The 72089-nt window shown below is 40.8% G+C and overlaps 5 protein-coding genes and 1 long non-coding RNA gene across 7 annotated transcripts; all 6 read right to left on the bottom strand.

The window, feature by feature from the left end:
• Nucleotides 1-16447: 16447 nt before the first annotated feature.
• LOC138852401 (uncharacterized) lies at nt 16448-17859 on the bottom strand. The gene is made up of 2 exons (XR_011391726.1): nt 17412-17859; nt 16448-17291 (listed from the first exon to the last, which is right to left on the bottom strand). It is a non-coding gene; the product is annotated as an uncharacterized lncRNA (long non-coding RNA).
• A 247-nt stretch (nt 17860-18106) lies between these two features.
• On the bottom strand, nt 18107-28524 carry LOC128685406 (uncharacterized). Its single transcript, XM_053771932.2, has 2 exons — nt 28460-28524; nt 18107-18938 (listed from the first exon to the last, which is right to left on the bottom strand). The coding sequence occupies exons 1-2, from the start codon at nt 28469-28471 to the stop codon at nt 18306-18308; spliced, it is 645 nt and encodes a 214-aa protein (XP_053627907.2). The 5' UTR covers nt 28472-28524; the 3' UTR covers nt 18107-18305.
• Nucleotides 28525-32793: 4269 nt separating this feature from the next.
• LOC128685407 (uncharacterized) lies at nt 32794-34644 on the bottom strand. Its single transcript, XM_053771933.2, has 2 exons — nt 34533-34644; nt 32794-33629 (listed from the first exon to the last, which is right to left on the bottom strand). The coding sequence occupies exons 1-2, from the start codon at nt 34542-34544 to the stop codon at nt 32925-32927; spliced, it is 717 nt and encodes a 238-aa protein (XP_053627908.2). The 5' UTR covers nt 34545-34644; the 3' UTR covers nt 32794-32924.
• Nucleotides 34645-54316: 19672 nt separating this feature from the next.
• LOC128685408 (uncharacterized) lies at nt 54317-58332 on the bottom strand. The gene is made up of 2 exons (XM_053771934.2): nt 58306-58332; nt 54317-55516 (listed from the first exon to the last, which is right to left on the bottom strand). The coding sequence occupies exons 1-2, from the start codon at nt 58315-58317 to the stop codon at nt 54533-54535; spliced, it is 996 nt and encodes a 331-aa protein (XP_053627909.2). The 5' UTR covers nt 58318-58332; the 3' UTR covers nt 54317-54532.
• A 2277-nt stretch (nt 58333-60609) lies between these two features.
• LOC128685215 (uncharacterized) lies at nt 60610-66445 on the bottom strand. 2 transcript variants are annotated; one of them, XM_053771715.2, is made up of 2 exons: nt 64240-64357; nt 60610-61804 (listed from the first exon to the last, which is right to left on the bottom strand). In XM_053771715.2, exons 1-2 carry the CDS (start codon nt 64249-64251, stop codon nt 60818-60820), a joined length of 999 nt encoding a protein of 332 aa, XP_053627690.1. In that variant the 5' UTR covers nt 64252-64357; the 3' UTR covers nt 60610-60817. The 2 variants fall into 2 exon arrangements, 1 of the variants encoding a protein (XP_053627690.1); XR_011391725.1 differs by lacking the exon at nt 64240-64357 and adding an exon at nt 65697-66445 and having other exon boundaries at nt 61665-61804.
• A 1067-nt stretch (nt 66446-67512) lies between these two features.
• On the bottom strand, nt 67513-71512 carry LOC128685319 (uncharacterized). Its single transcript, XM_053771808.2, has 2 exons — nt 71494-71512; nt 67513-68481 (listed from the first exon to the last, which is right to left on the bottom strand). Exons 1-2 carry the CDS (start codon nt 71503-71505, stop codon nt 67513-67515), a joined length of 981 nt encoding a protein of 326 aa, XP_053627783.2. The 5' UTR covers nt 71506-71512.
• Nucleotides 71513-72089: the final 577 nt, after the last annotated feature.

Below are 72089 nucleotides of genomic sequence, written 5' to 3'. Positions count from 1 at the left end.
TACCCCAGTGGTGTTAGAACTGTACCCCAGTGGTGTTAGAACTGTACCCCAGTGGTGTCAGAACTGTACCTCAGTGGTGTTAGAACTGTAACCCAGTGGTGTTAGAACTGTACCCCAGTGGTGTCAGAACTGTACCCCAGTGGTGTTAGAACTGTACCCCAGTGGTGTTAGAACTGTACCCCAGTGGTGTCAGAACTGTAACCCAGTGGTGTTAGAACTGTAACCCAGTGGTGTCAGAACTGTACCCCAGTGGTGTTAGAACTGTAACCCAGTGGTGTCAGAACTGTAGCCCAGTGGTGTCAGAACTGTACCCCAGTGGTGTTTGAACTGTAACCCAGAGGTGTCAGACCTGTAACCCATTGGTGTCAGAACTGTACCCCAGTGGTGTCAGAACTGTAACCCAGTGGTGTCAGAACTGTACCCCAGAGGTGTTAGAACTGTAACCCAGTGGTGTCAGAACTGTAACCCAGTGGTGTCAGAATTGTACCCCAGTGGTGTTAGAACTGTAACCCAGTGGTGTCAGAACTGTACCCCAGTGGTGTTAGAACTGTAACCCAGTGGTGTCAGAACTGTACCCCAGTGGTGTTAGAACTGTAACCCAGTGGTGTCAGAACTGTAACCCAGTGGTGTCAGAAATGTACCCCAGTGGTGTTAGAACTGTAACCCAGTGGTGTCAGAACTGTAACCCAGTGGTGTCAGAACTGTACCCCAGTGGTGTTAGAACTGTAACCCAGTGGTGTCAGAACTGTAACCCAGTGGTGTCAGAACTGTACCCCAGTGGTGTTAGAACTGTAACCCAAAGGTGTCAGAACTGTAACCCAGTGGTGTCAGAACTGCACCCCAGTGGTGTCAGAACTGTAACCCAGTGGTGTCAGAACTGTACCCCAGTGGTGTTAGAACTGTAACCCTGTGGTGTCAAAACTGTAACCCAGTGGTGTCAGAACTGTACCCCATTGGTGTTAGAACTGTAACGCAGTGGTGTCAGAACTGTAACCCAGTGGTGTCAGAACTGTACCCCAGTGGTGTTAGAACTGTACCCCAGTGGTGTCAGCACTGTACCCCAGTGGTGTTAGAACTGTAACCCAGTGGTGTCAGAACTGTACCCCAGTGGTGTTAGAACTGCAACCCAGTGGTGTCAGAACTGTAACCCAGTGGGGTCAGAACTGTAACCCAGTGGTGTCAGAACTATACCCCAGTGGTGTCAGAACTGTACCCCAGTGGTGTCAGAACTGTAACCCAGTGGTGTCAGAACTGTACCCCAGTGGTGTCAGAACTGTACCCCAGTGGTGTCAGAACTGTACCCCAGTGGTGTCAGAACTGTAACCCAGTGGTGTCAGAACTGTACCCCAGTGGTGTTAGAACTGTATCCCAGTGGTGTCCGAACTGTACGCCAGTGATGTCAGAACTGTACCCCAGTGGTGTCAGAACTGTAACCCAGTGGTGTCAGAACTGTACTCCAGTGGTGTTAGAACTGTACCCCAGTAGTGTTAAAACTGTACCCCAGTGGTGTCAGAACTGTACTCCAGTGGTGTTTGAACTGTAACCCAGTGGTGTTAGAACTGTACCCCAGTGGTGTCAGAACTGTACCCCAGTGGTGTCAGAACTGTACCCCAGTGGTGTTAGAACTGTACCCCAGTGGTGTCAGAACTGTAACCCAGTGTTGTTAGAACTGTAACCCAGTGGTGTCAGAACTGTACCCCAGTGGTGTTAGAACTGTAACCCAGTGGTGTCAGAACTGTAACCCAGTGGTGTCAGAACTGTACCCCAGTGGTGTTAGAACTGTAACCCAGTGGTGTCAGAACTGTAACCCAGTGGTGTCAGAACTGTACCCCAGTGGTGTCAGAACTGTAACCCAGTGGTGTCAGAACTGTACCCGAGTGGTGTTAGAACTGTAACCCAGTGGTGTCAGAACTGTAACCCAGTGGTGTCAGAACTGTACCCCAGTGGTGTTAGAACTGTAACCCAGTGGTGTCAGAACTGTACCCCAGTGGTGTTAGAACTGTAACCCAGTGGTGTCAGAACTGTACCCCAGTGGTGTTAGAACTGTAACCCAGTGGTGTCAGAACTGTACCCCAGTGGTGTTAGAACTGTAACCCAGTGGTGTCAGAACTGTAACCCAGTGGTGTCAGAACTGTACCCCAGTGGTGTTAGAACTGTAACCCAGTGGTGTCAGAACTGTAACCCAGTGGTGTCAGAACTGTACCCCAGTGGTGTCAGAACTGTAACCCAGTGGTGTCAGAACTGTACCCCAGTGGTGTTAGAACTGTAACCCAGTGGTGTCAGAACTGTAACCCAGTGGTGTCAGAACTGTACCCCAGTGGTGTTAGAACTGTAACCCAGTGGTGTCAGAACTGTACCCCAGTGGTGTTAGAACTGTAACCCAGTGGTGTCAGAACTGTACCCCAGTGGTGTTAGAACTGTAACCCAGTGGTGTCAGAACTGTAACCCAGTGGTGTCAGAACTGTACCCCAGTGGTGTTAGAACTGTAACTAAGTGGTGTCAGAACTGTAACCCAGTGGTGTCAGAACTGTACCCCAGTGGTGTTAGAACTGTAACCCAGTGGTGTCAGAACTGTACCCCAGTGGTGTCAGAACTGTAACCCAGTGGTGTCAGAACTGTAACCCAGTGGTGTCAGAACTGTACCCCAGTGGTGTCAGAACTGTAACCCAGTGGTGTCAGAACTGTAACCCAGTGGTGTCAGAACTGTAACCCAGTTGTGTCAGAACTGTACCCCAGTGGTGTTAGAACTGTAACCCAGTGGTGTCAGAACTGTAACCCAGTGATGTCAGAACTGTACCCCAGTGGTGTTAGAACTGTAACCCAGTTGTGTCAGAACTGTAACCCAGTGGTGTCAGAACTGTAACCCAGTGGTGTCAGAACTGTAACCCAGTGCTGTCAGAACTGTACCCCAGTGGTGTCAGAACTGTACCCCAGTGGTGTCAGAACTGTACCCCAGTGGTGTCAGAACTGTACCCCAGTGGTGTCAGAACTGTACCCCAGTGGTGTTAGAACTGTAACCCAGTGGTGTCAGAACTGTACCCCAGTGGTGTCAGAACTGTAACCCAGTGGTGTCAGAACTGTACCCCAGTGGTGTTAGAACTGTAACCCAGTGGTGTCAGAACTGTACCCCAGTGGTGTCAGAACTGTAACCAAGTGGTGTCAGAACTGTACCCCAGTGGTGTCAGAACTGTAACCCAGTGGTGTCAGAACTGTACCCCAGTGGTGTCAGAACTGTACCCCAGTGGTGTCAGAACTGTACCCCCAGTGGTGTCAGAACTGTAACCCAGTGGTGTCAGAACTGTAACCCAGTAGTGTTAGACCTGTAACCCAGTGGTGTCAGAACTGTAACCCAGTGGTGTCAGAACTGTAGCCCAGTGGTGTCAGAACTGTAAGCCAGTGGTGTCAGAACTGTAACCCAGTGGTGTCAGAACTGTAACCCAGTGGTGTGAGAAATGTAACCCAGTGGTGTCAGAACTGTAACCCAGTGGTGTCAGAACTGTAACCCAGTGGTGTTAGAACTGTAACCCAGTGGTGTCAGAACTGTAGCCCAATGGTGTGAGAACTGTAACCCAGTGGTGTCAGAATTGTAACCCAGTGGTGTGAGAACTGTAACCAAGTGGTGTTAGAACTGTAACCCAGTGGTGTGAGAACTGTAACCCAGTGGTGTCAGAATTGTAACCCAGTGGTGTGAGAACTGTAACCCAGTGGTGTCAGAACTGTAACCCAGTGGTGTCAGAATTTGTAACCCAGTGGTGTCAGAACTGTAACCCAGTGGTGTCAGAACTGTTACCCAGTAGTGTGAGAACTGTAACCCAGTGGTGTCAGAAATGTAACCCAGTGGTGTCAGAGATGTAACCCAGTGGTGTCAGAACTGTAACCCAGTGGTGTCAGAACTGTAACTCAGTTGTGTCAGAATTGTAACCCAGTGGTGTCAGAACTGTAACCCAGTGGTGTCAGAACTGTAACCCAGTAGTGTGAGAACTGTAACCCAGTGGTGTCAGAACTGTAACACAGTGGTGTCAGAGATGTAACCCAGTTGTGTCAGAACTGTAACCCAGTGGTGTCAGAACTGTAACCCAGTGGTGTCAGAACTGTACCCCAATGGTGTTAGAACTGTACCCCAGTGGTGTCAGAACTGTACCCCAGTGGTGTCAGAACAGCACCCCAGTGGTGTCAGAACTGTACCCCAGTGGTGTTAGAACTGTACCCCAGTGGTGTCAGAACTGTACCCCAGTGGTGTCAGAACTGTACCCCAGTGGTGTTAGAACTGTACCCCAGTGGTGTTAGAACTGTACCCCAGTGGTGTCAGAACTGTAACCCAGTTGTGTCAGAACTGTACCCCAGTGGTGTCAGAACTGTACCCCAGTGGTGTCAAAGCTGTACCCCAGTGGTGTCAGAACTGTACCCCAGTGGTGTCAGAACTGTACCCCAGTGGTGTCAGAACTGTACCCCAGTGGTGTTAGAACTGTACCCCAGTGGTTTCAGAACTGTACCCCAGTGGTGTCAGAACTGTACCCCAGTGGTGTTAGAACTGTACCCCAGTGGTGTCAGAACTGTACCCCAGTGGTGTTAGAACTGTACCCCAGTGGTGTCAGAACTGTACCCCAGTGGTGTTAGAACTGTACCCCAGTGGTGTCAGAACTGTACCCCAGTGGTGTAAGAACTGTACCCCAGTGGTGTCAGAACTGTACCCCAGTGGTGTTAGAACTGTACCCCAGTGGTGTCAGAACTGTACCCCAGTGGTGTCAGAACTGTACCCAAGTGGTGTCAGAACTGTACCCCAGTGGTGTTAGAACTGTACCCCAGTGGTGTTAGAACTGTACCCCAGTGGTGTCAGAACTGTAACCCAGTGGGGTCAGAACTGTACCCCAGTGGTGTCAAAACTGTACCCCAGGGGTGTCAGAACTGTACCCCAGTGGTGTCAGAACTGTATCCCAGTGGTGTCAGAACTGTACCCCAGTGGTGTCAGAACTGTACCCCAGTGGTGTCAGAACTGTACCCAGTGGTGTCAAAACTGTACCCCAGTGGTGTCAGAACTGTACCCCAGTGGTGTCAGAACTGTACCCCAGTGGTGTCAGAGCTGTACCCCAGTGGTGTCAGAACTGTAACCCAGTGGTGTCAGAACTGTACCCCATTGATGTAAGAACTGTAACCCAGTGGTGTCAGAACTGTACCCCAGTGGTGTCAGAACTGTAACCCAGTGGTGTCAGAACTGTACCCCAGTGGTGTCAGAACTGTACCCCAGTGGTGTCAGAACTGTACCCCAGTGGTGTCAGAACTGTACCCCAGTGGTGTCAGAACTGTAACCCAGTGGTGTTAGAACTGTAACCCAGTGGTGTCAGAACTGTAACCCAGTGGTGTCAGAACTGTAACCCAGTGGTGTCAGAACTGTACCCCAGTGATGTCAGAACTGTAACCCAGTGGTGTCAGAACTGTACCCCAGTGGTGTCAGAACTGTACCCCAGTGGTGTCAGAACTGTACCCCAGTTGTGTCAGAACTGTAACCCAGTGGTGTCAGAACTGTACCCCAGTGGTGTTAGAACTGTACCCCAGTGGTGTCAGAACTGTTCCCCAGTGGTGTCAGAACTGTACCCCCAGTGGTGTCAGAACTGTAACCCAGTGGTGTCAGAACTGTACCCCAGTGGTGTTAGAACTGTACCCCAGTGGTGTTAGAACTGTACCCCAGTGGTGTCAGAACTGTACCTCAGTGGTGTTAGAACTGTAACCCAGTGGTGTTAGAACTGTACCCCAGTGGTGTTAGAACTGTACCCCAGTGGTGTTAGAACTGTACCCCAGTGGTGGTAGAACTGTACCCCAGTGGTGTCAGAACTGTAACCCAGTGGTGTTAGAACTGTAACCCAGTGGTGTCAGAACTGTACCCCAGTGGTGTTAGAACTGTAACCCAGTGGTGTCAGAACTGTAGCCCAGTGGTGTCAGAACTGTACCCCAGTGGTGTTTGAACTGTAACCCAGTGGTGTTAGACCTGTAACCCAGTGGTGTCAGAACTGTACCCCAGTGGTGTCAGAACTGTAACCCAGTGGTGTCAGAACTGTACCCCAGTGGTGTTAGAACTGTAACCCAGTGGTGTCAGAACTGTAACCCAGTGGTGTCAGAATTGTACCCCAGTGGTGTTAGAACTGTAACCCAGTGGTGTCAGAACTGTACCCCAGTGGTGTTAGAACTGTAACCCAGTGGTGTCAGAACTGTACCCCAGTGGTGTTAGAACTGTAACCCAGTGGTGTCAGAACTGTAACCCAGTGGTGTCAGAAATGTACCCCAGTGGTGTTAGAACTGTAACCCAGTGGTGTCAGAACTGTAACCCAGTGGTGTCAGAACTGTACCCCAGTGGTGTTAGAACTGTAACCCAGTGGTGTCAGAACTGTAACCCAGTGGTGTCAGAACTGTACCCCAGTGGTGTCAGAACTGTAACCCAGTGGTGTCAGAACTGTAAGCCAGTGGTGTCAGAACTGTACCCCAGTGGTGTTAGAACTGTAACCCAGTGGTGTCAGAACTGTAACCCAGTGGTGTCAGAACTGCACCGCAGTGGTGTCAGAACTGTAACCCAGTGGTGTCAGAACTGTACCCCAGTGGTGTTAGAACTGTAACCCTGTGGTGTCAAAACTGTAACCCAGTGGTGTCAGAACTGTACCCCATTGGTGTTAGAACTGTAACGCAGTGGTGTCAGAACTGTAACCCAGTGGTGTCAGAACTGTACCCCAGTGGTGTTAGAACTGTACCCCAGTGGTGTCAGCACTGTACCCCAGTGGTGTTAGAACTGTAACCCAGTGGTGTCAGAACTGTACCCCAGTGGTGTTAGAACTGTAACCCAGTGGTGTCAGAACTGTAACCCAGTGGTGTCAGAACTGTAACCCAGTGGTGTCAGAACTATACCCCAGTGGTGTCAGAACTGTACCCCAGTGGTGTCAGAACTGTAACCCAGTGGTGTCAGAACTGTACCCCAGTGGTGTCAGAACTGTACCCCAGTGGTGTCAGAACTGTACCCCAGTGGTGTCAGAACTGTAACCCAGTGGTGTCAGAACTGTACCCCAGTGGTGTTAGAACTGTACCCCAGTGGTGTCCGAACTGTGCGCCAGTGATGTCAGAACTGTACCCCAGTGGTGTCAGAACTGTAACCCAGTGGTGTCAGAACTGTACTCCAGTGGTGTTAGAACTGTACCCCAGTAGTGTTAAAACTGTACCCCAGTGGTGTCAGAACTGTACTCCAGTGGTGTTTGAACCGTAACCCAGTGGTGTTAGAACTGTACCCCAGTGGTGTCATAACTGTACCCCAGTGGTGTTAGAACTGTACCCCAGTGGTGTTAGAACTGTAACCCAGTGGTGTCAGATCTGTAACCCAGTGGTGTCAGAACTGTACCCCAGTGGTGTTAGAACTGTAACCCAGTGGTGTCAGAACTGTACCCCAGTGGTGTTAGAACTGTAACCCAGTGGTGTCAGAACTGTAACCCAGTGGTGTCAGAACTGTACCCCAGTGGTGTTAGAACTGTAACCCAGTGGTGTCAGAACTGTAACCCAGTGGTGTCAGAACTGTACCCCAGTGGTGTTAGAACTGTAACCCAGTGGTGTCAGAACTGTAACCCAGTGGTGTCAGAACTGTACCCCAGTGTTGTCAGAACTGTAACCCAGTGGTGTCAGAACTGTACCCCAGTGGTGTTAGAACTGTAACCCAGTGGTGTCAGAACTGTAACCCAGTGGTGTCAGAACTGTACCCCAGTTGTGTTAGAACTGTAACTCAGTGGTGTCAGAACTGTACCCCAGTGGTGTTAGAACTGTAACCCAGTGGTGTCAGAACTGTACCCCAGTGGTGTTAGAACTGTAACCCAGTGGTGTCAGAACTGTAACCCAGTGGTGTCAGAACTGTACCCCAGTGGTGTTAGAACTGTAACCCAGTGGTGTCAGAACTGTAACCCAGTGGTGTCAGAACTATACCCCAGTGGTGTCAGAACTGTACCCCAGTGGTGTCAGAACTGTAACCCAGTGGTGTCAGAACTGTACCCCAGTGGTGTCAGAACTGTACCCCAGTGGTGTCAGAACTGTACCCCAGTGGTGTCAGAACTGTAACCCAGTGGTGTCAGAACTGTACCCCAGTGGTGTTAGAACTGTACCCCTGTGGTGTCCGAACTGTACGCCAGTGATGTCAGAACTGTACCCCAGTGGTGTCAGAACTGTAACCCAGTGGTGTCAGAACTGTACTCCAGTGGTGTTAGAACTGTACCCCAGTAGTGTTAAAACTGTACCCCAGTGGTGTCAGAACTGTACTCCAGTGGTGTTTGAACTGTAACCCAGTGGTGTTAGAACTGTACCCCAGTGGTGTCAGAACTGTACCCCAGTGGTGTTAGAACTGTACCGCAGTGGTGTTAGAACTGTACCCCAGTGGTGTCAGAACTGTAACCCAGTGGTGTTAGAACTGTAACCCAGTGGTGTCAGAACTGTACCCCAGTGGTGTTAGAACTGTAACCCAGTGGTGTCAGAACTGTAACCCAGTGGTGTCAGAACTGTACCCCAGTGGTGTTAGAACTGTAACCCAGTGGTGTCAGAACTGTAACCCAGTGGTGTCAGAACTGTACCCCAGTGGTGTCAGAACTGTAACCCAGTGGTGTCAGAACTGTACCCCAGTGGTGTTAGAACTGTAACCCAGTGGTGTCAGAACTGTAACCCAGTGGTGTTAGAACTGTACCCCAGTGGTGTTAGAACTGTAACCCAGTGGTGTCAGAACTGTACCCCAGTGGTGTTAGAACTGTAACCCAGTGGTGTCAGAACTGTACCCCAGTGGTGTTAGAACTGTAACCCAGTGGTGTCAGAACTGTAACCCAGTGGTGTCAGAACTGTACCCCAGTGGTGTTAGAACTGTAACCCAGTGGTGTCAGAACTGTAACCCAGTGGTGTCAGAACTGTAACCCAGTGGTGTCAGAACTGTAACCCAGTGGTGTCAGAACTGTACCCCAGTGGTGTCAGAACTGTAACCCAGTGGTGTCAGAACTGTACCCCAGTGGTGTTAGAACTGTAACCCAGTGGTGTCAGAACTGTAACCCAGTGGTGTCAGAACTGTACCCCAGTGGTGTTAGAACTGTAACACAGTGGTGTCAGAACTGTACCCCAGTGGTGTTAGAACTGTAACCCAGTGGTGTCAGAACTGTACCCCAGTGGTGTTAGAACTGTAACCCAGTGGTGTCAGAACTGTAACCCAGTGGTGTCAGAACTGTACCCCAGTGGTGTTAGAACTGTAACCCAGTGGTGTCAGAACTGTAACCCAGTGGTGTCAGAACTGTACCCCAGTGGTGTTAGAACTGTAACCCAGTGGTGTCAGAACTGTACCCCAGTGGTGTCAGAACTGTAACCCAGTGGTGTCAGAACTGTAACCCAGTGGTGTCAGAACTGTACCCCAGTGGTGTCAGAACTGTAACCCAGTGGTGTCAGAACTGTAACCCAGTGGTGTCAGAACTGTACCCCAGTGGTGTTAGAACTGTAACGAAGTGGTGTCAGAACTGTAACCCAGTGGTGTCAGAACTGTACCCCAGTGGTGTTAGAACTGTAACCCAGTTGTGTCAGAACTGTAACCCAGTGGTGTCAGAACTGTACCCCAGTGGTGTCAGAACTGTAACCCAGTGGTGTCAGAACTGTACCCCAGTGGTGTTAGAACTGTAACCCAGTGGTGTCAGAACTGTAACCCAGTGGTGTCAGAACTGTACCCCAGTGGTGTTAGAACTGTAACCCAGTGGTGTCAGAACTGTAACCCAGTGGTGTCAAAACTGTACCCCAGTGGTGTTAGAACTGTACCCCAGTGGTGTCAGAACTGTACCCCAGTGGTGTTAGAATTGTAACCCAGTGGTGTCAGAACTGTACCCCAGTGGTGTTAGAACTGCAATCCAGTTGTGTCAGAACTGTACCCCAGTGGTGTCAGAACTGTAACCCAGTGGTGTCAGAACTGTACCCCAGTGGTGTCAGAACTGTACCCCAGTGGTGTCAGAACTGTAACCCAGTGGTGTCAGAACTGTAACCCAGTGGTGTCAGAACTGTACCCCAGTGGTGTCAGAACTGTACCCCAGTGGTGTCAGAACTGTACCCCAGTGGTGTCAGAACTGTACCCCAGTGGTGTCAGAACTGTAACCCAGTGGTGTCAGAACTGTACCCCAGTGGTGTCAGAACTGTAACCCAGTGGTGTCAGAACTGTACCCCAGTGGTGTCAGAACTGTAACCCAGTGGTGTCAGAACTGTACCCCAGTGGTGTCAGAACTGTAACCCAGTGGTGTCAGAACTGTAACCCAGTGGTGTCAGAACTGTACCCCAGTGGTGTTAGAACTGTAACCCAGTGGTGTCAGAACTGTAACCCAGTGGTGTCAGAACTGTAACCCAGTGGTGTCAGAACTGTACCCCAGTGGTGTCAGAACTGTACCCCAGTGGTGTCAGAACTGTAACCCAGTGATGTCAGAACTATACCCCAGTGGTGTCAGAACTGTAATCCAGGGGTGTCAGAACTGTAACCCAGTGGTGTCAGAACTGTAACCCAGTGGTGTCAGAACTGTACCCCACTGGTATCAGAACTGTAACCCAGTGGTGTTAGAACTGTAACCCAGTGGTGTCAGAACTGTAACCCAGTGGTGTCAGAACTGTAACCCAGTGGTGTCAGAACTGTACCCCAGTGGTGTCAGAACTGTACCCCAGTGGTGTCAGAACTGTAACCCAGTGGTGTCAGAACTGTACCCCAGTGGTGTCAGAACTGTAATCCAGTTGTGTCAGAACTGTAACCCAGTGGTGTCAGAACTGTAACCCAGTGGTGTCAGAACTGTACCCCAGTGGTGTCAGAACTGTACCCCAGTATTGTCAGAGCTGTAACCCAGTGGTGTCAGAACTGTACCCCAGTGGTGTCAGAACTGTAATCCAGTGGTGTCAGAACTGTAACCCAGTGGTGTCAGAACTGTAACCCAGTGGTGTCAGAACTGTACCCCAGTGGTGTCAGAACTGTAACCCAGTGGTGTGAGAACTGTAACCCAGTGGTGTTAGAACTGTACCCCAGTGGTGTCAGAACTGGAACCCAGTGGTGTCAGAACTGTAACCCAGTGGTGTCAGAACTGTAACCATCACCATTGAAAATTTTGTGTTTGTTACTACGAAATAAAGAGTTTACGATTTGGATTTTGATCTTGATTTACCCAGCACGAAGGATAGGCGAGATGGTGTTAGTGTTCAGTCTACGGATCGTGGATGTCACTTTTCAGGCAGTTGGCGAGTGTGTACTTGGTAGTGGGGCAGACTAGTCTAAAATAATATATACACTCGCTTAATAAAGTGTGTACTTGGTAGTGGGGCAGACTAGTCTAAAATAATATATACACTCGCTTAATAAAGTGTGTACTTGGTAGTGGGGCAGACTAGTCTAAAATAATATATACACTCGCTTAATAAAGTGTGTACTTGGTAGTGGGGCAGACTAGTATAAAATAATATATGCACTCGCTTAATAAAGTGTGTACTTGGTAGTGGGGCAGGCTAGTCTAAAATAATATATACACTCGCTTAATAAAGTGTGTACTTGGTAGCGGGGCAGACTAGTCTAAAATAATATATACACTCGCTTAATAAAGCAAGCTTAATTATACGAATAAATATTTTTTTAACGTAACGGCCGTCTCGCACTGAGGTTGTGTGGTCCAAAAATGAAGAAAAAGAATATATGTATATGTCTTGCCGACTAGGTAAAACTTGCGATATTGGCTTAAAAAGCAATGCGCTTCTTGCCGAATAAGACAAGCTAAAATTTGTGTATGCAATAATTTCGCAAAAATCATTCTGAACCTAACGAAAAAATATATTTCATTGTGTTTGTTTATTATTAAATTATTGTAAGCTTGTCTAAAATATATTTAGTTGTTTACCTGGAGTTTACCTGGAGAGAGTTCCGGGGGTCAACGCCCCCGTGGCCCGGTCTGTGACCAGGCCTCCTGGTGGATCAGCGCCTGATCAACCAGGCTGTTGCTGCTGGCTGCACGCAAACCAACGTACGAGCCACAGCCCGGCTGATCAGGAACTGACTTTAGGTGCTTGTCCAGTGCCAGCTTGAAGACTGCCAGGGGTCTGTTGGTAATCCTCCTTATGTATGCTATGAGGCAGTTGAACAGTCTCGGGCCCCTGACACTTATTGTATGGTCTCTTAACGTGCTAGTGACACCCCTGCTTTTCATTGGGGGGATGTTGCATCGTCTGCCAAGTCTTTTGCTTTCGTAGTGAGTGATTTTCGTGTGCTAGTTTGGTACTAGTCCCTCTAGGATTTTCCAGGTGTATATAATCATGTATCTCTCCCGCCATTGTATTAGAATAAATTAAATTGCGCTTGTTATAATAAGTTTAGGTAAGTTTTCTAAAGTTCTTTTGGTACAAAATTATTAATTTTTACATTAATATAAATGAAAAAATGTATATCTTTAAACGTATGAAAGAAAATTTTAGAAAGGAGTTAATTTTGAATGAGTTCTTGCTAATTGACCAATTTTACCTATTCGGCACGACATATATATATACACTATATATATATATATATATATATATATATATATAGACATTTATATATATATATATATATATATATATACATTTATATATATATATATATATATACATTGATATATATATATATATATACATGCATATATATATATATATACATGCATATATATATATATACATGCATATATATATACATATACATGCATATATATATCGTGCAGAATAGGCAGACCTTATTATTATTATTAAAGATTAGCCGGTATTCTCCCGGCCCGGGCCTTTTCCAAGTGGTGGCCCGGCCTTGGCTCCCTCTTTAGGGAGTGTCTGAGACCGTAGTCTCCCATGGGAGGAGGCACAAGTACCTCCTCATCTTTGGGACCAACTGTCCCCAGGCCTAGTAACAAGCTTGGCTTCTCTGGTCTGACATCCCCGCCCCAAGGGGGCTGATAGGAATGACAGTCTTGTGAGCTGAAAGCTCGGGCTCAGGCACCTACCCTGCCCTAGAAGGGCTAGACATGGTGTCGATCTAGGCAGAACTTGCGATCTTGGCTTAAATAGCAACGCTCATCTTGCCATATAGGACAAGTGAAAATTTGTGTATGCAATAATTTCGCCAAAATCATTCTGAACCTAACGGAAAAAATATATTTCACTGTGTTTGTTTAGTATTAAATTATTGTAAACAAATCTAAAATATATTTAGTTGAGTTAGGCTAAAATAAATTGTTCTTGTTATAATAAGGTTAGGTAAGTTTTCTAAGATTCTTTTGGTGCAAAATTATATTTTTTACATTATCATTAATGAAAAATGTATCTTTAAATGTATAAGAGAAAATTTTAGAAAGGATTTAATTTTAAATGAGTTCTTTCTAATTGACCAGTTTTACATATTCGGCACGACATATATATATATATATATATATATATATATATATATATATATATATATATATATATATATATATATATATATATATATATATATAGGAGAGAGAGAGATTTTGGGAGATGTTAAGTGAATGTATAGGAGCCTTTGAACCAAGTGAAAGAGTAATTGTGGTAGGGGACCTGAATGCTAAAGTAGGAGAAACTTTTAGAGAGGGTGTGGTAGGTAAGTTTGGGGTGCCAGGTGTAAATGATAATGGGAGCCCTTTGATTGAACTTTGTATAGAAAGGGGTTTAGTTATAGGTAATACATATTTTAAGAAAAAGAGGATAAATAAGTATACACGATATGATGTAGGGCGAGATGACAGTAGTTTGTTGGATTATGTATTGGTAGATAAAAGACTGTTGAGTAGACTTCAGGATGTACATGTTTATAGAGGGGCCACAGATATATCAGATCACTTTCTAGTTGTAGCTACACTGAGAGTAAAAGGTAGATGGGATACAAGGAGAATAGAAGCATCAGGGAAGAGAGAGGTGAAGGTTTATAAACTAAAAGAGGAGGCAGTTAGGGTAAGATATAAACAGCTATTAGAGGATAGATGGGCTAATGAGAGCATAGGCAATGGGGTCGAAGAGGTATGGGGTAGGTTTAAAAATGTAGTGTTAGAGTGTTCAGCAGAAGTTTGTGGTTACAGGAAAGTGGGTGCAGGAGGGAAGAGGAGCGATTGGTGGAATGATGATGTAAAGAGAGTAGTAAGGGAGAAAAAGTTAGCATATGAGAAGTTTTTACAAAGTAGAAGTGATGCAAGGAGGGAAGAGTATATGGAGAAAAAGAGAGAAGTTAAGAGAGTGGTGAAGCAATGTAAAAAGAGAGCAAATGAGAGAGTGGGTGAGATGTTATCAACAAATTTTGTTGAAAATAAGAAAAAGTTTTGGAGTGAGATTAACAAGTTAAGAAAGCCTAGAGAACAAATGGATTTGTCAGTTAAAAATAGGAGAGGAGAGTTATTAAATGGAGAGTTAGAGGTATTGGGAAGATGGAAGGAATATTTTGAGGAATTGTTAAATGTTGATGAAGATAGGGAAGCTGTGATTTCGTGTATAGGGCAAGGAGGAATAACATCTTGTAGGAGTGAGGAAGAGCCAGTTGTGAGTGTGGGGGAAGTTCGTGAGGCAGTAGGTAAAATGAAAGGGGGTAAGGCAGCCGGGATTGATGGGATAAAGATAGAAATGTTAAAAGCAGGTGGGGATATAGTTTTGGAGTGGTTGGTGCAATTATTTAATAAATGTATGGAAGAGGGTAAGGTACCTAGGGATTGGCAGAGAGCATGCATAGTTCCTTTGTATAAAGGCAAAGGGGATAAAAGAAAGTGCAAAAATTATAGGGGGATAAGTCTGTTGAGTGTACCTGGTAAAGTGTATGGTAGAGTTATAATTGAAAGAATTAAGAGTAAGACGGAGAATAGGATAGCAGATGAACAAGGAGGCTTTAGGAAAGGTAGGGGGTGTGTGGACCAGGTGTTTACAGTGAAACATATAAGTGAACAGTATTTAGATAAGGCTAAAGAGGTCTTTGTGGCATTTATGGATTTGGAAAAGGCGTATGACAGGGTGGATAGGGGGGCAATGTGGCAGATGTTGCAAGTGTATGGTGTAGGAGGTAGGTTACTGAAAGCAGTGAAGAGTTTTTACGAGGATAGTGAGGCTCAAGTTAGAGTATGTAGGAAAGAGGGAAATTTTTTCCCAGTAAAAGTAGGCCTTAGACAAGGATGTGTGATGTCACCGTGGTTGTTTAATATATTTATAGATGGGGTTGTAAGAGAAGTAAATGCGAGGGTCTTGGCAAGAGGCGTGGAGTTAAAAGATAAAGAATCATACACAAAGTGGGAGTTGTCACAGCTGCTCTTTGCTGATGACACTGTGCTCTTGGGAGATTCTGAAGAGAAGTTGCAGAGATTGGTGGATGAATTTGGTAGGGTGTGCAAAAGAAGAAAATTAAAGGTGAATACAGGAAAGAGTAAGGTTATGAGGATAACAAAAAGATTAGGTGATGAAAGATTGAATATCAGATTGGAGGGAGAGAGTATGGAGGAGGTGAACGTATTCAGATATTTGGGAGTGGACGTGTCAGCGGATGGGTCTATGAAAGATGAGGTGAATCATAGAATTGATGAGGGAAAAAGAGTGAGTGGTGCACTTAGGAGTCTGTGGAGACAAAGAACTTTGTCCTTGGAGGCAAAGAGGGGAATGTATGAGAGTATAGTTTTACCAACGCTCTTATATGGGTGTGAAGCGTGGGTGATGAATGTTGCAGCAAGGAGAAGGCTGGAGGCAGTGGAGATGTCATGTCTGAGGGCAATGTGTGGTGTGAATATAATGCAGAGAATTCGTAGTTTGGAAGTTAGGAGGAGGTGCGGGATTACCAAAACTGTTGTCCAGAGGGCTGAGGAAGGGTTGTTGAGGTGGTTCGGACATGTAGAGAGAATGGAGCGAAACAGAATGACTTCAAGAGTGTATCAGTCTGTAGTGGAAGGAAGGCGGGGTAGGGGTCGGCCTAGGAAGGGTTGGAGGGAGGGGGTAAAGGAGGTTTTGTGTGCGAGGGGCTTGGACTTCCAGCAGGCATGCGTGAGCGTGTTTGATAGGAGTGAATGGAGACAAATGGTTTTTAATACTTGACGTGCTGTTGGAGTGTGAGCAAAGTAACATTTATGAAGGGATTCAGGGAAACCGGCAGGCCGGACTTGAGTCCTGGAGATGGGAAGTACAGTGCCTGCACTCTGAAGGAGGGGTGTTAATGTTGCAGTTCAAAAACTGTAGTGTAAAGCACCCTTCTGGCAAGACAGTGATGGAGTGAATGATGGTGAAAGTTTTTCTTTTTCGGGCCACCCTGCCTTGGTGGGAATCGGCCGGTGTGATAATAAAAAAAAAAAAATATATATATATATGTGTGTGTGTGTGTGTGTGTGTGTGTGTGTGTGTGTGTGTGTGTGTGTGTGTGTGTGTGTGTGTGTGTGTGTGTGTGTGTGTGTGTGTGTGCGTGTGTGTGTGTGTGTGTGTGTGTGTGTGTGTGTGTGTGTGTGTGTGTGTGTGTGTGTGCGTGTGTCTGTCTGTGTCTGTTTCTATATTTGTACCTGTGTATGCGTGTACGTGTGTACGTGTGTATGGTGCCTAATAAACCAAACTTGTCGAATAGGCCGAACTCCCTTAAAAATTGAACTTTTCCCAATTTTTTTTTACACATTGACAGATATATTTTTTCATTGAAAATGGTGTAAAATGTTTAATTTTTGGGCTGAACCTAACATAAATTAGCGTAACTTTTTTTTTTTTTACCTAAATGCTGCTATATATAACATAGGTCAATTTAAGTTCAATCAAGTGAGAGTCTGAGCTTGCTACCATCTGCAGCTCATAAGACTGCCATCCCCACGAGCCCCTTTGAGGCGGGGTAGATGGCAGACCAGAGGCCTAGCTCCTCCCTACGAGCCCCGTGAGGGCGGGGAATGTGGCTAGGCCTGGGGACACTTGGTCCCAAAGATGAGGAGGTACTTGTACCTCCTCCCATGGGAGACTTAAGTCTCGAGACACTCCCCAGATAGGGAGCCAAGGCCGGGTCACCACTACTTGGAAAAGACCCGGGCCGGGAGAATACCGGTGAATAAAAAAAAAAAAAAAAAAAAAGTTCAATCAATATTTTCCCATATCAATGATATACATTTTTTTTGTCGTAAGGTTCAGATTGAATTCCGCTGATTTGTGTGCAGTAATATGTGAACACCTCTTCGGCAGAACCTGAACTTTTCGGTGCTTGTATGTGAAGGGCAAAGAGGCAAGACTAGGTGACTGCCGTGTGGTAGTGTGAACCACTACTTGATGTGAACCTTGAACCACTACTTGATGTGAACCTTGAACCACTACTTGATGTGAACCTTGAACCACTACTTGATGTGAACCTTGAACCACTACTTGATGTGAACCTTGAACCACTACTTGATGTGAACCTTGACCGCTTAGGAATTCTTTGTTGAAGTCTTACGTGTTGTGCAATATCAATTGAACCGCCTGCTTAGTTCTCACTATCTTAGTTCAGTAATTTGAACAATTAGACATATGTCTAATTCTTCAACTCGTCTGTATTATGTACTACCAATGTTTAGTTCAGTAAAGCTGTAATATTTTAGTGTGCTACAGATGCGCTTCACCTACATACAGTACTTACGATTGCCACAGTATGACTTGCAGTCACTACAAACTGAGGTCTTACAGCTTCTGACAACTAATTGATATTCATCTGAAACCTTAACATGACCTTGATTATAACGATCCTTCTTCAGACTGGATTTTAGTATTACCTGAAAATAAATAAATATATATATATACTGATCTCTGGCTGAAGGAGACTTGAACCTACGAACCTTAGGACAAGGTACGCAGTGCTTTACCTATCTACCCACACCAGTGTGGGTAGATTGGTAAAGCACTGCGTACCTTGTCCTAAGGTTCGTAGGTTCGAGTCTCCTTCAGCCAGAGATCAGTGTTTGTGTATATTTCGCATGCTCTCGCGAATTCCTTGCATATATATATATATATATATATATATTATTCTTCCTTCCTTAAAATGTAGCAATGATTGTCAATGGCTTCATTCTTAAGATCTGTGTGTGTTAAAGCCACAGGAAACAATTAAACAATAATATAATTTGAGTAGGTATGATTCACAAAATTAGACACCTGTATTTGTCACATCTCATATAAATTAATCAGTCGGAAAAAGTAAATATTATAATATGTAATAAGCAAGAAGTTTACAAAGTTATATGTAGCCAATGAATTACACTAAGTATATAAAGACTGGAGCTTGAAGGGGGAAAAGCAGTGCTGTCATGATTGTAATTTCATGGTGGGGAATAAAGACCAGATGGTGTGGACACACCTAAGCTGCTGTCACTAAGGTCAACTCCATTTCCGCCTCCAACGCTACCAAGACCGATACCAAATTCTCCTCCAGTGCCTCCAAGGGCGCCGATAACCTCACCACTACCATGAGCTGCAGCGCTGAGGGCAGATTGGAGATCGTCTCCTGTGGGAAGATTCGGGTTGTCACCTTCAGCATAGTTAACGAAGTATACTTGAGGAGTTTGTTGTTCAGGAGCTGGGACGAGGACGACCTTCTGCTCCACTTCAGGCCGCTGGTTGAGGACATACACAACATTTTTCGTTTGAGGTGGTGGTACAATAATGGGATCTGGACCTGGGCCGACTTCTGGGGTCCGGATGAATAAAAGGGTTTGTTCAATCCTTGGTGGAGGAACAATTGGTCTGGGACCTACAATTGGATCTACTGGAGGAGCATTATACAAGTACAAGTTTCTGGTTACAAGAGGAGTCACACAATTTCCATCCACATGACGAATCTGTCCATTTGCACAACCATTTCCAAAGATGCCTGAGTCACCTGGTCCAGGTGATGGTAAACCGTAGCTCCGAAGCGAGCCGGCTGCTGCAGCCGCAGTCATGCAGGCGAGTACCTGAAGAAGAATTGTAATGTTATTAATAAGAGTTTTGCAGTGTGGACATTTTATATAAGGCAATATAGTAACAACTACCTTACGAAATATATTTTTCTTTATTATGGACACGTACCAACTACAATTTAAAAATATATTGTGTTTATTCATGATAATTGTGCAGTAGGGAAATTACGCTGCGCCTGTTGCTAACATTATTATAGTTGGGGAGAGACATATGGAGGTTCTTCTCAGTAATTATCGTATTCTGGCTCTGGAAACATTGACTTATGCTATTTTTCAAAATTAATCCTAGTTTATTTGAAAATGTAATTTTTTTTTTTTTTTACGCAGAGATGCCATCTGCAAATCAGTGGGCATAATTATTTAAAAAAATGTTTTTTTTCACATCCGAATGAGTGACTGATAATTGTACTTGTCATGTTACTAAAGTTAGGGATGGTTATGCGGGTGTTTGATGACTGTGATGGATCATTTATTACTTGAGAAAGTCTCATCCGATCAATTTTAAATATACTAGTGAACTGTGGAAAAGTTCATGCAAATACTGCCATATGCACAAGCCTTCTGGTCAGTCTTATAGTGACCAGTCCTGATGTCATTTCCGCGTGATAACTAGAGAAACAATCTTTTGATCGACGTCAAACTTTCAGCACTGGAATTGTTAATGAACTGGAATTGTTAATGAACTATGTTGATGAAAATTTGCTAATTTTATGTTTAGAAAAGCTTCGATTTTCCTTAAATATGCCTGGTTTGAATGGCATCATTCGTTAATAGCTGATATAGCTTACTTGAAAAAATGGTGACCTATAGGTTTAGATGTGTAGATGTAAATTTTACAGTACATTAATAAAGCTAAAAGCTTGGAAGTGCGATAACTGAAGACTGTCTCTCCTGGCCAAAGTCAAAGGTTTGTATTGTTACTGGCCATGTAAATTCCAATATACTAATTTTATTAAACAAACCGATATTGATTTCCATGCAGGAACTGGAGAATGTAACTTCTGAGTTGCTTCAAACCTTATTACGTTATTAAACTTAACCAGTTTAATAACGTAATAAATTTGGAATTGTTGGATATCGTGCAATAACTAGGGAATGCCTCTTATGGTCAGTTTTTAACTTTCAAAATTAGTGTATCTTAAAGGATTTCTTTAATGGGAGTTGTAGCTGCGAAATTGATATTTCTCTTAATACAATTTTTGGAATATCGTGCTTAAATCTATCAGGTTACGAAATTTCAAAGACCTTAACAACATTTTACACCTTGACTACTTAACTTTTCGCTAATTTGCTTTAGCCAATTGTTATCTTAAACTTTCAAGAAATTTTAGGGTTATTAAAATATATATTATTTTTTTTAATGCTATGGGCTATGCTGTGTCTTTTTTATATATAAAAAAATAGCTTGCACGTGTTTCTTAAAATCAGTTTATTGGTTTGTGTGAGGTAAACGGGAGAACAACAACCCTCACTGAGAAGCCAGTCTAACAACAGCTGGTGTGTTGCTAAATTCTACGGGAAACGCCTGCCAGGCATCGTCCAGGGTGGACTTGGTCTGGTTGTATCACACATACACACACACACACACACACACACACACACACACACACACACACACACACACACACACACACACACACACAGCGAAGAGGCGGGGCCAGGAGATGTGACTCGACTCTTGCAACCACAAATAGGTGAAAAGAAATAAGTGAGTACACAGACACACATAAATATGGCCTACAGAATTCTCCAAGGCCAATGGTATTAACGATTGGACAGACATTTTTCTTAACAAATTACTTAGACTATACAACAAACACTGTCCTATAAAAACGAAACAGATCACGAATAAACGGCTTGGTTGCCCATAGTTAACCAGCAGCATTCTGAAATCCATTGATAAGAAACACCAATATGAAAAGCAATATAGACAGGGCTTAATACACAAAGATATTCTTAAACACTATTCATCAGTTCTCACCAAAGTAATAAAGAAAGCCAAACAACTGTACTACTCAAGCAGATTCACTGACACAAGAGGAGATATAAAAAAGACCTGGAAAACACTCTCTCTGATTCTGGGCACCCACAAACTGAGAAAAACCAAGAATATTGTTCCAACTAAACCTTAATGAAACACCACTACATCCCACTGACACAGCTAACAAGATAAACGACTTCTTCTCAACCATAGGATCTAATCTTGCCAGTAAAATCCCACGTACCAACGCCCATGCCGGGGACTATCTAGATGGAAATTTCCCAGATTCCTTCTATCTTGTACCAACTGAGCCCACGGAAGTCACTGAGATTATAGTCACTTAAAAATAACTCAGGGAACCTGTCTCATGTCCCACCATTACTGTACAAGCGAGCGGCCCATGTCCTTTCGCATGCTATTTCATTACTTTTTAACAAGTCACTAGAAACTAGCACCTTCCCGAAACTACTCAAGATGGCAAGGGTTACACCAATACATAAAGGTGGTGACCCTACAGACTTAAACAACTATAGGCCAATATCAAACTTACCATTGCTATCCAAAATCTTCGAGAAACTCGTGCACAGGAGACTGTATTCATTTATAACGGCACAAAACATACTCAACCCCTGCCAGTTTGGATTCAGGAAAAATAAAAGCACTAATGATGCAATTGTAAAAATGCTAGATCTGCTTTACACAACACTGGAAAATAATGAATATCCGCTAGGAATTTTTATTGACCTAAGAAAAGCTTTTGACACAGTAGACCACGGCATCCTACTCCACAAACTTAACCATTATGGTATAAGAGGCCATGCGCTTGCATATTTCAAATCCTACCTTATTAACAGGTATCAGCATGTCACCATTAAAGACACAGCATCATCAACACGGCCACTTGATACTGGAGTTCCGCAAGGAAGTGTTCTTGGACCCCTGCTCTTCCTCATTTACATCAATGATCTCCCAAACGTATCCCAACAGCTGACGACACGACTTATGTCATCTCTCACCCTAATCTTACCACCCTCAACACCATTGTTAATGAGGAGCTGCTCAAAATATCAACTTGGATGACAGCCAATAAACTTACACTTAACACTGACAAAATCTACTATATTATGCTTGGTAGCAGAGCAGGTGCTGCACAACTAAACATTAAGATCGACAGCACTCTAATTGCCAGACATAATGAGGGCAAATTCCTAGGCCTATACCTCGACAACAACCTGAATTTCAGCACCCATATCCAACACATCATAAAAAGTATCCAAAACAGTTGGGATCCTCTCCAAGATACGATACTACGTGCCGCAAAATGCCCTTCTCACACTATACCATTCACTCTCTTATCTATACCTCTCCTATGCTATTTGTGCTAGGGGATCAACTGCAGCAATACACCTAAAGCCAATAATAACTCAACAAAAAGCCACAGTAAGAATAATCACTAAATCCCATCCCTGGCAACACCTTCCCCCCACTCTTTATAGATCTAAACTTACTCCCTGTTCAGAACATCCACACTTACTACTGTGCAATCAACATATACAGGACCTTAAAATCCAATATTAACCTTGACCTAAAATGATTTCTTGATAGTTGTGACAGGACCCACAAGCATAACACCAGACACAAACATCTCTACGACATTCCCCGTGTCCGACTAAACCTTTACAAAAATTCAATGTACGTCAAAGGCCCTAAAATCTGGAACATCCTACCTGAAAACTCTAGAACTGCATACACATTCATCACCTTCAAAACTACCGTTAGAAAACATCTTATCTCCCTGATACACCCCGTCAACTAACTACATAAAAACCACCTGGTGGTTCACACTTACACTCACTCACTCACACATTTGACTATAAGCACAGAAATACGTATCTTAATCTTAAAATAATGATTCCTAACTAGTCTCAAGTTTGCCTGTGATACTCCAATATAGAAACTATGTATTGTGCCAAAACAAAAGCATTCACATTTCTAAACTCACAAACTAGTATTTAGTCACTTTGTGTTCAGTCAACTTCACAATTTGTAATAATTTAGAGTTAAGAATTAATCTAAGTTTGCCCGAAAGGTCTAGCCATGCCAGATGTTCCAGTGGCCCCCTCTGTAATTAGTATTTTATTACATGTAAACCACACAATAACCAAAATCTGTAAACCCCGCATTGTAATCCTTATAGAGAATAAACTTTGATTATATATATATATATATATATATATATATATATATATATATATATATATATATATATATATATATATATATAAACATATATATATTATTGTAACCACGGACGAGTGGTGTTGATCAATAACAACACTGCGCTAGCGAAGGATTCGAACCCATGTTGTACTGACCTGCCTCATGGTAAGCGAGAACCACATGACGCTTTATACCACAGGACCACCCAACCCTACAAGAATGCCTCAGCCAGCAGAGCTAGCTGTTGGGCCGCCATCCGAGGGCATACGGAGGTGTGGGAGCTTCTAAGCCAATTTCATTCTCATCCCTATTTGGTGTACTAGCCTCACGAGCAGCATTTATATATAATATATAATAGTATATATAAATGAATAACATATATAATTATTGCTCGTGAGGCTAGTACACCAAATAGGGATGAGAATGAAATTAGCTTAGAAGCTCCCACACCTCCGTATGCCCTCGCATGCTGGCTGCGCCATTTTTGTAGGGTTGGGTGGTCCTGTGGTATAAAGCGTCATGTGGTTCTCGCTTACCATGAGGCAGGCCAGTACAGCATGGGTTCGAATCCTTGGCTAATGCAGTGTTGATATATATATATATATATATATATATATATATATATATATATATATATATATATATATATATATAAATATAGGGAGGTACCACCTCTAGAACTGTCATGGGGACCCTCATCCTCAGAGAAAAGAATAAACTTGCTTCAGGGAAAACTCAAGATTCTCCCTGAAGCTGTTTGAGAATTTTCTCCTACCACCCCCTATATTATGTATATATATTTTATTTAAAGACAAAATACATTGACGAAACATTCACAAAAATATGATACAAAGTAAAACAACATAGGTAACTCAGAGCTACATCTCGAATACTTCGTCCAGCTCCCCTGCGGTGGGCCGCGTGCCCAGAATGCTGCAGGCATTTCCTCTCTGGATCGCAACACTGAGTCTCTGAAAGAGGAAGCTGGTCGCCCTGTGGTCCTTGGTTTCTGTGATGAGCTTTTCACCCAGCTCTTTGAGGAACTTTAGAGCACACTTGCCCCATGCTCCAAGGGTCTCCGACCCTATTGGAATGAAGTTATAGCAAGGGGGAAGGTCTTCATATTTTCGGATCTTCTGGGTCTCCCTGTGGCTGGCAGCTCCACCCCCTTCCACTACAGAGTATGGCAAGTAGGTGTCTGCCAATGTGGCAGCACAGGTGTAGTCCCAGGCAATCTGCTTTCCATCCTTCCAGGGTAGCATAGTGGCTCCATCAGGACGCTTTTGACTTCCATCAGACCTCTGTACTTGGGGTTCCCGTTGAGCTGGGGAACGGGCTGTGGCGAGGCTTCTCTTTATTATGTCATTGATCTCCTCATGTCTGGCATACTTCCCTTCTGCTGTGTGACACACGAGACCATGGAGTCCGAATTGATCAGCTGTCGCCCTGCCGCAAATACACCTATGTTCGGTGAGGATGGGGGCGGCTAGGCGAAGAGCAACACCAATCCGAATGGCCTGTGGGTCGAGACGGGTGCCCAGGGAGGAATTGGGAACAGCTAACAGGAAATCTCCTGAGTGTGGTGCCTTCACTGCCAGGAGACGAGCTTTGTTCTTTCCTGAAGCATTGGAGAGCATTGTGTTGGCGATTTTTTCCATGATCGGTTTGTCCCAGTGGGACTGTTTGTGCTGTTTGGGAGGAGCTGGTCTACTGGAGGAGTCTGTAAGGGTGTCCCACCGAATTGCTGCTTCAGTAAACCTGGGGTCTTGAGCTCCTACCAAGTCTCTCAAGCGTTCGGGCACTATCTTCTTGACTAATGCACTGGAAGCCAAACACGAAGACAGAAAAGCAGGTAACGCAACATGCGTTGCTTTACGCACCCCAATACCTCCCAGTCGCACTGGGAGGGTTGCCTGATCCCATTGCTCATCCTCTAGTGACAGGTTCAGTGCCTTCTTAAAAGTTGATCTCAGGTGTGCGTCATATTCATCGAGTGTTGGGTTGTCAAAAGAGGGTGCACACCTCAAGAAGTAAGTGAGTCTTGGCATAGTAAGACACCTTGTGAGGAGATACAGAGCATCATGGGCATCAAGATCGCTTATTCTCTCCTCCATTCTCATAAGGTCATTCAATTTGTCCCTGAGGACAGTATCGATGGCCTGGTGACCCAGCGGTGCCCCCAAGAGGGTACATATATTTATATATATATACATGTATATATATATATATATATATATATATATATATATATATATATATATATATATATATATATATATATATATATATATATATATATATATATATATATATATATATATATATATATATATATATATGTTGTGCCGAATATGTAAAACTGGTGAATTAGCAAGACCTCATTTAAAATTAAGCCCTTTCTGAAATTTTCTCTTACACGTTTAAAGATATATTTTTTTCATTATTGTTAATGCAAAAAATTTTTAATTTTGCACCAAAAGAATCTTAGAAAACTTACCTAACCTTATTATAACAAGAGTAATTTATTTTAGCCTAACCCAACTAAGTATATTTTAAATACGTTTACAGTAATTTAGTACTAAACAAACACAATCAAATATATTTTTTTTCGTTAGGTTCAGAATAATTTTGGCGAAATTATTGCATACACAAATTTTCACTTGTCCTATATGGCAAGATGAGCGTTGCTATTTAAGCAAAGATGGCAAGTTCTGCCTATTCGGCACGCCATATATGCAGTGAAGGCACCACACTCAGGAGATTTCCTGTTAGCTGTTCCCAATTCCTCCCTGGGCACCCGTCTCGACCCACAGGCCATTCGGATTGGTGTTGCTCTTCGCCTAGCCGCCCCCATCCTCACCGAACATAGGTGTATTTGCGGCAGGGCGACAGCTGATCAATTGGGACTTCATGGTCTCGTGTGCCACACAGCAGAAGGGAAGTATGCCAGACATGAGGAGATCAATGACATAATAAAGAGAAGCCTCGCCACAGCCCGTTGCCCAGCTCAACGGGAACCCCAAGTACAGAGGTCTGATGGAAGTCAAAAGCGTCCTGATGGAGCCACTATGCTACCCTGGAAGGATGGAAAGCAGATTGCCTGGGACTACACCTGTGCTGCCACATTGGCAGACACCTACTTGCCATACTCTGTAGCGGAAGGGGGTGGAGCTGCCAGCCACAGGGAGACCTAGAAGATCCGAAAATATGAAGACCTTCCCCCTTGCTATAACTTCATTCCAATAGGGTCGGAGACCCTTGGAGCATGGGGCAAGTGTGCTCTCAAGTTCCTCAAACAGCTGGGTGAAAAGCTCATCATAGAAACCAAGGACCACAGGGCGACCAGCTTCCTCTTTCAGAGACTCAGTGTTGCGATCCAGAGAGGAAATGCCTGCAGCATTCTGGGCACGCGGCCCACCGCAGGGGAGCTGGACGAAGTATTCGAGATGTAGCTCTGAGTTACCTATGTTGTTTTACTTTCTGATGTATTTTTGTGAATGTTTGGCCAATGTATATATATATATATATATATATATATATATATATATATATATATATATATATATATATATATATATATATATATATATATATATAATATATATATGTATATATATATATATAATATATATATATATATATATATATATATATATATATATATATATATATATATATATATATATATATATATATATATATATATATATATATATATTATATATATATATATTATATATATATATATACATATATGTGAGTGAATGGAGACAAATGGTTTTTAATACTTGACGTGCTGTTGGAGTGTGAGCAAAGTAACATTTATGAAGGGATTCAGGGAAACCGGCAGGCCGGACTTGAGTTCTGGATATATATCTGAAGGAGGGGTAATGTTGCATATATATAAGACAGTGATGGAGTATATACCCTGCCTTGGTGGGAATCGGCCGGTGTGATAATAAAAAAAAAAAAAAAAAAAAAAAAAAAAAATATATATATATATATATATATATATATATATATATATATATATATATATATATATATATATATATATATATATATATATATATATATATATATATATATATATATATATATATATATATATATATATATATATATATATATATATATATATATATATATATATAGTATAGGGCGGTTATAAAATTCTAACGTAGCAACATATAATATGTATGTAGGTGACTTTATATTAATGTGTATATGTAAGTGTATGTATATATATATTATATATATATATACTATATATCAATAACAACACTTCGGCTAGACGGAGGATCGACCCATGTTGTTTTAGCCCACCTTATGGTAAACGAAAATTCACGACGCTCTAAGCCACCAGGCCTTACAATCCTAAATGGTAGGATTGTATGGTCCAGTAGTTAAGAGCGTCGTGAATTTTCGCTGGCCATGAGGTGGGCTAAAACAACATGGGTCGATCCTCCGGCTAGCCGAAGTGTTGTTATTGATATATAGTATATATATATAATATATATATACATACACTTACATATACACATTAATATAAAGTCACCTACATACATATTATATGTTGCTACGTTAGAATTTTATAACCGCCCTGTACTCAGGTGCTTGCACTGAGGTACGGGAGGCTGTTGTCTTGGGGTACTGGGGATGCCTTTCTCGTATCGTTTAGAAATCGATACAAGTCTAATTAAATACGAAAATGCACTTTAATTTGTACAGTATGGATCAGAGAGCATTGTAGGATATTTGTAGCTGTCCAGTCAGTGTGATCTTGAGGACTAGGGTTCTCATAACTCGGGAGTTCTTAGTCTTTCCTCCTTATATTCTCTGTAGAGAAAAATCTTATGTTATTGTTTTTGTATGTAGTAGTCTACGAGGCCTTTCCGTTGCTATTAGTGCAATCAAAGTATTTGCAATAAATCCCTCGGCCGTTTTTCCAGGACGTACATTACAACTAAACGAAATTTCTAATTTTCGAAGCAACGCAGATCTCCGCTGGTGAAAAAAAAAAATTATTATTTCAGGAGGGAATAAACACTTTTTGGTAAGCTGTTAACGGAGTCTTGTACCATGATAAGAGTAATGCCGTAATAAGTTTCTAAAGACCTCTCCGCCCCTTTAGAGGAACATAATAGAATGAACACCGTGAGTGTCAAGTTCACCGTCTCGTCATCACATACTAGGGGATCCTCTCCTTACCGAACTGGTAAACAACACTGGTACTATGAAAATACTTTATAGCAGTGAGAAGCACCTAAACACACAACACAAGATGTTAAGAAAGACTTGAAGGGGCACTCACCAGGAGCCTCATGATGAAATGTGGTGCTTAGGCCAGGTGATCTCCGGCTTTATATAGCAGTGCTGACAGGTTAGCCTTGAATGTACTGTCTCCCATAGCTGGCGTTCCTGCCCTCGTTCTCCTTTCACATTATCCTGTTACATAAACACTACAATCACGGTCACCATCTCACTCACTAACGGGAAAATATACATAGATTAGGAGAAAGATTAGTCCAAGAGCTGATTAGGCTATGATCTATGGGGAGAGATTGATTAAAGGAACTAAATCTGATAAAATTAGAAGACGGAAGGATCAAGGAAGACATAATACGGCATAAAATACTCCGAAGAACTTGTAGCGTCAACTGTGATAAATAGTTACAGAAAAAAATGGGATAACATTCTCCCAAAGTATCCCCTCCTCCTCCTCCTCCTCCTCCTCCTGCCAAGGTCACGTGCAAGCATTGTTTTCGAGACCGGTGGAGACCCTGGTGGAGGAAGGGCACTGCTAGTACCGCTAGTAGTGAACTCCTAACTCCAGTTAAATGTTCTTTTTTTGGGAATATTAATTAGTTGTATTATTTTAATTATTATTATTATTATTATTAGCAGTAGTAGTAACAGTAGTATTTTAATTCTGATAGCTTTTATTATTGCTATTCTGCTTTTAAAAATATAAAATTTATTTTATCATCCAATTTACTTTTGTCATTGTTAAGTATCATGTGTCTCTCTTTATGTATCTTTACTAATTTTTATTTATACAGCGTCCCTGAATCTCTTCCTTAGCGCTTCTCATTCTGTAAGGTGTCCTGTAGCTCGGTCGCTGTCACATTTAGCTCACACACTGAGGTATGCGGTTCAATTCTCCGGTACGGAAGGAAAACATGAGGATATGTTTCCTTATGGCACCTGCTGTCCATGTTCACCCATCAGTAAAATGGGTACCTGGGTGTTAGTTGACTGGTGTGGGTCGCATCCTGGGACAAAAATTATCCTAATTTGCCCGGAATGCTCTACATAACAAGGGGCTTTATATTTAGTACGATAGGTATGATGAGAAGTCATTTCCTACAGAGGAAACCTATTTTATAATGTTTTACCTTTTATAAGAAGTTTGGTTAAATTAGGTTCAGTTTGTCAGGAAATAGATCAATTGTCTCCTGACGCTGGTCTTAGTCATATGATGACTCGCCACAGGAGCTTTTGGTCATCTGACCGAGGTCTTCCACTGGTTTACCAGTCCAACCCTTTGAAATTTAAGGAGTGAAACGATATACGAGTCAAGAAGTGAGTTTAGGTGTTATCCGTGTCAGTGATCTGAGTGGCAGGCAGCGTCAGCTGCAGCAGGCGAGGGAGAGATGATCATCCCTGGAGACTTTTAAAAACCCACGCAAGACGAGTGTAGCCAATAATTTAACAATGAATGTTTTTTTTTTTTTTTTTTTTTTTAGCCGGTATTCTCCCGGCCCGGGTCTTTTCCAAGTAGTGGTGACCCGGCCTTGGCTCCCTATCTGGGGAGTGTCTCGAGACTTAAGTCTCCCATGGGAGGAGGTACAAGTACCCCCTCATCTTTGGGACAAACTGTCCCCAGGCCTAGCCACATTCCCCGCCCTCACGGGGCTTGCAGGGAGAAGCTAGGCCTCTGGTCTGCCATCTGCCCCGCCCCAAAGGGGCTCGTGGGGATGGCAGTCTTATGAGCTTCAGGTGGTAGCAAGCTCAGGCTACACACAATGAATGTTGATTCAAAATGTCCTCTAGAGTTTGATTTTTCATAATAATGTGTATAGGGGCTTTCTATATAGTAGTGTCATTGATGTCAGCTAGGCCTGTATACCTTGTACATGTACTTGTAATAAATAAAGATATTATTGTTATTATTATTTATAACAAAGGCGTTATTCTGATTGTATATTTTACATGGTCGAGGAGTCTGGTGTGTAGGCTTCGTGACGTTTCTCTGAAGTCGAGTCTGTCACACCATCCTCATGGGACCTTACACACCTGACTGTGTGTTTTAATGGCGGTTGGCATTTAATTCAGTCAGTTCACGCGAGGCTTTAGATGTTATGACTGAGACATTAGTATCACTTTATTTAAACCCATGACTATATTGTCGGCTACGCAACCAGTAGGTAAAATGATGAATAGGCTGTTGTCGGTGCTGTCTCCTAGGGTTATTAAGCCTCTGCTGTACTTTTCGTCAGCAATCTAAAATGAAGTAAGACGGAAACTTGTTTTTAGTGAATGTGTTAGCAATAATATCTATCACACTCGTATCTCAGCTATAAATAAAAAAAAACAGTGAAAAAAGTGAATGATCGTCTTTAATGATAGGTTTCTGTAGACCTGAAGTCTGAAGGTGTTTTGGACTTTGATGTTTGACATTGCCATTCCTTAATGACAAATTTCTCATTATGCACAAATGCAAACAAAAAACGATTATTCACGTATAACTATCATCATTTACACTCCATCTGTATTTACATTCATTTAAATTTACACATGTATAATTTTACCTGACGTGATTACTTGTGTGCCCGAGTGTAGCCAAACAGTTCTTAGATTTATCCTCGGGAAGTATCACGCTCTGTTTGTGCAGTTATAATGGTTAATCTGTGGTTCGTTAGCCAGCATGTTTGTTGCATTAGGTTCAGCGGTTCTCCTCAAGGGAGGTTCTTTGGAGCCAGTCAGGGGCTCTTAATCCAAGGAATTGGACTTGCCCTCCCCTTCCTTGGAGTGAACCTAAATGCCTCCCAGGCACTATATGACCCCTATGGGTTTAGTGCTTCCCCCATAAATATAACAATAGATTCAGCGGTTAGACTGTGCATCGCATTAGTTACATTGACTTAGTTTTATAGTGCTATAGTTACGTTGGTCACCTTCATCTGCATTAGTTACATATATTTACGTTTCACTTAAGATAGCAAATAAGTGTTGGTATTATTTCCAAGCAGGCATGTGTATAGTGTATATAAATGCCTAGTTTAGATATAAACATATACACTGTAGATATAAATTAATTTCATACAGAAATCATATATTTTTTCCGCATTTTATGAAAAAGTATTTATATCATTATAATATTTACATTCATTATTAGTAGCTTGGACTTCCAGCAGGCATGCATGAGCGTGTTTGATAGGAGTGAATGGAGACAAATGGTTTTTAATACTTGACGTGCTGTTGGAGTGTGAGCAAAGTAACATTTATGAAGGGGTTCAGGGAAACCGGCAGGCCGGACTTGAGTCCTGGAGATGGGAAGTACAGTGCCTGCACTCTGAAGGAGGGGTGTTAATGTTGCAGTTTAAAAACTGTAGTGTAAAGCACCCTTCTGGCAAGACAGTGATGGAGTGAATGATGGTGAAAGTTTTTCTTTTTCGGGCCACCCTGCCTTGGTGGGAATCGGCCAGTGTGATAATAAAAAAATAATTATTAGTAACAAGAGGACAGTTGCAAATTAAGAGAAAAAATACATAACGCTCAGTCATTCGCAAATCTGTCAGCAAAAAACTAAGAGTTACTGAATTGGTTAATTTTGTAATGGACGAAAGTAGATTAAGTGCCCCACCACAAGTGAGAGTATTAAGCCTATTAGATTCTGAGAGATAATGTGAAAATACCTCTTTAGACTAATCTAAGTCTGTAAATTCTTGTTTGTGGCAGCCACGAGGTAGTACACACGGTCACTGTCAAGCCCTACTGTCCATTACTGATACTATTATGTGAACACTGAACATTTACGAATGTTTAGTGGATTATGTTGCGTTTAATGTCAATATTTACTGCCTGCTTTATAAAACAATATAAATGTTCTTGTTATTATAGTTCAAGAAAGCTGCCACATTCATTTGAGTGTTGCATAAATCTTACACCCATACACACAATACTCATGGTTAGGTAAGATTTGTCAGGAAAACCGAAAAGTGTCTCTTGACATGGCTCTTAGTCATATGATGACCTACCACTGGAGCTTTTCCACTGGCTTACCGGTCCACCACTTTAAAAACTGATATTACGCTACAGTACTCACGTCTGCAATACTACAGCACTCAATTATGCTGAATCAGAAAAACCTAACTTAACACTGAGTTTGAACACACTTCTATAATTTAGATTTTGACTGGATATTTGTTTATAAAGTTGATGTGAACGTTTAAGTTATTCAGACATTCTCAAATGAAGTCCATATTTATTCCATATTAAATACTGTGATTCCGAGTTACCTGGTTTAGTGAGCTGAGACCAGTGGAGGATTATTCTCTCTTCCTTATGATCTATGTTCATTAAAGCCACAGGAAACAATTAAACAATAGTATTATTAGATATTTATTTATTTTAGCTATAATTTGCAAAGATATTCTGTTTACCAGAATATATAAATTTTATAATGTATAATAAGGTTAGAATGTTATATGAAGTCATGAGAATTAGAATGACTGGAACCAAAGGAAAGTAACAGTGCAGTCATGATTTTAAGTTCATGGTGGGGAATATAGACCAGATGGTGTGGGCACATCGATGCCACTGTCGCTACTCACACCCTCTCCGATGCCACTTGCAATATCACCTCCAAAACCGTTTCCAGTGTTACTTCCAATACTATTCTCACTGCTTGCAATTCCTTCAATAATGTCAATTTCAATGTCTCCTGCAGTGTCACTGGCTGTGCTGATAACTTCACCGCTACCATAAGATGCTGAGCTGAGAGCAGATTGAAGATCGTCTCCTGTGGGCAAAGTTGGGTTTTCACCTTCAGCATAGTTGACGAAGTACACTTGAGGAGTTTGTTGCTCAGGAGCTGGGACATGGAGGACCTTCTGCTCCAGTTCAGGCCGCTTGTTGAGGACGTACAGTGCGTAATTTGTTTGAGGTGGGGGCACAACAATGGGTTCCAGACCTGGGCTGGCTTCAGGGTTACTAATGAACAGAATGGTGTGTTCAATCCTTGGTGGAGGAACAATTGGTTGGGGACCTACGATTGGATCTACTGGCGGAGCATTATACAAGTACAAGTTTCTGGTTACAAGAGGAGTCACACAATTTCCATCCACATGACGAATCTCTCCATCTGCACAATCATCTTCAGAGCTGTCGGAGATGCCTGAGCCACCTGGACCAAATGACGGGAGACCATAGCTCCGAAGCGAGCCGGCGATTGCAGCCGCAATGAAGCAGGCGAGTATCTGAAACAGAATTGAAATTATATCAGTTACATTTTTTCCTTGTGGACATTTTATATAATCTAATATACTAATAGCTACCTCGCAGAGCAAATGTTTCGTTCGATCGTGTTGCACCAACAACATTTTTCTAGTATGGATTCACCTTAATATATAGTGTCCCATCAGTCTGGAGCCATAGGATCGTCGAGGGTCTGAGGAATGACTAGCAAAGAGCTCCGATCTCTCCGTTGGATTGTAACCAACGAAACAAGCCTAGTTAAATTGAAAAAAATGCACTTGAATTTGCAGTATATGGACCAAAGTACAGTACGTCATTTTAGTTAAACTTATAGCTGTCCCGCCGGTGTGGTCTTGACAACCAAGGTCCTCATAACTCCGAGATACTGAGTCTTTCCTCCTTACATTCTCTTGGGTTGAGAGGCATCTTTTATTTCGTGTGAAATAACTAGGCGTGTTTGATGCCCGATGACCTGTCACCATAACACAGCACAGCTTTTGGTTATTATTAGTGTAATAAAAGCATTTACTTCAAACACTTCTGCCCTTGCCAGTACTGCAACAATAATAAACGACATTTCAAACGTACCATGTAATTGATGAAATAAACTTATTTCGGTAGCGTAACAAACTGACTTTCTGGTTGGTTAACACAGTCTAATATCATCACAATAGCATACAATAACAAAATTCTTTGGGCCTCTCTGCCCCAGTAAGTGACATTATTTAACAGAATGAACCCCGTAATTGTCCTATGTTCATCGCTCACCAACACCTAGTTAACCTCTTAACACACTGACGAAGAGATCCTCACTGTATTAAACCCGTCAGCAACGTCGGTAATTAGATAATACTTGACAACATTGAGAAACACTGAAATTAACAAAGGCCTGAAAAAGCACTCACCAGGAGCTTCATGATGGAGTGTAGTGTTTAGGCTTGGTGAGCGTGCTCTTTATATAACAGACTCGTAACCGTACAAGCTAGCCTTGAGTCTCCTGTCTCCCATAGTTTGCGTTCCTAGCCTCGTTCTCCTTTCACATTATCCTGTTACATAAATATAGAGACGCACTGGCACGGTCACCACCTCACCTAATTATGCTTTTGGTGTACACAGCCCTGATACAGAACCCACACCTTAGACGAAATATCAAGAACCGAGATAAAATGCAGTGGTTATTGTAGAGCTATTCTTAGAGCTAAGGGGTACTAGCTATGAGGAGAGACTAAAGAAACTGCCTCTGATTACATTAGAGCATAGAAGAATCAGGAAAGACATGATAACGACGTGCAAAGAAAAACTGACAGGCGAAAAGTGGTTCAGTTGGAGATTAAAGACACAGATAAGTCACAAGGATGTTAGGAAATATTTTTTGAGACTGAGTGCTCAAAAAATGGAATGACCTGGACGATTTTCCAATGCATGATCACATAAACTATTTAGTCGACTCTGACGATACACATTTGATTTCAGCACATTTCTGCCTCTTCCCAGAGTACTGAAAGAGCGTTGTGTCTGCAACCATAACTGGAAGAGTTGAAAGAGTACAAAATATTCTCGGTACAATGATTTTACTTTTAAATTAAGCCTGAAGCTGTCAGGGATATAAACTGTTCAGTAGTTGGAAATCTAGTAAGTGATTTTCCTGACATGTTCAGTGAATACTTTTTCAGTGCTCTAATTCCGTCATAAGATCTCCGGACATATAGATGCTATATTTACTACAAAGATTTTTAGTCTCAGTGTTCTTACTATATCAGTGCTTCCACAAAGCACTGAAATTTAACTAAAATTCTTACACTGCCTAATACCTCCTTGTCATGCTCCCAATAAGCCAACCCAGAAAAACTTTAAAATACATTAGTCTTGAATTGATTTTCTGGGATTATTTCTGTATTTTTTCTGTCATTTTCTACCATTTTTGTCTGCAAACCTCTTCCTAACCTTCAGTCTATTTTTCTGATAATAATGTTATACCAAAGGTTTCATTAACAAACTAACATTCTGGTAAAATTACATCCAAGTTATTTCTTAAATGATCAAGATCCACCATTAAGCTTTCTAAGTTTTAAATATTTATGTTCATTGTTGAACTTCTGATTTCCTGAGTTTTGTTTCTGTAGTCAATGTTTACTGGAGTGTAGCTCAGGAGGCAGCCAGTGTCTGCCGCCGGGAAATTTACTTGACAAATCGGTGTGCCGATAACTAGGAATATTGCAAGAGATTCAGATTATTTATCACAAAGGAACCAAAAATAAAATATAAAGAAAAAACACAAGGGCAAAGAAGCTTTTATTGATACGCCCTGATGCTCTATGTAGAGCTTTATGAGGTACATCAAATCAACGAAGCTCCTTTCAGACCGACACTTAGTCACAATAAAAGCTTGCTGTGTACCTGTGTAATTTCTTCATTTTTTTATCTGCAAAACACCTTTGGACCCATGTCTAATATAATCGGAAACTGTGATGAGACGTACATTTTCATTAATTTCCGATGGTCAAGAGACTCTTTTAAAGCATATTAAGCACTGTGCTAATTTTCGAAATCCATCACTGGCTGACCTGTAGATGAAGGACTTTTCATAAGAACATAAGAACTGAGGAGCACTGCGGTGGCCTACTAACTCATGCTTGCTGCTTTTAAAGCACGTTTTTTTTATTGAACGCCTCCGCGGCCCGGTTCACGACCAGGCCTCCTGGTGGATCAGGACCTGATCAACCAGGCTGTTACTGCTGACCGTACGTAGTCCAACGTACGAACCACAGCCCGGCTGATCCGGTACTAACTTTAGGTATCCGTCCAGCTCCCTCTTAAAAGGCAGCCAGGGATCTATTGGTAATTCCCTTTATATCTAGTGGGAGGCTGTTGAACAGTCTTGGGGCCCGAACACTTACTGTGTTTTCTCTTAGTGTACTAATGGCGCCCCTGCTAATCAGCAGTAATAATTATTTTCAACATTCGTTCTCTAAGATCACTTATTTCACTCAAAAAAAATCTAGCTGTGTTGTTACTACTAAAGTTACTGAGGTTTAGTCAGGTTCAACTGATGATTACTGATGCCATCAGTAAAGATAAGAGTTCAACAATAACAGTGTTATTAAAACACAGATCAGTAATCATGCGTTTGTTTTAATTATATACTGTAAAATAAAATATATTATAAATAAGAAAGTATTTGTTGATTTATTCTTCCTCATGGAGGGAGGAGGGATCTTGATCAAGTGAATTGAACCTAATTACCTCTGGCTCCTCACTTCCTTGGCTCTATGTGACCTTAATGATTTAAATAATAATAATAATAATAATAATAATAATAATAATAATAATAATAATAATAATAATAATAATAATAATAATAATAATGAATATATCGGTTAGGTCACTAATGTTTTCGTGGGTCGGAGAACCACAACCTCCAATTAAATACCGGAATCACATGAGTAGGAGAAGGAGAAAGAGAATGTATCCTTGATCATGCGACATATGTGGTCGTTAAGACCACACCAAACTTGGTCGCGAAAACCTCACCTAACTGTCGTAAATTCCTCATCCGACGTAGTCGCAGGGAATACACTTGACGCGGTCATAAACACTATACTGGTGGGTCAGATAGGACCCATGCCTTATCACCCACACAAAGACAATTAAAGCTCTAGGACTATCAACTACATACGGTTATTTAAGAATGAAATTCACTTTGTCACTAGACAGAAATGGTTATAGAGGTAGTGATGTCCTCCTGTTCTCCGCGGCGCCCATTACCCTCTGTAAGACAAAACATGGCCGCTCCAGTCAACACAGACGAATGAGAGGAGTAAATACATTGCAAGCTCAATACAAAACATTTATAGGTTAATAAATCTAAACTGGCCTCTGATCCCTTTTCTTGTGAGTTTGAAATTTGTATGATTTCTCACGTTGAGTAGTTGTGATGTTATAAACATTTTTAACTGAGTTCTTTACGGTTCAGGTGCGTATACAGTATCGGGGAATATACACCAAAATGTGAATCACTCTGAGAATATACATCTAATAGTTAGCATTCTTAAATATTTCAAGTTTTAAAGCATAATATCTAATTAGTGACTAAAACATTGCCTTAAATTTCTAACCGCACTTCATAGACGATTAACAAACAAATTCCTGTGAAGGTTTGCACACGCTGTTATTGGGACGACGTGTCGCTCTGGATACAACTCCATCATCCTTCACTCTTTCTTGTTTTTCTAAGTGTGTATTTTCTTCACTATTTAGGCCGGATGACTTATGGATCCAAATTAATTCTTTGCGGCTGTCCAGTGGAAAAACAACTCATGCTGTGAATACTTATAATAGCAATAATAATAATAATAAAAGTAATATATTAACATAAATAATAATAATAAATATAATTATAGTAATAATAATAATAATAAATATAATTATAATAATAATAATATTAATAATAAATATAATTATTGTAATAATAATAATAATAATAATAATAATAATAATAATAATAATAATAATAATAATAATAAAACTGAAGGTAGTAGGTTGGTAGACAGCAACCACCCAGGGAAGTACTACCGTCCTGCCAGATGACTGTGAAACAAAAACCTGTAACTGTTTTGCATGATGGTAGGATTGCTGGTTTCTTTTTCTGTCTCATAAACACGCTAAGATAACAGGGATATCTTGCTACTCCTACTTACACTTTGGTCACACTTCACAGACACGCACATGCATATATATATATACATACATCTAGGTTTTTCTCCTTTTTCTAAATAGCTCTTGTTCTTTTTTATTTCTTCTATTGTCCATGGGGAAGTGGAAAAGAATCTTTCCTCCGTAAGCCATGCGTGTCGTATGAGGCGACTAAAATGCCGGGAGCAATGGGCTAGTAACCCCTTCTCCTGTATACAATTACTAAAAAAGAGAAGAAGAAAAACTTTATAAAACTGGGTTGCTTAAATGTGCGTGGATGTAGTGCGGATGACAAGAAACAGATGATTGCTGATGTTATGAATGAAAAGAAGTTGGATGTCCTGGCCCTAAGCGAAACAAAGCTGAAGGGGGTAGGAGAGTTTCAGTGGGGGGAAATAAATGGGATTAAATCTGGAGTATCTGAGAGAGTTAGAGCAAAGGAAGGGGTAGCAGTAATGTTAAATGATCAGTTATGGAAGGAGAAAAGAGAATATGAATGTGTAAATTCAAGAATTATGTGGATTAAAGTAAAGGTTGGATGCGAGAAGTGGGTCATAATAAGCGTGTATGCACCTGGAGAAGAGAGGAATGCAGAGGAGAGAGAGAGATTTTGGGAGATGTTAAGTGAATGTATAGGAGCCTTTGAACCAAGTGAGAGAGTAATTGTGGTAGGGGACTTGAATGCTAAAGTAGGAGAAACTTTTAGAGAGGGTGTGGTAGGTAAGTTTGGGGTGCCAGGTGTAAATGATAATGGGAGCCCTTTGATTGAACTTTGTATAGAAAGGGGTTTAGTTATAGGTAATACATATTTTAAGAAAAAGAGGATAAATAAGTATACACGATATGATGTAGGGCGAAATGACAGTAGTTTGTTGGATTATGTATTGGTAGATAAAAGACTGTTGAGTAGACTTCAGGATGTACATGTTTATAGAGGGGCCACAGATATATCAGATCACTTTCTAGTTGTAGCTACACTGAGAGTAAAAGGTAGATGGGATACAAGGAGAATAGAAGCATCAGGGAAGAGAGAGGTGAAGGTTTATAAACTAAAAGAGGAGGCAGTTAGGGTAAGATATAAACAGCTATTGGAGGATAGATGGGCTAATGAGAGCATAGGCAATGGGGTCGAAGAGGTATGGGGTAGGTTTAAAAATGTAGTGTTAGAGTGTTCAGCAGAAGTTTGTGGTTACAGGAAAGTGGGTGCAGGAGGGAAGAGGAGCGATTGGTGGAATGATGATGTAAAGAGAGTAGTAAGGGAGAAAAAGTTAGCATATGAGAAGTTTTTACAAAGTAGAAGTGATGCAAGGAGGGAAGAGTATATGGAGAAAAAGAGAGAAGTTAAGAGAGTGGTGAAGCAATGTAAAAAGAGAGCAAATGAGAGAGTGGGTGAGATGTTATCAACAAATTTTGTTGAAAATAAGAAAAAGTTTTGGAGTGAGATTAACAAGTTAAGAAAGCCTAGAGAACAAATGGATTTGTCAGTTAAAAATAGGAGAGGAGAGTTATTAAATGGAGAGGTAGAGGTATTGGGAAGATGGAAGGAATATTTTGAGGAATTGTTAAATGTTGATGAAGATAGGGAAGCTGTGATTTCGTGTATAGGGCAAGGAGGAATAACATCTTGTAGGAGTGAGGAAGAGCCAGTTGTGAGTGTGGGGGAAGTTCGTGAGGCAGTAGGTAAAATGAAAGGGGGTAAGGCAGCCGGGATTGATGGGATAAAGATAGAAATGTTAAAAGCAGGTGGGGATATAGTTTTGGAGTGGTTGGTGCAATTATTTAATAAATGTATGGAAGAGGGTAAGGTACCTAGGGATTGGCAGAGAGCATGCATAGTTCCTTTGTATAAAGGCAAAGGGGATAAAAGAGAGTGCAAAAATTATAGGGGGATAAGTCTGTTGAGTGTACCTGGTAAAGTGTATGGTAGAGTTATAATTGAAAGAATTAAGAGTAAGACGGAGAATAGGATAGCAGATGAACAAGGAGGCTTTAGGAAAGGTAGGGGGTGTGTGGACCAGGTGTTTACAGTGAAACATATAAGTGAACAGTATTTAGATAAGGCTAAAGAGGTCTTTGTGGCATTTATGGATTTGGAAAAGGCGTATGACAGGGTGGATAGGGGGGCAATGTGGCAGATGTTGCAAGTGTATGGTGTAGGAGGTAGGTTACTGAAAGCAGTGAAGAGTTTTTACGAGGATAGTGAGGCTCAAGTTAGAGTATGTAGGAAAGAGGGAAATTTTTTCCCAGTAAAAGTAGGCCTTAGACAAGGATGTGTGATGTCACCGTGGTTGTTTAATATATTTATAGATGGGGTTGTAAGAGAAGTAAATGCGAGGGTCTTGGCAAGAGGCGTGGAGTTAAAAGATAAAGAATCACACACAAAGTGGGAGTTGTCACAGCTGCTCTTTGCCGATGACACTGTGCTCTTGGGAGATTCTGAAGAGAAGTTGCAGAGATTGGTGGATGAATTTGGTAGGGTGTGCAAAAGAAGAAAATTAAAGGTGAATACAGGAAAGAGTAAGGTTATGAGGATAACAAAAAGATTAGGTGATGAAAGATTGAATATCAGATTGGAGGGAGAGAGTATGGAGGAGGTGAACGTATTCAGATATTTGGGAGTGGACGTGTCAGCGGATGGGTCTATGAAAGATGAGGTGAATCATAGAATTGATGAGGGAAAAAGAGTGAGTGGTGCACTTAGGAGTCTGTGGAGACAAAGAACTTTGTCCTTGGAGGCAAAGAGGGGAATGTATGAGAGTATAGTTTTACCAACGCTCTTATATGGGTGTGAAGCGTGGGTGATGAATGTTGCAGCGAGGAGAAGGCTGGAGGCAGTGGAGATGTCATGTCTGAGGGCAATGTGTGGTGTGAATATAATGCAGAGAATTCGTAGTTTGGAAGTTAGGAGGAGGTGCGGGATTACCAAAACTGTTGTCCAGAGGGCTGAGGAAGGGTTGTTGAGGTGGTTCGGACATGTAGAGAGAATGGAGCGAAACAGAATGACTTCAAGAGTGTATCAGTCTGTAGTGGAAGGAAGGCGGGGTAGGGGTCGGCCTAGGAAGGGTTGGAGGGAGGGGGTAAAGGAGGTTTTGTGTGCGAGGGGCTTGGACTTCCAGCAGGCATGCGTGAGCGTGTTTGATAGGAGTGAATGGAGACAAATGGTTTTTAATACTTGACGTGCTGTTGGAGTGTGAGCAAAGTAACATTTATGAAGGGATTCAGGGAAACCGGCAGGCCGGACTTGAGTCCTGGAGATGGGAAGTACAGTGCCTGCACTCTGAAGGAGGGGTGTTAATGTTGCAGTTTAAAAACTGTAGTGTAAAGCACCCTTCTGGCAAGACAGTGATGGAGTGAATGATGGTGAAAGTTTTTCTTTTTCGGGCCACCCTGCCTTGGTGGGAATCGGCCGGTGTGATAATAAAAAAAAAAAAAAAATAATAAAACTAGTCAGTACTGGATAATAATAATAATAAAACTAGTCAGTACTGGATTGAAAGTTATGCTGGAGAGGGTAAACAAAGCTTGATGGTAACCTTGTTGACCTTCAGTTGTGGAGCAGCGTAAGTCTGTGAAGCTGTGATGTTACTTCTCTCGAGGTAAGATGTACAGCAGATGTCAATCATTCACCTGTGAACTCAGTTTTTACTTTTTTTTTTTTTTTTGCATGTAAGTGGTTTTATTACTAAAGTTCATAGACGTTCACGTCTCTCACTCATTATACAGTTGTTACCTTACGCCCACACACCACTCATTACAGTGTTGTTACCTTACGCCCACACACCACTCATTATACAGTGTTGTTACCTTACGCCCACACACCACTCATTACAGTGTTGTTACCTTACGCCCACACACCACTCATTATACAGTGTTGTTACCTTACGCCCACACACCACTCATTATACAGTGTTGTTACCTTACGCCCACACACCACTCATTATACAGTGTTGTTACCTTACGCCCACACACCACTCATTATACAGTGTTGTTACCTTACGCCCACACACCACTCATTATACAGTGTTGTTACCTTACGCCCACACACCACTCATTATACAGTGTTGTTACCTTACGCCCACACACCACTCATTATACAGTGTTGTTACCTTACGCCCACACACCACTCATTATACAGTGTTGTTACCTTACGCCCACACACCACTCATAATACAGTGTTGTTACCTTACGCCCACACACCACTCATTATACAGTGTTGTTACCTTACGCCCACACACCACTCATAATACAGTGTTGTTACCTTACGCCCACACACCACTCATTATACAGTGTTGTTACCTTACGCCCACACACCACTCATTATACAGTGTTGTTACCTTACGCCCACACACCACTCATTAGCATTGTTGCTGTATTACCACGCATCTCTCACTCATTGTTATTATAACTCTACGAACCACTCACTCATTACCAGTGTTATCATATGTGACAATGGTGGTATATACCAACATGTTACTAAGATTAACCAGACAAAATATACGGTGTATATCATTTTATTGAGAAGGCGAATCGTTCACGAAATTGATAAAGTCCCTACCGGCCTACTCCTATTTACATTTGTTCAATCTTTTTTTTTTTTATTTTTTTTTTTTTTTTTTTTTTTTTTTTTTTTTTTTTTTTTTTTTTTTTTTTGAGATTATCCAGGATGTTAGTTTTAATGTTGCTCCTAACATCTTGCACTATATAAACAGCTCCTTTTAGCTTCTCTGTGTTAGGACGAAACGTTTTCTTAATAAATGTGTTGATTGGTTCCTACTTGTCTCTTGCAACTTGCCTTTATTTCCACACCGCTTCCATCAGATAATTAAAACATTTTGTTTTGGTTTTTTTTTCTTTGTGTTTGGCTCTATTTTAATACACAGCCTCTTACGTTAAGGAAAGTGTGAAATCATTTTATACGCTAACAGACATTAGATAAACTTTATTCTGAATCACGAGTGCAGTCGAGTGGTGAGTAAAATTTCATTTGTGAACATAATGGGGAATACCACAACTGATGCATTAGGTCAAATTCTCCTCTCAGTACTGTGCTGCCATCGTGGCTTAGAAAAACAGGCCAACATGAAATCTTTTAGACAGGATTTGTGGGATCGTTTTCCACGGCAGATTGGTTGTATCATGGACTTCATTGCACGCACACCACTCTCACTGTACCCGACTAGTCAACAGTCCTGGGGACTGGCCAGTTTGTTAAAAGTCGTTCATTTTTATTGAGTCGTTTATCAGGACAAATAATGTAAACAGATTTCGGCAGTAATAATTGAAAATAAAAAGTACCTATAGTACTTTTAAGTAAACCATCAGATGCAACTTCCTAACAGATTAAAGAATAGCTATTGAAAATAGTGTCTTTTGTTAAAAATCTCTTAAACCCAGCGTCAGATATCCTATTGCTTTGTAACTTTAATATAAGACATTTAAAATGGAAGAATGAAGCAAATATTATAACAGAGAATTCCAGGAGCTAGTTCATCAGAACTGGCCGCTCCTAGAATTAACTTTTAAGCCCTTGGCCTTACATTTGTGAACATTGATGATCTGGTAAATGTAAACGAGTTGACAGTAAACTCAAATCACAGTCTAATTGAGGTTCAGGCCTCCATGCACAAGGGTCCAAAGCAGGAAAGCACAAAGCATCATGAGGATGTTTTCACAAAATTCAACATAAACAACAAGAACATCATGTGATATCAAATATATGTCTTTACGAAAAATGCTGGGAAGATGTAATGAATACAATGGCTCAGAGCCAATACCAAGAGGCTTTAATCTGTGGCTCTAGAGGTATGCTCTAATGAAAAAATAAAGGAACATGTAGGCAAGAAAGAGAGATGCTCCCTTTTTAGGCGACGAAGAATCACAGAACTCAAACATTCTAAACTGTCTGAATTACAGAAGGAAACACCGGCTAGAGAAATAAAGGGTGTTGAGGCTGAATTGAATGAATCACATAGCGGTCCAGGAAAAACAGAGGAAGCTATAAGCAATTTAAGAAAATGAAAATTCAAAATATTTAACATATGCAAAATCTAAGACAAAATCTACATCTAGTATTGCGTCCTTGCTCTAACAAATTGAAACTCACGTTGACGATAGCAAAGAAATGAATGAAATACTGAAGGCTTCATATGTCTATGAGATGAAGAATTAGACACGTGCAACATCTGGGTATCTTTATTTGTAGACGTTTCGCCATCTAGTGGTTTTATCAATACAAATTCAAGGACATAATGGGAAGACTATAGGACTATATACTAAAGACAAGGAAACTGAATGTCATTCATATACAACGTGGCCAAGAGTTCAGGGAGACGTTAAATACACAACAGAATAACAGACTGAATGAATCCTTTATAAACGAGACTCAAAACTTTGTAAATATCTTCAAAATTTTAGACATGGGCGAAATCCCACCTGACCTAGATGAATATTTTGTTTTCATTTAATTTTGTATAAGCCATCAAGATATTCTAACATCTGTATATGAAGTCATTTATTCCACACTGGATACCGTGTAAAACACTAGTTATTCCATGAAGTTTGGATCCCAGGTGAGCTGTTCCTGAAGTATAAGAGAGACGGCTTCTTAGTAACTGTCGCTGCTCTATGTGAATGTCTTCCTCATGACCAAAAAGTGAGTTAACGTTGGGGAAAGAATAAAAAAAGTATTATAAATTAGGAATATATTTGTTATAGCCTGTATTTACAAAGGAAAATACCTGAATTTGTCATAAAACATAAATCTAACAATTTGATATAAGTCATGAGAAATATAAGTTATAAAGAGCAAAAGGATTAGCAAAGTTGGAAATCATACCATACCAATCAGTCATTCCTTCCTGCAATATGGAGGCCTCTGCTGAAGGGAAGAGTACAGTCAAGTTGTTTATGGCGCGTCATATAGGCTAGACGGGGTGATGTGACTGAAGCCACTGTGTTTCACAGATCCTCCTCCAATGCAAATGCCGAATCCTACACCAATACCACTTCCAAACCCACCAACGCTGCCACCTCCAATGCCGCTTCCAAAGCCGCCTCCAATGTTGCTTCGAATACTGCCTCCTCTAATGCCGCCTCCAAAACCAACACTTCCAGTACCGATTCCAACACCTCCAGTGCCTGCAGCGGCACCAATAACCTCACCACCACCATGAGCGGCGGAGGTGAGAATAGACTGGAGGTCCTCTTCTGTGGGGAAAGTCGGGTTGTTGCCATCGGCATAGTTGACGAAGAACACTTCAGGAGTTTGTTGCTCAAGTGCTGGGAGGTGGACGACTTTCTGCTACAGTTCAGGCCGCTTGTTGAGGACGTACACAACATATTTCGTTTGTTGTGGTGGAATAATAATGAGTTCTTGAGCTGGACCACCACCAGGGGAACGAATGAATAAAACGTTTTGTTCTATCCTGGTTGGAGGAACAACTGGTGGTGGTTCTACGACTGGAGCGAGTGGTGGAGCACTGTACACAGACAAGTTTCTGGTGACCATCCCCATGACGGACCTGACCACTTCCACATAAACCTCCAGTGAACCCAGCGCCACCAGAAAGGCCCATCCCACCAGTAAATCTTGCACCTCTAGAGAATCCTTCACCACCAGAGAACCCAGTGAAGTCTAAGGAGTGACCTAGTCAAGAATGTGATGGGAGATCGTAGGTCTGGAGGGATCTGGCGGCCGCCGCCGCAAACAGCGAAGCAGTATCTGAAATATAACTGAAATGTTGCTGGTGAAACGAACATTTAAGACAGTTTTTATTTAAATTCATAAACATCAGCTACCCAAATGTTTTTCGTAAATTTGTTGCAATATCATTGTCAAAACCTCAAGCCAATTGCTATAGGATTCCTATAGATATAGCTGGTATTAGACTTATTTTAATTAGATTGTAAGTAATTAACGTTGCATTACATCATTAACCAAAAATATTGAAAGTGATTTAAATTTTTTGTAATCAATAGGCAAAAATTTGTGCAAGAAGCCAAGCAAGACACAAGTGTTGGCAGGCCTTTACTGTGAAAAGTGATTTTCTATGTAGAGCTTTACCTAATCAATTGGATTGATAAAGCTTAATATAAAGGCTTGTTCGCTACCTAGACATTTTCTTCATTGCTGTCAGCAACACGCCAACAGCAATGCTTGTGTTCATTAATTTCTGATGGTCAAGAAACTCTCATAACACATTAAATGCTGACTTACAGATGAAGAACGTGTCACAGAAGCACAGACACCGAGGAGCATCGTAGTGCTCTTCGATGCTGTTTAGGTCGATTCATCAAAAATTTTCACGTCTTCTTATAAGTGAAGTTTCTGATATTTGCTAAGGATGAGAAGATGGAAGACCGTTTTCCCAGCATATAATAGATGTCTGGTCTTGAAGACCTCCCCTTTGTTACATTAATAAATTATTAAACTTAAACTGATTTCTGATCCCTTTTCTTGGAGTTTAAAGTGTGCATGATATTTCTAGTTGAGTAATTATGATGTTGATAAAATAATTTACTTTATGGGCAATACATTGGATTCTTTTCGGTCAATGTATATTAACCGAGAGATGCTGAAATTAGAGTTTACACACTTCAATGTATATGTATCTGGGTAAATTTAAGAGTTAATTTTATTCAAATTCAATTCAAATTCAAAGTTTATTCTCTATAAGGATTACAATGCTGAGTTTACAGAATTTGGTTATTGTGTGGTTTACATGTAGTAAAATAATAATTACAGAGTGTACCACTAGAACACCTAGCATGGCTAAGCATTTCGGGCAGACTTAGATTAAATTTTAAGTTTAAAATATTACAAAATTATGAGATAAGTTGGTATTATGGCTAAGTGACTAAATACTAGTTTGTGAGCTTAGCAATGTGAATGCTTTTGTTTTGGCACTATACATAGTTTCAGTATTGGAGTATCACAGGCCAACTTATGACTAGTTAAGATTCATTATTCTGAGATTGAGATTGATATTTCTGTTTATGGTCAAATGGGTGAGTGAGTGTAAGTGTTAACCACCAGGTGGTATTCGTGTAATTAGTTGACAGGGTGTATCAGAGAGATAAGATGTTTTCTGATGGTAGTTTTGAAGGTGATGAATGTGTCTGCAGTTTTAGCATTTTCAGGTAGGGTGTTCCAGATTTTAGGGCCTTTGACATACATTGAATTTTTGTAAAGGTTTAGTCGGACACGGGGAATGTCATAGAGATGTTTGTGTCTGGTGTTGTGCCTGTGGGTTCTGTCACAACTATCAAGAAAGCGTTTTAGGTCAAGGTTAATATTGGAATTTAAGGTCCTGTAGATGTAGATTGCACAGTAGTAAGTGTTAAAAGATTTAAAGTGTAGTCTCTGGTTTGTGACTAAAATACGGTATTTAGTCACTGCTACAATTCACAGATACATAACAAATTTTCCTATGAAGAAAAGGCACACGTTATGCCCTAGGCAGTGTTTCATCAAGCTTGACTTTATTGTCAAACTTGATCTGCAAGGTGTGCGTTTTCTTCACGACTTTCAGCCTGTTGCCATTTGGATCCAAACTAATTCCTCGCAGTTCAGTGCGATTTGTTATACTACTTATACTACGACTATTAATACTATTATTACTACTACTACAAAAACAAAAAATATGAAAATAATAAATATTGTTAAATCTCCAAGCAATATTTTCTTTTTTCCCTGTGTGACGTTCGTCACTACTGGATGGAAAGTAATTCTTTAGAGGGTAAACAGAGATTGATAGTGACCATGTTGACCTCCACTTGTGGAGCAGTTGGAATCGGTGAAACTGTGGTTACTTCTTTCAAGATATGTTGCTCATCCACCTGTAAACTGAGGTTTCCATTGCTTTTGTTGCATAGTAACCAGTTTTACCAATCAGATTAATCCACATACAGTACCATAACCCCACATATCTCTTCTCATTTACTATACAATGCTACCATAACCCCACATCTCTCGTTTCATTTACTACACAATGTTACCATAACTCCACATATCTCCTCTCATTTACTATACAAGGTTACCATAACCCCACATATCTCTTACGAGCGGTGTTCCACAGGGGTCAGTGTTGGGCCCCCTGCTGTTCACAATCTACATAAACGACTTAGATGAGGGCATAAAGAGCGACATCAGCAAGTTTGCCGATGACACCAAAATAGGCCGTCGAATTCATTCTGACGAGGACATTAGAACACTCCAGGAAGATTTGAGTAGACTGATGCAGTGGTCGGAGAGGTAGCAGATGCAGTTTAATATAGACAAATGCAAAGTTCTAAATGTTGGACAGGACAATAATCATGCCACATATAAACTAAATAATGTAGATCTTAATATTACGGATTGCGAAAAAGATTTAGGAGTTCTGGTTAGCAGTAATCTGAAACCAAGACAACAGTGCATAAGTGTTCGCAATAAAGCTAATAGAATCCTTGGCTTCATATCAAGAAGCATAAAGAATAGGAGTCCTCAGGTTGTTCTTCAACTCTATACATCCTTGGTTAGGCCTCATTTAGATTATGCTGCACAGTTTTGGTCACCGTATTACAGAATGGATATAAATGCTCTGGAAAATGTACAAAGGAGGATGACAAAGTTGATCCCATGTATCAGAAACCTTCCCTGTGAGGATAGACTGAGGGCCCTGAATCTGCACTCTCTAGAAAGACGTAGAATTAGGGGGGATATGATTGAGGTGTATAAATGGAAAACAGGAATAAATAAAGGGGATGTAAATAGTGTGCTGAAAATATCTAGCCTAGACAGGACTCGCAGCAATGGTTTTAAGTTGGAAAAATTCAGATTCAGGAAGGATATAGGAAAGTACTGGTTTGGTAATAGAGTTGTGGATGAGTGGAACAAACTCCCAAGTACAGTTATAGAGGCCAGAACGTTGTGTAGCTTTAAACATAGGTTGAATAAATACGTGAGTGGGTGTGGGTGGGTGTGAGTTGGACCTGATTAGCTTGTGCTACCAGGACGGTTGCCGTGTTCCTCCCTTAAGTCAGTGTGACCTGACCTGACTAGGTTGGGTGCATTGGCTTGAGCCGGTAGGAGACTTGGACCTGCCTCGCATGGGCCAGTAGGCCTGCTGCAATGTTCCTTCGTTCTTATGTTCTTATTACCAAAACCCTGCACACCTCTCGCACTTTATTATTGTTACCAATCACTAATTACCAGTGTTATCAAGTATAGTTGTAGAACATACCGAAATGTTACTAACATTAATAAAACACAATATGCAGTTTGTAGCAATATCTTCAGAAGACATTTCGTCCACCGTCCACTTTATCAATTCTTTACCAATTTAAAAATTGACAAAAAATTTTCTGGGGAAAAAGTCTCTTCAACAGTATGTTCTAAACACAACGTTATTTCCAGTGATGTTATAAACAAATGATGTAGTTTTATCTGTGTGTCTATAATTTAATATAAGATTTTTTACATTAGGGAAAATGCAAAATCTTAGAATCCCGGATTTTGAGTGTAATTTAATTTGTGATCATAATGGGTAATATCACAATTGATGCACTAAGTTAAATTTGTCTTTCACTACAGTGCTGCTATCGAGAACATTTTACACTATGCAGCTGGGTGAATGAGCCTCGTAACTTTATCTCGCACTTTATAAGGTCACATGCCAGTAACGTCATAGCACACTGGGTATGCCATGCACTTTTCTTCACGCGCACCACTCTCACTGTACCAGACGCGTCAAAATAATACAAGACTTCCAGTATTGGAAGTCTTGTATTATTTTGCAGTAGTGGGAAGCACTACAGTTCAAATGAGAGATGTTACAGAGGCCACATGAAGCACTCACCAGGAAACTCATGGGGGAGTGTGATGTGTATTGCAAGAGTCGGTGTATTTATATAGCTGCGCTCTCTCTCTAAAAGGGGTTAGCCTTGTATCATGTCATGAGCTAGCTTTCCATCCCATCTACCATAGCTAGCGTTCCTTCCTTACCCACGCCTCATTATCATGTCATATTTAGATTCATTCAGGGTCATATGAACATCGGTTACTACGTCACACAACCTCAGACACTGAAGTGTAAGACACTGCAACACAATGGCATCTTGGTACAGAAGAGAAAACACTTTTGACAATTTTTTTCAAGTGAGAATTATTTGATCTGAGAGGGACATGACCTCTCAGTGGCTACAATCTCACTACTACTGCTCTGCACCTCTCCTTCCGACAGTATTTAAGTCTCAACACTGTCGCTTGATCTTCAGTTAGTTCCAGACTTTGGAACAGAACTTCTCCAGGCTGAGGGACTGACAACCTCAGATCTACGACTTCAAGGGTGATGGACTGATTACATCGTCTTCACATCTGTACTGCTCCTGCCTACTTTCTGTACTCGACTGAAGAAGCCTACTGTGTAGGCGAAACGTTTCGGAATAAAGTTGCCTAAATGTTGCCTATGTGTCTTATCTACCAACCTGTCGGTATTGTATACCATTTGATAATGGTGAATTGTTATTGATTATTATTAGTTTACTTATAGCTTGTCATTAGATACCGAAATTAATTCAAGAACGATTAATTTTAAAAGCCAGTCTTTTCGTTTTTCTTCCACTGAGTGGGATAAGCGAGTTCAAATCTTAAAAAATCTAACATCAATTTACTTCGTCTCTTTAATCTTTAGACTAAACTTTTCCTCTCAAATTACAGATGTGAACTTCTATTTGAATATACTTTTACACATATTTTCACAAAGTCGGTGCTACACTTTCAAGGTAATTCTTCTCGTCTATCTTTATACGCCAAAGCAGTCCTTCATCAATTTATATATTTATTTTATGCATGTTTCGTGCTGGCTTCTCTTATACAGAATTTTTCTCATAGCCAAAGTAATTATCCCAAGGTTGAACATTAAAATGGTATAAAATACCGACAGGTTGTTAGGTAAGACACATATGCAACAGTTAGGTATCTTTATTTCGAAACGTTTCACCTACACAGTAGGCTTCTTCAGTCGAGTACAGAAAAGTTGATAGAAGCAGAAGATACTTGAAGACGATGTAATCAGTCCATCACCCTTAAAGTTTTGAGGTGGTCAGTCCCTCAGTCTGGAGAAGAGCATTGTTCCATGAAATGAAACAATATTGTTTCATTCCATGGAACAATGCTCTTCTCCAGACTGAGGGACTGACCACCTCATAACTTTAAGGGTGATGGACTGATTACATCGTCTTCAAGTATCTTCTGCTTCTATCAACTTTTCTGTACTCGACTGAAGAAGCCTACTGTGTAGGCGAAACGTTTCGAAATAAAGATACCTAACTGTTGCATATGTGTCTTACCTAATATCCCAAGGTTATCTTATATTTTCTGACACTAATCTAATCCTCAGAAATTTGGACTGACATGCTACCAGTTGGCTCCGTATTCATATATACACATTTTTACAAGGCCAGGAAGTTGTTAAAACTTAAATAGCAAAGCAATATGCCACTTATTCTTCTCTATCTTTAAGGATGGATTTATAGAGCCAACCTGATTGAAAACCAATCATGCATTTTCTTTATTTGGAATACATAGTGGGGATTTCACACTTCACAAAATTTTGTTCTGTGGGTCTTGAGAAGGTGACAACTCACCGTTGCTAACTTTTCTTTCCCATCAGTTACAGTGTTAAAATATGAAATACCTTACTAGAATGGGACAGTCGAGTTGATTATTTGGTGGGTCATCTGGTAGCGGAAGTACTACTAAAGATTTTATATTCTGTTTATTCCGGTTGAGGAATCGTTGTGGTGTGCACCACCGAAGAGTCGCCGGGAAGCTGGCGCTGCATGTCTCGTTGGTCGGTGGTGGTTAAGGCTAGTTAAACGATAGTTATTTGTCTTAATTTTATGAATGAAAGTCTCAGGCTTCTTTTTATTACTTTACACTTCCTGTCTCTTCTTTGTCTAAAAAGACAAAGATAATCACTACCGGTGCCTATGTATATACGATCACCTCGGATGTCCCTTACGTGGAAAATAACACAGGAAAAACCCTGCAGTCTTTAGTGATCTCTGAGCTCAAAAGCTTAAGACAGGCGAGACTCAGACTATCCATCTGAAAGGAGATGAAACAGATATCCTGGTATCAGACTCAGTTAACATTTGAGGCATCTCGCTTGACAAAGACGCATTGATGATTTCTGATGGAATTGGCCAGGTGTTTGCCTCCCGCTACGATAAATTGCATGGCTTGTAACATTTATTATTGCTGCAGATATGGGAAACCCTATAAAACAGAGTTGGTTAAATTTGCTTATTATAATTCCCTCTGTAGAGTCTTCACTCTCAATGATACAACGATGCCAGAAAACCTAAAAGGGATATAATATTTTATTCCATTTAGGCATATTTCAGTTACGGTTCAGTTTATTACTATAATCACGCTGATGCAATAATATAGTTACAAGAGTTTTAAGTACATATACATAAAGCAAATATACTAACATTATGGGAAAATGTATTTAGTTAACACTGTTTGTGTATCTTCAGTTAATGCAACATTATCAGATCATTCATATGGTAAATGGTGTAAACTTCACATGAAATAACTTAAGTCTTTAAATTTTAATGACTTTCATTGATCTTATTATTTAGTTAGATACATTTCACTGCGTAAATATAAATTACACACTGAGGTCTCGGGGAAACACTACATAGTAGTTGTAAGGAATAAGTAACACCATATATGTTTGTACATATTTTACAGGATGGATGTATAGATGGTTGGTTTTTATTATTCATTATATTACTCATAAAGGTGAGGGTTCTTTAGCGCCATCTACTATCAATGGTTCTTACTTTCAGTGCTCGCATGATGATGTAGTGTCTATTACTTGTCCTAATCACACAAGAATAAACGTATGCTAGGAGCAGCAAGGTATTTTACTAAACAATGTGAGCATTAGATTTAACTATGACCATAATCTTCCTTACTTCTATTACCTTCAGGAGCAGTTACAGAGCTGGAAAAAAACATCTAATCTGAGGCTGAACCTACAAATTAAAACCTCTTGCTAGGTAGAGCCGGTACAACCTACTTTGAAGTGAATCCTTCTTCCGTCGCTTATTTGAAGAGCTGTTATTGTATATCATGGCCCAATTATCTTCCATCAACAGCGTCTTTATGGAGTATCAGCTTGAAACTCCTGTCAGTGGAATTACTCCAGCTGAATGTTTCGCTTATGTGTAGCATGTGTGTGTCTTCAAGAAAGATTCGTTTATTGTTTGTTAATAAGTTCTTGCATGTCCAAGTGTTCCTGAATGGCTCTTGTCTAGCCTAGTGCTACTGAACAGTTTTTTTCATGTCTGATTGTTACTGAACTGCTCCTGTGTCCCTCATTGTTGCTAGAAAACAACTGGGTGTACCCGAGTGACTTATCGCCCTTAGCATGTTAAACTACTGTTGATTTGCTACATCTGTTCGCATTCCTGGTATACTTATGTTTCATTGGCCAACTTGTTGTTTCATTAATTGCATAGATAACGTTGGATCTCATAGTTGATTCATTGGTCAGCTTATGCATTACATTATTTACGCTGGCAAGATTTTCTAGCAAAATAGTTACATTGGTCGTTCTGTTTTTCAATAGTTATATTTCTCTGTTCGTGTTTGATTAGCTTCAGTGAATAAATATTTCAGCTAGAAAATGCCATGAACCTTTTACTTTAGAGGCAGTTCTGCAGACTATGATGAGTTCTCTCATACACATGAATGCTATTTTCCTATTAAAATTTGTTTTAGCCACATGTGCATATGAAGGAATTTAATATGTACTAGATACCGTGCAAGACTATGATTTTGCCAGTAAGCTTTGATTACTACTGAGCATTTAAGAAAAAAAAAATTCTCCATTCCTGAAGTGCAAGAATGACGCTCTTCTTGTAATCGTTATTGATTCCAGTTACCAGTTCCCTTATGACCAACATTTGGGTTAAAGTTCCAGGAAAGAATCAAACAATAACATAAATTGAGAATATATTTGTCAAAGCCTTGGTTTACAATGGCAGATACCTAAAATTGTTATGTAATATATAAATCCATTATTTGGCTATAATAAATAAAAGTTATGAAGAGCAAGAAGGTTTGCAAAGCTGGAAATCATATGAAACTGATAAGTTATTCGGTCCAGAAGTGGGGAGGTCTTTGCCGAGGGGAAAAATAACGGGGCTCTTGTGTTATTTATGGAGCGCCATATAGACTAGACGGCGTGGTAACACTGAAGCCACTGTGTTTCACAGATCCTCCTCCAATACCTATGCCAGATCCTATGCCAATACCACCAACACTGCCGCCTCCAATTCCTCCAACACTGACTCCAACGCCACTTCCAAAGCCACCTCCGATGCCCCTGCCAATGCCGACTCCAACGCCGCCTCCAACCCCTCCTCCAATCCCGCCTCCAAAACCACCTCCAATGCCGATTCCGGCGCCTCCAATGCCACCAGCAGTACCAATAACCTCACCACCACCATGAGCGGCGGAGCTGAGAGCAGACTGGAGGTCCTCTCCTGTGGGCAAAGTCGGGTTGTCGCCTTCGGCATAGTTGACGAAGAACACTTCAGGAGTTTGTTGCTCAAGTGCTGGGAGGTGGACGACTTTCTGATCCAGTTCAGGTCGCTTGTTGAGGACGTACACAACATTTTTCGTTTGTGGGGGAGGAACAATAATGGGGTCTTGAGCTATGTCAACATCGGGTGAACGGATGAATAAAACGTTTTGTTCTATCTTGGGTGGAGGAACAATTGGTGGTGGTCCTACGATTGGAGCCAGTGGTGGAGCACTGTACACGTACAAGTTTCTGGTGATTTGAGGAGTCACGCAGCTTCCATCCACATGACGGATCTGTCCATTTCCACAGGCACCTCCAATGAGTCCAGCGCCACCAGAAACGCCTACCCCACCAGTGAATCCTGCACCTCTAGAGAATCCTGCACCACCAGCAAATCCTGCACCACCAGAGAACCCAGAGCCGCTAGATAAGCCAACACCACGAGAGACTAAGCCGCCAGATAAGCCGACACCACCGGAGACTAAGCTACCAGAGAAGCCAACACCACTGGAGACGCGTGAAGCCCCTAAGGAGTGACTTAGTCCAGAACGTGATGGGAGACCATAGGTCTGGAGGGAGCCGGCGGACGCCGCAGCAAACAACGAAACAAGTACCTGAAACAAAATTCAAATGTTATTGGTCAAACGTTTACAGTGAAGATATTTTTTTAATTTATATTCATAAACATCAACTTCACAAATGTTTCGCTTAAATTTGTTGCAAAAGCATTATTGTCAAAACCCAAGCCAATTGTGATAGGATTCCTAGAGATATGATTGATATTACATTTATTTTTATTTGATTGTAAGCAATTAACGTTGTATTACGTTATATCGGAAGTGATTTAAAATATATGTGCGCAAGAGGCAAAAACTTGTGCATCAACCCAAACAAGACGCAGGTGTAGGCAGACCTTTATTGTGAAATGGTGACTTTCTATGTAGAGGTTTATAAAATCAATATGACTGACAAAGCTGACAATAAAAGCTTATTCTTCACATAAGCATTTTCTTCATTACTGTCTGCAACACGGCTTTTGTATCAATGTTTAACATAGATGGTAACTGGGAAAAAAAATAAGACATTCGTGTTCATTAATTTCTGGTCAAAAAACTCTCGTAGCATATTAATTTTTGTGCTAATTTTTGAAATCTATTACTGGCTGATTTACAGATGAAGAACTTTTCATAGAATCATAGTTACCGAGAAGCATGACAGTGCTCCTCGGTGAAATCTACTTTCAATCACCAAAAATTTCTACCTCCTCTTGTAATTGACGTTTCTGATATCTGCCAAGGATGAGAAAAGGATTAACATTATTTTCCCGACGTAAAAGATATATGTGAACGTCAAGACCTCTCCTTTGTTGTTTTAATGAGTTATCAAACTGATCTCTGAACCCTTTTCTTGGAGTTTAAAGTGTGCATGATATCTCACGTTAAGTAGTTAAGATGTTGATAAAAAAATTTACTAGACAATACTTTGGGCTCCTTGCGGTTCAGGAGTTTATACACCGTATGTAGTTAAATGTATATTAACTGAGAGATGCATATATTAACCTTATTAATATTACAAGATTTAAAGTAGTCTCTGGTTTGTGACTAAAGTACAGCCTTTAGTCTCCTCTACAGTTCATAGATAATTAACAAACTAATTCCTGTGAAGAAAAGGCACAGGGTGCGGGAATTTTTTTCTAGTACAACGTCATTCCTGGGAGGTTTCATCATGTAAAGTAAAAGGACACAAGTGCAACTAATGTGACATTTATTGTGGCAACGTTTCGCTCTCCAGGAGCTTTATCAAGCTTGATAAAGCTCCTGGAGAGCGAAACGTTGCCACAATAAAATGTCACATTAGTTGCACTTGTGTCCTTTTACTTTACATACTGTCGGTAATTCTACCAACTTTATTACAAATTTCATCATGCTTGATTTTATCGTCAAACTCTTTCTGGAAGGTGTGAGTTATCTTCACTATCACCATCAGGACGATCGTAGTTAAGAAGCTGTTGTTCAACGCCAAAGCGACTCATTCGGCGATTACTTCTACTACTACTAATACTAAGGATACTATTACTAATAATAATAATAATAATATTGCAAAATAAAACATGAAAATAATAAATATTTTTAAATCTCCAAGCACTCTTTTTTTTCCCCGTGTGACGTTCGTCAGTACGGGATGAAAAGTAATTCTTCAGAGGATAAATAGATTGATAGTGACCATGTTGACCTCCATTTGTGGAGCAGCTGAAATCGGTGAAACTGTGATCACTTTTTTCAAGATATGTTGATTATCCAACTGTGAACCGAGTTTTTCATTTTTTTTTTCATAGTAACTGGTTTTACCAATTAGATTTATCTACATATAGACCACAACCCCACATATCTCCTGCCATTCACTACACAATGTTACCATAACCCTACATATTTCTTACAACACACTTACCAAACCTCGCACACCTCTCGCTTATTGTTATTGTTACTACTCACTAATTACCAGTGTCATCAAGTAAAACATTTGTAGAATATATACTGACGTGTTAATAAGATTAATGAAACAAAATATGCAGTTTATGGCATTATTTTGAAAAGACATTTCGTCCACCACCAACTTTATTAATTCTTTACCAATTCAAGAATTGATAAAATTTTGTGGTGCACGAGAGACTTTACAGTATCGTCATAACCTCACGTTAAGCGTTATTAACACAGTGTTATCGTGCCACCTTAACAACTTTGTCATTTCCAGTGTAGCTATGAGACAATTTTGGTGTAGTTTTATGTATGTATGAATATAATTTAATACAACATTTGTTACATTAAGGAAAGTGTGAATTCTTGGTATGGGTTAATAGGCATGGATTGGATATCAGATAAACTTTATTCTGAATCCCGAGTAAGGCTGGATAATGAGTGTAATTTTATCTGTGAACTTAATAGGAATATCACAATTGATGGACTAAGTCAAATTCTCTTTTCAATAGTGTTGCCGTCATAACTTAATAACACAGGCCAACATAAAATCTTGTTTTAGGAAGGATTTGTGAAAACATTTAACACTATGCAGCTGAATGATTGAGATCTGTAACTTTGTCTTTCACTTTATCAGGTCACTTTCCAGCAACGTCTTAGCATGACTAGTTGGATAAATCTTATTGTGGCTAGCTGGCCCAGTGGCTAACGCGTCGGTCTGAGTTTTATGACTCTGATCACGGGTTCTAACCCCACCCGTAATATGGAACGTCTTAGCACATTGAGCATGTCATGCACTTTTCTTTACGCACTCCACTTTCACTGTACCAGATGCGTCAACAATATTGGAAGTCTTATAATATGTTGGAGCAGTGGGAAAAACTACAGCTCAAAGGAGAGATATTACAGAGGCCACAAGAAGCACTCACCAGGGTCCTCATGGCGGAGTGTGACGCGAATTGCAGGCGGCGCTGTGTTTATATAGCTGCGCTCTCTCCAAAAGAGGTTAGCCTTGTATCATCTCACGAGCTAGCTTTCCACCTCGTCTACTATAGCTTGCGTTATTTCCCTACCCACCTCTCGATATCATGTCATATCAGATTCACCAGGGGTCACAAGAACATCGTCACCACGTCACTCAACCTCAAATTTTTCGATATTACAGTGGGATCTGGTTGTATGGGGTGTTGCTGGGCAACTACTGTGCATCTGAGTGTTGCTGAGTGCCTGTTTACTTATAAAACTTTTGTCCTTTACATGAATGTGAGTATTAAACAGAGATGACGAAAAAAGACATATTTGCAAAGCTTGGGCATCATTACTGACAAAACTTTTTCGTTTGTGCAACGAATTTCTTCAATCGAATACAGGCGAATATATCATTGGAGACAGTACAATTATAGTGATTTCGAGGTGATTAGTCCCCTCAGCCATGGTAAGAGTTGGATAGTCCCTCAAGCCTAGAGTAGAGGCAGGTAGCCGAACCTTATAAAGGAGCAGAAGTGAGGCGTAGCAGTTGGAGGTGACGTCACAAGTGAGCGTGGCCCCCTAGTAGAAGTAGGTCATAATTAACGGTTATTAGTATTATATACCTTCAGTATTATGATTACAAAGAGATGTTTGAATGATAAAAAATACAAAATACTTGCAATAGAAAAGTAAAAGAATCGAGTGAAACATTCACGAATCAACCTTACAGGCACTCAAAATGAAAGAATAAGACCACAAAATGCAGCACTTAACCCTACAACCAGTATAATTATGCACTAATGAGTGAAATGTATATTACTTTTAACAATACAATCACTAAATCTGTGAGGGTTATAAAGCTCAAAAATGGATTTAGTTACGACGGAAGTGGTTAGTAAAATTGTTTATATAGTACTGTTTGAAATTATATTTATGTTTTAATACGCCTTTCAACAATGATTTTTTTCAGTTTGATTGTTGTCGTAATCGCAGATGATCTTGTCACCCATCCCTCTTGGAATTAAGTAAATCTTTGATAATTGTATCAATAATATAAACCTTTTTTTCAAATCTATAATTTAGACACGTTCTAATCACACAAGAGTAAACGTATGCTAGGAGCGCCAAGGTATTTTGCTAAATAATGTGAGCATTAGATTTAACTATGCTCATAATGTTCCATATTTCGATTAGCTTCAGGACCATTTACAAATTCAGCTGAATAAAGAATCTAATTTGAGGGTCAAACTGCGAACTAGAGCCAGCAGAGTCAGCTTTTACATTTATCCATCTTCAGTCGTATTTTTGAAAAGCTGTTATCTGGGCCCAATTATAATCTTCAAACAGCAGCGTCTATATGGAATGTCAGTTTGAAACTCCTGTCAGTGGACATACTAACTACAGCTGAATGTTTCGCATATGTGTAGCATGTGTGTATCATGTGTGTAGCATGTGTGTAGCATATGTGTAGCATGTGTGTCTTCATAAAAGACTCGTTTGTTGAGTATTGTTAATAAGTTCTTGCATGTCCAAGTGTTCCTGAATTACTTTTGACCAGCCTAATATTTCTGAAGTTTTTTTTTTTCATATCCGACTGTTACTGAACTTCTCCCGTGTTCCTGAGTGTTGCTAGAAAATTATTGCGTATACCCGAGTGAATTATCACACTAATCATATTTTTTTATTGTTGTTAATTTTTCTATATCTGTTATTAATATTGGTATATTTGTGTTTAATGTGTATCATTGGCTAACATGTTGCTTCATTAACTGTAGAGATTAGATTGGATTTCACAGTTGATTCACTGGTCAGCCTGTACATTATATTACATACACTGGCTGGTTTTTTAACACAACAGTTGCAATGGTCACTTTGTTTTTCAGTAATTACATTTGCCTGCTCGTGTTTGATTAGCTTCAGTCGATAGGTATTTCAGCCAGAAAATGCCATGTATCTTTTACTTTTGAGGCACTTCTGCATACTGTGATGAGTTCTCTCATACACCTGAATATTTTTTCTTATTAAATTTTCTTTAAGCAATCGAGATATTCTAACATGTGCGTTCATACTGGATATCGTGCAAGACTCTAGTTCCCTAATAGCTTCGATTACTATTGAGCTCTTTGGACACAAGTAAGTTTTTCTCTCTTTGAAGTGCAAGATTGACGTATCTCTTGTAATTGTTTGTGATTCCAATTGACATTTTCCTTCTGACCATAATGTGAGTTAAAACCGCAGGAAAGATTAAAACAATTACATAAATTAAGAATATATTTGTTATAGCCTAGGTTTACAATGGCAGATACCTGAATTTGTCATGAACTATATAAATCCATTATTTGGTTATAATAAATATAAGTTATGAAGAGTAAGAGGATTTGCAAAGCTGGAAATCATATGAAACTGATAAGTTATTCCGTCCAGCAATGTGGAAGCCTCTGCTGAAGAAAAAAAAAGGTGTTCTTGTGTCGTTTATGGCGCGCCATATAGACTAGACGGGGTGGTAACACTGAAGCCACTGTGTTTCACAGATCCTCCTCCAATGCCTATGCCAGATCCTACACCAATACTACTTCCAAACCCACCAACGCTGCCCCCTCCAATACCAACTCCAACGCCGACTCCGACGCCACCTCCAACGCCACCTCCGATACCGCTTCCAATGCCGACTCCAACGCCACCACCAACTCCGCCTCCAAAGCCACCTCCAATGCCGATTCCGGCGCCTCCAATGCCACCAGCAGTACCAATAATCTCACCACCACCATGAGCGGCGGAGCTGAGAGCAGACTGGAGGTCCTCTCCTGTGGGCAAAGTCGGGTTGTCACCTTCGGCATAGTTGACGAAGAACACTTCAGGACTTTGTTGCTCAAGTGCTGGGAGGTGGATGACCTTCTGGTCCAGTTCAGGTCGCTTGTTGAGGACGTACACAACATTTTTCGTTTGTGGGGGTGGAACAATAATGGGTTCTTGAGCTACGTCAACATCGGGGGAACGGATGAATAAAACGTTTTGTTCTATCTTGGGTGGAGGAACAATTGGTGGTGGTCCTACGACTGGAGCCAGTGGTGGAGCACTGTACACGTACAAGTTTCTGGTGACGTGAGGAGTCACGCAGCCTCCATCCACATGACGGACCTGTCCATTTCCACAGGCACCTCCAATGAGTCCAGCGCCACCAGAAACGCCTACCCCACCAATGAATCCTGCACCTCTAGAGAATCCTGCACCACCAGAAAAAACAGAGTCTCTAGAGAACCCGGAGCCGCCAGATAAGCCAATACCACTGGAGACTAAACCGCCAGACAAGCCAGCACCACCGGTAACTAACCCACCAGAGAAGCCAGCACCACTGGAAACGTGTGAAGCCCCTAACGTGTGACCTATTCCAGAACGTGATGGGAGACCATAGGTCTGTAGGGAGCCGGCGGACGCCGCCGCAAACAACGATACAAGTACCTGAAACAGAATTGAAATGTTATTGGTCAAAGATTTAAAGTCATGAATATTACAACTGATTTAATATATCTGTAACCAAGTGGTAAAAACTTGTGCATGAAGCCAAGCAAGACGCAGGTGCAGGCAAACCTTTACTGTGAAAAGGTGACTTTCTATGTAGTGCTTTTTGAAATGAATTGTATTGAAAACGCCTACCATAAAAGCTTGTTCGCTACCTAAACATTTTCATCATTAAAGAAACTCTCTCTTAGCACAAGTTGTTGTGTTAATTTTTGAAACCTATTACTGGCTGACTTACAGATGAAGAGCGTTTCATAAAAACACAATTACCGAGAAGCATTGCAGTGTTCCTCGGTGAAATTTACTTTGATTCACCAAAAAATCTACTCTTTCTTGTAGTTGAGGTTGTTGATATCTGCTAAGGTCAAAACGAAAGTTAATTAATGCTGGTTATGATCAAATGTCGTTTCTGATTTATGAGTAAAATACTGTACTGCATTTAGTCTCCACCACAATTCATAGATACTTAAGCTAATTCCTGCGTAGAAAAGGCACACGCTGGAGGATTTTATTTTTCTATGACAACGTTACGCTTCACTTTATCAGACTTGTTCTGCAACATTTTTTTTCTTCTCTACTTTCGGGCTGATGCCATTTGGATCAAGACTAATTCCTTAAACTTATTTAGTGTTATAGCAACTAAATTTGGAGATTAGTTTTACTGCTACTACTACTATTACTAATATATTACTACTACTACTGCTGCTGCTGCTACTACTACTACTACTACTAATAATAATAATAATAATAATAATATTGCAATATAAAAATATGAAAATAATAATAATAAATATCCTTAAATCTCCAAGCACTCTGTTTCCTCGTGTGACGCTAATTAGTGCTGGATGGAAAGTAATTCTTTAGAGGGTTAACAGAGCTTAATGGTAACCGTGTTGACCTTCATGTATGGAGCAGCTGAAATCAGTGAAACTGTGACTATACTTCTCTCAAAAGATATTCATCCACCTGTGAACTGAGTTTTGCATTGCGTTTGCTGCACTGTAACAGATTTGACCAATCAGCTTCATTCACCACCAGTACCATAACTCTACACATCTCCTCTCAGTTACTACGCAATGTTACCATAACTCTACACATCTCCTCTCAGTTACTACGCAATGTTACCATAACCCTACACATCTCCTCTCAGTTACTACCCAATGTTACCATAACCCTACACATCTCCTCTCAGTTACTACCCAGTGTTACCATAACTCTACACATCTCTCAGTTACTACCCAATGTTACCATAACTCTGCACATCTCCTCTCAATTACTACCTAATGTTACCATAACCCCACACATCTCTCAATTACTACCCAATGTTACCATAACCCCACATTCTCAGTTACTACCCAATGTTACCATAACCCCACACTCAATTATTACACAGTGTTACCATAACCCCACATATCTCTCACCACACAGCATAACCCAGCACACCTCTCACTTATTACTGTTACCATAACACCTCGCACTTCTCACCCATTATCAGTATTATCATGTATAACAGTGGTAGAATATAGGGACATGTTAATAAGATTAATAAGACAATATCCGGCTTATGACATTATACTGAGATGACATTTTGTCCACCGATATTATCAGTTCTTATCAATTAAATGACATAACTTCATGTTGTGTGTTATTAACATAGTGTTATCATGTTGCCTTAAAAACCCTGTCAGTTCCAATGTTGTTTTAAAAAAATTTTGCTGCAGTTTTATCTCTGTATGAATATAATTTAACACAAGATGTGTTACGTTAAGGAAAGTGTGAATGAGATTTTAGGTTAGGTAAGGTTTATCAGGAAACAGGACAAGTGCTTCCTGACGTTGGTCGTGTTCATATGATGACCTGCAGCTGGAGCTTCTGGTCACCTGACCAGAAGCTCCAGCTTCTGCTCTTATCGGTCAAATTCTTTAATGTGAAAACTTAGAATCAGTCGAGAGTCAAGCAGTGGATATCAGGCAGAATCTCTAGTAAGGCTAGATGTCGAGCGTAATTTTATATGTGAACATAATGGGGAATACCTCAACTGGTGGACTAAGTCAAATATTTCTTTCAATACAGTGCTGTTATCATGGCTTAGTAACAGAGGAAAACATAAAATTTTGTTTTAGGGAGGATTTGTGAGAACATTTTACTCTATGCAGCTGAGTGAATGGGCCTCGTAGTTTTATGTCGCACTTTATAAGGTCACACCCCAGCAACATCTTAGAGTACTGGGCATGTCATGCACTTTTCTTCACGCACGCCACTTGCACTGTACCAGACGTGTCAACAATATTGGAAGTCTTGTATTATATATTGCAGCAGTGGAAAGCACTACAGCTCAAATGAGAGATATTACAGAGGCCACATGAAACACTCACCAGGACCCTCATGGCGGAGTGTGATGCGAATTGCAGGCGGCGCTGTCTTTAAATAGCTGCGCTCTCTCCAGAAGGCGTTAACCTTGTATCATCTCATGAGCTAGCTTTCCATCTCGTCTACTATAGCTAACGTTCCTGCCCTACTCATTATCATTTCATATTTAGATTCATTCAGGGTCACATGAACAACGGTCACCACGTCACTCAGCCTCAGTTCTTTTTTTAGACATTACTGTGCTACCTGATTACATGGGATGTTGCTAGGTAACTTTTGTGTGTCCGAGTGTTGCTGAGCTTGCGATTCAGAGAATTGCTGAATGACTGCTTATTTAACAACTCTTGTCCATTACATGAATAATGCATTATGTAGAGATGACGAAAAAAGACGTATTTGCAATGCTTGGGGTATCTCTTTTGCCGATACGTTTACACATGTACAATAAACTTAAGTCGAATACAGGTGAATATATCGTTGGAGACTGTGCAAATAGTAGTTTCGAGGTGATCAGTTCCCTCAGCCTTTGTAAGAGTTAGGTAGTCTATCAAGCCTAGAGTAGAGGCATGTGGCCGAACCTTGTACATGAGAAGTGAGGTGTAACAGCTAGAAGTGACTTCACTAGTGAGCGTGGCCCGCTATAATAGAAGTAGGTCCTGCTAAACAGTAGTTGGAAATATTAACTTACACTTGATAGTGGTCGCATTATGCTTGTCTCCTTCGGCAGCTAAATCGTCATTCCTATTTGGACAATCTTTTTGCAGATAAAATGTGGCATGTATAGTATTGCCAACAAGTATGGTAAAAAAAATGTGAGCTTTAGTGTAAAGGCAATGTTTATTAGAGAGTTCATTTCGTCCACGTAGCGGCTTTATTAAATCATGCAAGGAGTGAAACTGAGAACATTCTATAGACGAAGAGGTGTAGTCAGAAATTCGCGGCAGTAGTCTTAGTAGAAATTAGCATCACCAGTAGGCTGTGAGAGGCGCGGTGATGGAGCCACATGTTAGTGTTTTCCCACGTAAGATCTGTTTATCCAGTGGTTCGTCAATAATAAATACCTGTTAATTATCTTAATTATGTTCTATAGTGTTGGAGGACCGCATGACTAAAGATTCAAAACAATATGTTTTTAAACTTAATCACGTCATATTATCGGCTACGCTACCAGTAAAATGATGTATTGACTGTTGTCAAGTGTTCTCCCTATGGTTGAGTACTTGTCCTTGGAATAAGAGGGAAACTTGAGCTTGATGAATATGTTTGTAACTGAGTTAAACTCTTAAAGAATCTTTGGGCAACATATTCTTTAAGCTGTGAATAGTAAACCAATGAAAACAGCATTAAGTACACGTACAGTGGTGGGCAAAGAAATGGACGAGATCGTCCTTAGTAGTGGGTTTCCTGTAGACCTGAAATATGAGGAATTAATTTCACTTTTGACAAGTTTGACACTGCTCACCTTTCGCGAACACAGGTAGAGAACGCAAGTCCTGTCGTTCCTGGCCGTAAATAATCACCAGTCAAGAGCAACCTGGCAATCAAGGCAAGAAAAAAACTAGTATTTTCTGTTCACCTATATTCTTTCACCACGATATGTACAGTATTTACAGTTAAATCAACAGTATTACAATAAAGTTGAGAACAAAGAGCCACTCATAACAACAGGTTTCACTTTAAAATAAGAGAGAGCATGAGTGGAAAAGACCAGCTTTAAAGTATGCATCTGACCAGGACCCAGGTGGTCAAGCGTGACCACACCTCGGCCAGCAGGCCAGCTCTCATGCTACTGGTTGACCGAACTGGACAACTAATACGGCAATGGGGCCCCAGAACTGCTCTACTCTGAATTACCAATTCGCTGGTCGAGAGGGCATGCTAATGACTGTGTGATGAGAGTCAAATAAATAGTAAAATACTTGTACTTTGAGTACTTGGCACACGCCTTCCCTTCATGATTTCAAAGTTTTCGAACAACCGTAAATATGAACTACAGTCACTTTGCACAACTACATTCCGGTTACACCTCAAGTAAATTCTATGTACTATGGCACTTCTCTGGTGCACTCCTTGTGATTTTTTTTTTACATACGAAGCACTGAGGATAGTAAGAGGGAATTCTACAGGTTATCAAAACAATTTGTTTTTATCTCGACAGGTGGTGAAGCCAACCTGTGACACTCTGAAGATGTGACTGAGTCATCCTTCCTTGCTGACTCTAATTCAGCTGTCTCGTCTCTCTTGTCCACGTAAATTATTGTGACTCAACATTTTGACATCTATCGAACATTTGCAGTGTTTTACAGCCAGGCAAACAATAACGCAGCACATGCATAGTTGGTAATTTATTACATATCATTACTCCAAGTAGGCTGTATGCTTCATAATAATTTACTCGCATTTCAAAATAATCGGTTACATTCCCCTAATAATCATATTTAATTCCTGCTGGCGAAATCGACAGTTGTAAATTTGGCCCACGAGGTAAACTTTCAGGTCGATTTCCTTAAAACTTGTAATTACTGAGTTGCCTTTCTACTATTATCGACGTCTCGTACTTCACAACTACACTTCATACGATATTTTTCTGTGTTACCGCATTCCACAGTTACACATGACATAAATTCTATTTACAATTGCACGTCATAATTGTACTTAATATGAAAACATTTGTACAACTGCATCAAATACTCTTCATTTGAGTTCTCACTGTGCATTTATATTTACAATTGTACTTCACATATTTGTCTCTGACTGTTTCTAAACAGGTCTTGTGTATCTGAACACTACGACACATTTCTTGTTAAATTTTTCATGTGTTGCTGGACTGGACGGCTATTTTGTGTCCGAATGTTTCTGAACGGCTTTTATTCACGTGTTTTTAAAAAGTTCTTGCATATCCATTTGTTCCTAAATGACTCTTGACTATCCTAGTCTTCCTGAACAGTTTTTTTCTGAACTTCTCGTGTGTCCCTGAGTGTTGCTAGAAAGCAATTTGCTTGTACCAGAGTGAATTATCGCACTTAACGTGTTTTACTTTTGTTGATTTCCTATACCAACACGTTCTTTCATTAATTGCGTAGATTAGATTGGATCTCACAGTTGATTCACAGGTCAGATTGTGCATTATATTACTCACACTGGTTCTTTTTCTAAAACAATAATAGTTAGCTCGATCGCTATTACACTCAGCTCACACACTGAGGTCGTGCGATCGATCCCCCGGTAGGGTTGAAAAACATTAGGACGTGTTTCCATAAGACACCTGTTGTCCATGTTCATTCCTCAACGCCGACTCCAATGCCACCTCCAATGCCGCCTCCAACTCCTCCAACGCCGACTCCGACACCACCCCCAACACCACCTCCGATGCCGCTTCCAATGCCAACTCCAACGCCGCCACCAATTCCACTCCCAACGCCGACTCCAACGCCGCCTCCAATACCGCCTCCAAAGCCACCGCCAATGCCACCAGCGGTACCAATAACTCCACCACCACCATGAGCGGCGGAGCTGAGAGCAGACTGGAGGTCCTCTCCTGTGGGCAAAGTCGGGTTGTCACCTTCGGCATAGTTGACGAAGAACACTTCAGGAGTTTGTTGCTCAAGTGCTGGGAGGTGGATGACCTTCTGGTCCAGTTCAGGTCGCTTGTTGAGGACGTACACAACATTTTTCGTTTGTGGGGGTGGAACAATAATGGGGTCTTGAGCTATGTCAACATCGGGTGAACGGATGAATAAAACGTTTTGTTCTATCTTGGGTAGAGGAACAATTGGTGGTGGTCCTACGATTGGAGCCAGTGGTGGAGCACTGTACACGTACAAGTTTCTGGTGACGTGAGGAGTCACGCAGCCTCCATCCACATGACGGACCTGTCCATTTCCACAGGCACCTCCAATGAACCCAGCACCGCCAGAGAGGCCTACCCCACCAGTGAATCCTGCACCTCTAGAGAATCCTGCACCACCAGCGAATCCTGCACCACCAGCGAATCCTGCACCACCAGTAAATCCTGCACCACCAGAGAACCCAGAGCCGCCAGTGAACCCAGAGCCCCCAGATAAGCCAACACCACCAGAGGCTAATCCGCCAGATAAACCAACACCACCAGAGACTAAGCCACCAGAGAAGCCAGCACCACTGGAGACTCGTGAAGCCCCTAAGGAGTGACCTATTCCAGAATGTGAAGGGAGACCATAGGTCTTGAGGGAGTCGGCAGACGCCGCAGCAAACAACGAAACAAGTACCTGAAACAAAATTGATATGTTATTGGTCAAACGTTATCATTTATGATTTTTTTATTTATATTCATAAACATAAGTTACGCAAACGTTTCACTTATATTTCTTGCAACAACATTATTGTCAAAAACGCAAACCAGTTATTATAGGATTCCTGAAGGTATATCTGGCATTACATTTATTTAAATTTGATTGTAAGCAGTTAACATTGTATTTATGTCAATAGCCAAGAATATTGTAAGTGATTTAAACTATAAGGAAGCGAAAGTCAAAAAGTTATATGAGACTTATAGCAAGACTTAAAGCAAAACTTATTGCAAGACGCGGTTGCAGGCAAACCTGCACTCTGAAAAGGTAACTTTCTATTTAGAGAGTTATCGAATCAACTGGACTGATATAGTTTACAATGAAAGCTTGTTCGCCACCTAAGCATTTTCTTCTTTACTGTTGGCAACACGCTTTTCTATCTATGTTTAGCATGGTTTCGAATTGAGGGCAATGAGATATTGTTCATTAATTTCTGGTAGTCAAGAAGCTCTCTCGTAACACATTAATTGTTGTGTTTATTTTTGCAGCCTATTACTGGCTGACTTACAGATGAAGAACATTTCATAGAAGCATAATCACAGAGGAGCGTGGTAGTGCTCCTCGATGTAATTCCACCTTCTCTTATAATTGAGGTTGGTGATATCTGCTAAGGTCCAAATGAAAGGTAATTGATGCTGGTTATCGTCGTTTAAGGAGACAACTAACTGTGTCACTAGCTACGAATTATGATGGAGGTGATGGTGCCCTCTCTCTCTCTCTCTCTCTCTCTCTCTCTCTCTCTCTCTCTCTCTCTCTCTCTCTCTCTCTCTCTCTCTCTCTCTCTCTCTCTCTCTCTCTCTCTCTCTCTCTCTCTCTCTCTCTCTCTCTCTCTCTCTCTCTCTCTCTCTCTCTCTCTCTCTCTCTCTCTCTCTCTCTCTCTCTCCCCACAGTCCAACAACACACAAAACAAGGATTCCCTATACACAGGAGGATGAGTGGAGGAAAGACGTTGCTTTCCCAACATATAATAGATATCTGGTCTTCAAAACCTCCCTTTTGTTACATTAATGAGTTAAATTGATCTCTGATTCATTTTGTTGGAGTTTAAAGTGTGCATAATGTCTCACGTTAAGTAGTTATGATGTTGATAAACAGATTACTTAAATAGTATATACACATTATACCGCTTAACGTATATTAACTGTGAGATGCTTATACTAGCGTATACATACATATATGTATACGTATCTGCGTAAATACATTTAAGAGTTAACCTTAATAATGTTACAAGATTCAAAGTACATATAGTTACTTGTTTGTAACTAAAAATCTGCATTTAGTATCCGCTGCAATTTACAGATACTTAAGGTAATTCCTGTGAAAATACACACTATTTTTTTTTTAGTTTAACAACGTTACGCCCTGAGTAGAGTTTCATCACATGTCTGACTTTATCGTTAAACTTGTTCTCCAACGTGTGTTTTTTCTTCACTGCTTGCGGCCTGATGCCATTTGGATTCAAACTATTTCCTCGCAGTTCAGTGCTAAAGCAACTCATTCGGCGATTAGTTCTGCAGCTACTACTATTACTAGTAATACTATTACTGTTATTACTACCACTACTACTACTATTACTACTACTACTACTACTACTACTACTACTACTACTACTACTACTACTACTAATAATAATAATAATAATAATAATAATAATAATAATATAGTTAGTTAAAATATAAGAAAAATGTTAATATCTTTAAATTTCCAAGCACTTTGTTTCCTTGTGTGACGCTAGTTAGTACTGGATGGAAAGTAATTCTTCAGAGGGTAAACAGGGCTTCATGATAACCGTGTTGACCTTCATGTATGGAGCAGCTGAAATCAGTAAAGCTGTGACTGTACCTGAAAGATATTATTCATCCACCTGTGAACTGAGTTTTGCATTGCGTTTGTTGTATTGTAACAGATTTTACTAATCAGATTCATTCACTTACAGTACCATAACTCCACATATCTTCTCATTTACTACGCAATGTTACCATAACCCCACATATCTCTCATTTACTACACAATGTTACCATAACCCCACATATCTCTCACTACACATCATAACCCCACACACCTCTCATTCATTATAATTACCATAACGCCTCGCACCTCTCACTCATTATCATGTATAACAGTGGTACAACATACAGACATGTTAATAAGATTAATAAGACACAATATGCAGTTTATGACATTATACTGAGAAGTCATTTTGTCCACCACTGATTTTATCAATTCTTTATCAAGTCAATAATTCATAACATTTTCTGGTGGACAAAAGACTTTAAAATGAAATGCCGTAAACTCACATTGTGTACTATTAACATAATGTTATTATTAACATAATGTTATCATGTAACCTGAACACCCTATCAGTTCCAGCGTTGTTATAATACAAAAATTGTTACATTAAGAAAAGTGTGAAATGTAGATGAATGGTTCAGAGAACCGACATGTTGATAAATTAGACACATGTTCAGCACTTGGGTATCTTTATTGAGGAAACCCAAGAGTTGCACATGTGTCTAATTTATCAAAGTGTGAAATCTTAGAATCAGTTGATAGACATGGAGTGGACATTAGATAAACATTATTTTGAAACGCGTTTAAGAGATGTTGAGTGTAATTTAATTTGTAAACATAATGAGTAATATCACAATTGATGCACTAAGTTAAATTTGTCTTTCACTACAGTGCTGCTATCGAGAACATTTTACACTATGCAGCTGGGTGAATGAGCCTCGTAACTTTATCTCGCACTTTATAAGGTCACATGCCAGTAACGTCATAGCACACTGGGTATGCCATGCACTTTTCTTCACGCGCACCACTCTCACTGTACCAGACGCGTCAACAATACTGGAAGTCTTGTATTATTTTGCAGTAGTGGGAAGCACTACAATTCAAATGAGAGATGTTACAGAAGCCACATGAAGCACTCACCAGGACCCTCATGGCGGAGTGTGATGTGAATCGTACGCGGCGCTGTCTTTATATAGCTGCGCTCTCTCCAAAAGGGGTTAGCCTTGTATCATGTCATCAGCTAGCTTTCAATCTCGTCTTCTATAGCTAGTGTTCCTTCCCTACCCACGCCTCATTATCATGTCATAGTTAGATTCATTCAGGGTCACATGGACAACGATCACCACCTCACTCAGCCACATTTCTGTACGATCTGGTTGTATGGGGTGTTGCTTCGCAACATATCTGTGTCCGAGTGTTGCTGAGCTTGCGTTTCTTAGTGTTACTCAATAACTGCTTATTTCGCAGCTTTTGCCCATGACACGATTGTGAGCATTACATAGAGATGAGAAATGACATGTGCAAAGCTTGGGTACCTTTATTACCAAAATTTTTTCACCTGTTTAGTCGGTAACGGCTTGATAAAGTTCTGGAGAGCGAAACGTTGCCACAATAAAATATCACATTAGTTGCACTTGTTTGTGTCCTTTTGCCTAACAGGCGAAGATATAGTTGGAGACTCTGCAAATATAGTGATTTCGAGGTGATTAGTCCCCTCAGTCATGGTAAGGGTTGGA

The sequence above is a fragment of the Cherax quadricarinatus genome, chromosome 8 (assembly GCF_038502225.1).
Source record: "Cherax quadricarinatus isolate ZL_2023a chromosome 8, ASM3850222v1, whole genome shotgun sequence".
NCBI lineage: Eukaryota > Metazoa > Arthropoda > Malacostraca > Decapoda > Parastacidae > Cherax > Cherax quadricarinatus.
This window is presented reverse-complemented; position numbering and strand designations above follow the sequence as displayed.